This window comes from Cervus elaphus, chromosome 3, assembly GCF_910594005.1.
Source record: "Cervus elaphus chromosome 3, mCerEla1.1, whole genome shotgun sequence".
Lineage (NCBI taxonomy): Eukaryota > Metazoa > Chordata > Mammalia > Artiodactyla > Cervidae > Cervus > Cervus elaphus.
The window spans coordinates 27416612-27475108 of NC_057817.1; the positions used below are offsets into that span (position 1 = coordinate 27416612).

The 58497-nt window shown below is 49.2% G+C and overlaps 3 protein-coding genes across 3 annotated transcripts; 1 reads left to right on the plus strand and 2 right to left on the minus strand.

Annotated features, from left to right (window-relative positions):
- Nucleotides 1-3640: 3640 nt before the first annotated feature.
- Nucleotides 3641-20906, minus strand: LOC122681437 (keratin, type II cuticular Hb5-like). Its single transcript, XM_043883552.1, has 9 exons — nucleotides 20408-20906; nucleotides 17746-17954; nucleotides 16019-16079; nucleotides 14982-15077; nucleotides 13900-14064; nucleotides 13541-13666; nucleotides 8104-8324; nucleotides 5162-5193; nucleotides 3641-4458 (listed from the first exon to the last, which is right to left on the minus strand). The coding sequence occupies exons 1-9, from the start codon at nucleotides 20828-20830 to the stop codon at nucleotides 4307-4309; spliced, it is 1485 nt and encodes a 494-aa protein (XP_043739487.1). The 5' UTR covers nucleotides 20831-20906; the 3' UTR covers nucleotides 3641-4306.
- A 14828-nt stretch (nucleotides 20907-35734) lies between these two features.
- Nucleotides 35735-42729, plus strand: LOC122681455 (keratin, type II microfibrillar, component 7C). The gene is made up of 9 exons (XM_043883581.1): nucleotides 35735-36189; nucleotides 37764-37972; nucleotides 39123-39183; nucleotides 39305-39400; nucleotides 39983-40147; nucleotides 40417-40542; nucleotides 40795-41015; nucleotides 41715-41746; nucleotides 42233-42729. The coding sequence occupies exons 1-9, from the start codon at nucleotides 35806-35808 to the stop codon at nucleotides 42418-42420; spliced, it is 1482 nt and encodes a 493-aa protein (XP_043739516.1). The 5' UTR covers nucleotides 35735-35805; the 3' UTR covers nucleotides 42421-42729.
- An 8064-nt stretch (nucleotides 42730-50793) lies between these two features.
- LOC122681460 (keratin, type II cuticular Hb1-like) lies at nucleotides 50794-57767 on the minus strand. Its single transcript, XM_043883595.1, has 9 exons — nucleotides 57321-57767; nucleotides 56383-56591; nucleotides 55536-55596; nucleotides 54673-54768; nucleotides 54278-54442; nucleotides 53902-54027; nucleotides 53483-53703; nucleotides 51669-51700; nucleotides 50794-51533 (listed from the first exon to the last, which is right to left on the minus strand). Exons 1-9 carry the CDS (start codon nucleotides 57687-57689, stop codon nucleotides 51352-51354), a joined length of 1461 nt encoding a protein of 486 aa, XP_043739530.1. The 5' UTR covers nucleotides 57690-57767; the 3' UTR covers nucleotides 50794-51351.
- Nucleotides 57768-58497: the final 730 nt, after the last annotated feature.

Here is a 58497-nt window from a genome sequence, read left to right on the forward strand (position 1 = left end):
CTGGGATGGTTGGGTGAACTCAGGCTGGTCGAGCAGAGGTGTAGACATCAGCCCTCTTGGACTCATCTCCAACTCTCTATTAGAGAACAAATTAGCCATTATTATTCTACCTGCTGGCCCCCTCTGTTGCCCCATCCCCTAGCCTGTCCCTGGAAGGAAAGTTAAGGTCCCCTGCATTCTGATGAATCCTCACTTCAGGCCCAAAGGGCTGCAACTCCAGGGAGACTGCTGGCCCTTCCTGAGTGCCAAGGCGGCTGCTGTTTACGGTTTGCTGGCTGATACCAGACAGGCCTCCTCCAAGTTTCTGGCCCCCTCCCCTTCTTTCTCCCACCTCTGTGGGTCTCAAGGGCACGGTCATAGTCAGAGTAGGCCAACATTCAGTTTAGGGCACATCATTCATCTACAAGAAAGGTTAAGTCACCAGGGCTGAAATGTCAGGAGATCAAAATTTGAGCATCAGCTCTGCCATGTCTCAGTAAGACTCTGTGCAAGAAGTGGCCTCCATGATCTGGGCATCAGCTTGGGGGTGAGTGAGATAAGCATTTTCCAGCCTTGCCACTTCCTGTGGTTCTGGGTCTCTGCAGTAGCCTGTGCTTTAGCGAAAACGCCTTGATGTTACCATGGGTCTGGGCCAAGTGTAACTCAAAAGTTAAATCTAATAAACAAAAACATAACACCATGCATTGAAAAGTCAAACAACCAGAAGCTGGGAGTTAGCAGCTATTTAATAAGCTTCCATGTTCTGTGCATAGCAGCCCGAGGTGTCATCAGCTTATGGAGATGAAACTTCTCCTCCCCCACCCTTGCATTCAACAGCAAAAATGCAGAGCCATCTCTTCTCTTTTCAAAGGAAAGGAGCTGTTCCTTGCAGAAAGTCAAGGATACACTCCAAGAGTAACTGAGGATTAAAGTTTCATTACAAAAAAAAATTTAAGGAAAAGTCAAGTGATCTAAATCTCTTGATTAAGAAAAAGCCAGAAGAGCAGGGGTTCCAGACAATAAAGCAGGCCCATGTGGGTGGTTCCAGGGCTTTCCTGGAATCTGCCACTCCCCCCCTCCTTTTTTTTAAACTCCACAGAAGCTAAGAGCTCCATCAAGAGAAAATCAGACCTTCTGTCCATTTTCTACTCTTCCTCAAACATTCAACACCCTTCCCTCAAATACACAGGCTCTCCAAAGGATGAGGATGTATGGGTTATAGTGCTTTCAAAAAAATCAGGTATGCTTAGACTTCGGGGTCTTCTCTGTTCCTTCTGGAGGCCACAAGCACTCTGTCACCAAGTTGCAAATCCTCTCTGCTTTGGGCCATCCTCACAAACACCCACGCCCGAGCCACTCCTTCTCCCAACCCGTGTCACCAACTGCTCTCTGCCTCAGTCCTTGGGATCTTGGGAAACAGAAACTGAAGCTATTACTCACCTGAGCCAAGCATAGTGAGAAAAGCAGATCAACCACATGACCAAGGAAACCACAAAGTATAACTCTCCTTGGAATGGACATGGACATTAGAAATGACCATTTCTGGGAATCACCCCATGTCTGGATGCCCCGCTCTTATTCCCTTAGTGGGCAGTGAACAGTACTGGTGAGAGGTCAGTTGGCAGGGAAGGGAGCAGGTCAAGGCAGCACTCAGAGGATGAGCTGTTGCATTGAAAATGAAGGCAACACTGGAGGCACAAATCTGCATGTACACACCCTTCCCCATCACCATCAGAAAGGAAAGGCAGACCTTCCCCCATTTCTGCCACCTCCCCCTCCCCTACTCCATTCTAGGGCAGAAGGGGCCTGGTACAACTCCTTTCCCTCCACAGAGGCGATCTAGTGGCTCCCTGAGCCCAATTTTCTCCCCTGCTCAGACTTGGTGGAATCTAGACCAAGGAAGTGCCCAGGATGAAGCCCCTGGAAGACACTCTAAGTCCAGGAGGAGAGACCAGGGGGCCACCACACTAAAAAAGATCTGGGTCCTCCCAGGTCTCCCAGGGACCAATGAGTCTCATGGGGACACATTCTGAAAGGCATCAGGAGGGCACTGCCAGGGAGAACTACTCAAAGGTTTTTCTATGTCTTGACATCAAATATGTATTCTTGGGGCAAGATATCTTCCACCCAATCAGGTCTTTTATTTTAATCCTTTTTTAAAAAAAAAATCCCAAATAATGTAAGGTGGGAGAAATAAGTGTTCTTCCTGTAAAACAAATGAAAGAAAGTCGTCCACTGAAACCCCTCTCTCCATCTCATCACATCCAGGGAGGACACCCTCGCATCTGAGGACTCTGAACCAACTTCCCTGAGGGCTCTTCTTGGGGATTGTCTGTGCAGGAATTGCGGGCGAAGAGTCCCAGGGGGCTCAGCAGTAAAGAATCACTTTGCCAATGCAGGAGACGTGGGTTCAATCCCCAGTTGGGAAGATCCCCTGGAGAAGGAACTGGCAACTTACTCCAGTGTTCTTGCCTGGAGAATCCCATTGGACAGAGGAGCCTGGCGGGCTACAGTCCATGAGGTCACAAAGAGTCAGACATGACTTGCTGACTTAACAGCAACACCAGAGATCCCCCCAGAGCCCATTGCCCCTGTCCAGGCCATCGGGGCAAATGTCCTCTGACCAGAGGTCTGAGTTTTCATTCTGGATCCCCACGTAAGAGGCCTGTGTTAACTGCCCCATACTAAGGTCTGTCCAAGATTCTTAGAGAACAGAACCTGTGAGATGTTCCTACAAACACCTCCAGGAGACTCATTTATGTCACCTTTATTCTCTTTCCTCTGGAGTGTCAGTAAGGTAGGATCAGTTAGAATGGCATGGGCCATGATTTTATTCTTCAGGAAAAACTGAGGCAAGGCAGCAGAAGGTGTATGAACATTGACATTCCCTATTGGGGCTTCTCTTGTGGCTCAGATGCTAAAGAATCTGCCTTTAATGCCAGAGACCCCAGTTGGATCCCTGGGTTTGGAAGATCACCTGGGTTTGGAGAAGGAAATGGCAACCCACTCTAGTATTCTTGCCTGGAGAATTCCATGGACAGACCATGGGGTCTCGAAGAGTCGGGCACAACTGAGTGACTAACGCACACAGCCCTCAGTTTGGATCCTGGACCAGCTGTATGAGAAGTTACTCAACTTCTCACAGCCTTAATTTCCATATCTGTACAATACTGTTGCTGTAAGCAATGAATGAAATACATGTATGATGTGCCAGACATCTAACCAGTGCTTGTCAACACAGGCTCCCCTCTCCTCCTCTTTTCTACTTTTGCCCCCACCCCACCTACCGTGGGTGGCCCAGACTGGCTCTGATCTTTTGACAAAGTCAGAGGACAAAGGCAAAGAGTTGAATCTGATCCTGTGAAAACCAGAGGGAAAGTCACCTCCACAGCCAGAATGATCTGAGCCACCCACACAAATCAGTGACTCTTGCTCTTTAATTTTTATGGGAATCACCTGGGAACTTGCTTAAATTCAGAGTCCTGGGCTCATCTCCAGAACTTTTGCTTCAGTGGCTCTGGATGAAGCCCAACATCTGCATATTTAACAATCCCCTCATCCCCCGCTCCTCAGGGATCCTGATGTAGATGGTGGTCCATGGACCACACTTGGAGAAGCACTGAAACAACTGGGGAAAGCAAGGAAGGGTACAGGCATTGACTTGGTTAGAGGAGAAAATGTTTACCATGACATTTAATCACGCACACCAAAAGAGAGAAGAAGCCATACAGGAATCACCCCAATACAATAAAATTACAAACCACCGATAATAAAAACCTGGGAAGATTAGCCTCTTTCCATCCTGACCGCCACATGGTTGAGGGATGCTCTGGGAACACACAGTCTCTCAGATCAAGTGAGGGGACTCCCAGAGCCCCGCCCCACTCCCTCTGCTGCCCCCTCAGTGCTGATGGGCCATGAACAGTCCGTTGTCCAAGGGCAAAGCACAAGGGTGCAACCATGCCCTGCCACCTGCTACCTGGGCCCCTGCCCAGAGGGCCTGGCACACGGTCAGTTCTTAGTAAATGTCTGCTAACCTGAAGTTAGGGAAGAAAATGACTAGGCAGTTTATATCAAAAAGTCTTTACATCTTTTCTTGGACCACAGGGAGGGGGGAGAATCAATGGAGGTGGCAAGAATGCCAAACCCAGGGTTGACACTCAAAGAGTAAACTCCAGTGAGAAGGAACCTGGAGAGTCAGTTCTGGCTCCCTAGTAAGGGACAATCACTAAACTGACATTTGGGCCTGAGAGAGCAAAGTTTTCCCTGTTCCCCACTTTCCACCCTGGCCCCCTCAGACACCATCTGTCCAGCGTCCTATCCCCCACTATGCAAACCTCACAGATCTCACACTGGAACAGGCTCCCCCTACAGAGGGGGAGCAAAGAGCACTGCTGCTGATGGCCATGCCACCCAGGCCACGAGGGACAGTGGAACCAAGGTCCCCGCAGATCACGCCACCCTGGGAACGGCTCACACCTGTAAGGAGATACCAACTCAGAATCCTCTCCATTTCAGACATGGTATGACCCAGAGTTTTTCTAGAACCAATCATTAACTGTCTTTGCACACTGAGGGACTAGTGACATGAATCCTTTTAAACTACAGGAAAATCTAAACCCCTTGCCATCTTCCTGAAGAGGTATAGTTAGCAAGTTGGACTCCAAACTCTACTTAACTACATTGCAATGTTGAAATCTTTAGGCAAAAAAACTGATTGAGGACAGAATCATCTAGAAATAACACTGCTAGAAAGGTGAGGGGAACAGATGACATCTAGGCTAGAGGTGGCATAAACATCGAATGTTAAAGATACAGATTTAAGAGATGTTTTCAGTAGCCCCAAGTGATCAGAATATACAGCTCACGGTTGGTTGGTTTGTTTTCTCATAAAACATTGTACCACCTGAGGAGTATTCTGTTTGGCTGAAAGACTTGGGTGATTTTTAAAGAACCAATTAGCAGGTCTGAATTTGCCACATGCGTAAGCCTAAGCTTCATGGATGCCCCAGATGGGTCCACATTTTGGGTGGTGGTCAGATATTTTGGGCTCTCCATGTCTCTCAGCTCCTATCTCCCTTACTCAGTGACCTATGGACAGAGGTTCAGTCCCCTATCACAAGTAACCTATGAAGACCATAGATACCCAAAGAAGCATGTCCACCCACACCCTCAAACTTACAGATGTTGATGGAGCCCACACCTTCACACAACCTGCAGGGGAGAGAAGAGGAGGCAGTTAGAACCTGGTTCCTCTGCTTTTGCGGCATGCCTGTTCCCCATCCTGAAGGCAGGGAGGAGAGATGAGGGGCGGGGCCTTCTGCAGAGGCATCAGTGCTAGCACTGTTCCCTGGGACCCCTAAAGGACAGGGGGAGGTTACTTTGCAGGATCCAAAAGGCCGCTTTATTCCCTGTTTGCTTCTGTGCTATGAAAACTTGGGATACTGAAAAGTAGGGGTGGGGTGACCCTTTTTGTCCCTCTGCTAAAATTCCAGCAAAGCCAAAAAATAGGTGATGGGAGCAGCTACTGCCTAACTGGACACCTCTGGGTGGGAAAAAGCTTACCTAGCATCCAAATGGATCCATTTTTACCTCACATTCTTAAATGCTATCCCAGACACACGCCTGACTTGATCAATTCAGAGGGAGGCTGAAGGGTATGTAGTTAAGAGCCTGGACCCTAGAGCTGGTTGAACCAGTTACTAGCTGGATGACCTTGGGCAAGTCACCTAACCTTTCCAAGCCTCAGTTTTCTCAGTTCTAACAAGATTGTTATAAGTTCTGTGTGTAAAGTGTCTGCAGACAGAGCCTGGCATGAAGTAAACCTGATGTAAGGGTTTTCGGTACCCTTTGCTGAACACTATAAACAACTCATTATGATGAGTCATTGTACCAGGACCTTGCATGCTTCATAAACACCTGTACTTTCTGCTCTGTGTCTCCCTCACTTTTTTTAAACTCCCAACTTCAAAACTTTTTCTCCAGGAGTGTTCTCCTCTGATTCATTCTGCCTGACTCAGAACCCTTCTCCACTCCTCGTTTTCTCAGGGGATATATGCTTCCAGCTCACCTTCCTGCTACGTGAACCTGGCTTTACTACAGTCTTAGAACTGTGCCCTTACAGAAGATTCTAGCCAATGCCCAGCAGCTATCTCCAAGTTGAGTGATTAGGCCTGCTTTTATTTTCTGTGCTTTCTGCAATGAATGAGCATATAATCTAATTACATATGTTATATGTAAGAGGAAAGTGAAAGTGCTAGTCACTCAGTCATGTCTGACTCTTTGTAACCCCATGGACTGTACCTAGCCAGGCCCCTCTATCCCTGGAATTCTCCAGGAAAGAATACTGGAATGGGTTGCCATTCCCTTCTCCAGAGGATCTTTCCAACCCAGGGATCAAACCCGGGTCTCTCACATTGCAGGCAGATTCTTTACCATCTGAGCTATCAAGGAAGCCCCATATGTGAGAGAAGAAGGTCTATCAAAAGGGCAATGGCCACCATATGCAAATACACTAAACAACCATTCAAAACAAAAGCTCATGTGTAGGGAACACTGCGTCATTTATTATGACTGAGTTACCAACACACTAATGATGATTGATGATTACCATAATGAAAGTAAGTTTCACATTGCACTCTGAGTGCTAGCAAGTGGGTTAGGGACTGCAAAGGAGGGGATAGCGCAGTTGGCTTCACCCAAAGGCCTGAGAAATGCACAGGAAATTTACCAGCCTTGGTCAGGCATGGCCAGCTGCCTTGGGCGCCACTCTTGTCAGATTTCTAACACCAACAGTGTTCATATGGAGTCTCTCCGTGGGTGCAGCCCTCTCAGGCCACCCCACCATAGAGTTATTCTAATTCTGATAATACCTTCTTCCTGTACAAACTTACTACATTCCAATACCTGTTGAATCTTTGTGATATCCTGAAGCAGTGGATTTTATGATTATCTGTTTTACAGGTTAGGACATTACTTTGAAGCTAGTATGTGTAGCGCTGGGATCCAAACCTGGGTGATCTGGCTCACAGCCTGTGATCATAACCTCTACACTCTATTCCCCAGTCTGGCCTGCTTCCCACGATGGGACCCAGCTCAGAGGCAATTGTGATGTGGCCATCTCAAGGCTAGAGACCCTTGTACCACCTGAAAAGTAAACCTGCATTGCTCCCTCCCATGCTGACATCCCCTGGCCCCCATTCTTGGCTCAAACTGTCAGCACTGCCTGAGGTGACCTATCCCTTTCCTGCCCCCCTCAGCTCCTCTACCTCCTCCCCTGAGAAGCCTCTGACAGTCTTCCTGGGACACTAAGCCCAGTCACCTAGGGGATGGGTGGACCCATGCCTGCCCCTGTCTTCTCTGCTGGGCAAGGATGCAGTGCTGCTTCCGTCTATTCTCCATTCCTGAACACCAGACTCTCTGGGCTGAGAGAATTCCTTGCATTCTGCGCATCCCAAAGTGAATGGCTTTTAACAAACCTTATGAATCATTCCAGCTTTCACAGCCCACTGAGATATGACTGCGAAAACACCCTTTCAGCCAACAGGGTAAAGTAGTTGCCTGGGAATGAGCTGTAGGTGCACTGGAGGGACAGCACAGGAGGGGACAGAGATCGCTGGCGTGCTAGCCAGGAGGCTGGTGTAGTTGTAGCTTAGCCACTAACTAGCTGCAATCTGATGATGAAGCTGAAGCTCCAATACTTTGGCCACTTGATGCAAAGAGCCGACTCATTAGAGAAGACCCTGATGCTGGGAAAGATTGAAGGCAGGAGGAGAAGGGGATGACAGAGGATGAGATGGTTGGATGAAGTCACCGACTCAACGGACGTGAGTTTGAGCAAACTCCGGGAGATGGTAAAGGACAGGGAAGCCTGGTGTACTGCAGTCCATGGGGTTGCAAAGAGCTGGACACGACTGGGTGACTCAACAACAAGAAGCTGTGGTCTTGGACAAGCCTTTCTCCTCTCTGAGCTTCCGTTTCCCTATCTGGGAATAGGGCAATGGCTGGCCTCTCTAGGTCTCTAGAGACTTGGCCAGTTTGAATGCTCTCTGCCTGGAGGTGAGTCAGTGAGACACTCTTCTAGTCCCATGTGGGGATATGAAGTGGCCCTGGGCCCATACTCACCGGCTCTCCTCGCCCTCCAGCAGTTTGCGATAAGTGGCGATCTCCACGTCCAAGCCCAGCTTGGAGTTCATCACCTCCTGGTACTCCTTGAGCAGGCAGGCCATGTCCTGCTTGACCTTCTGCAGGGCCTCCTCCAGCCCCACCAGCTTGCACTTGGCATCGTTAAGGGTCGCCTCGCCCTGCTGCTCCGCCTCGGCCAGGGCAGTCTCCAGCTTGCAGCGCTGTGGGGAGGAAAGGAGACAAGGAGCTTAAGAAGAGTGCTGTCTGTGGGGACTCTGGGTCTCTGTGGGGACTAAGGTCTCCCATAGCCTTGGTCATCCTAGTTTACCTCAATTCAAAATGGTCAATTTTTAAATTAACTAGGCAGGGAAATCACAGCCATTTGGAGCTTTCTCCCTTCATTTTTTAAAACTATCTTGTAAGACTCAATTCCACGGTGAGCTGTTAGGGGAAGAAAATGTTAGCACTAGAATCAAACTAAGGCTAATATTAGATAATTATCTCACATTTTAATACTGCTGTTAGTTTACAAGTCACTTTCACAGATGGTATCTAATTTGACCTTGAAGTTACTCCTGAGCTTGTCAGAATAGGTATGGTTATTTCCATTATTCAGATGAAGACATTGAACCTCAGTCGGAGAGGCTGTGACTTGCTCCAAGCTACCCGATTAGTGAGGGCCAAGCCCAGATTTTCAGAAGCTGCTGTATGGGAATCTCATTCTTTGGTCCCCTAAGATCAACATGCTGGAAGAAGCTCCTGTTCCAATGCTTTTATCCATTAACTATAGCGCCTTCCTTTTGCCCACTTAAGAAAGTATATGGAACTTCTACAACTCAATAGCAGAAAACAAAATTAACCTAATTTTTTTAATGGGCTAAGGACCTAAATAGACATCTCTTCAGACAAGACAAATAAATGACTAATAGATATATGAAAAAGACGTTCAACATCACCCATCATCAAGGAACTGCAAACCAATCACAGTGAGAATTACCTCACACCTGTCAGTTTGGCTATTATCAGAAAAGCCAAGACAAGTATTAATGAGGATGTGGAGAAATTGAACCTCTGGTATACTTTTGGTGGGAATGCAAAATAGTGCAGCTGCTCTGGAAAACAGTTTAAAGGTTCCCCAAAAACTTAAAAATAAGATTATCATATGATCCAGCAATTCCACTTCTGGGTATTTTATCCCAAAGAATCTAAAGCAGAATCTCAAAAAGATATTAGCTCTCGCATGTTCCTATTATTCACAATAGCCAAGAATGAAAACAATGTAATGTTCATCAACAGGTGAATGGATAAAGAAATTGTGGTATACACATACAATGGAATATTATTGAGCCTTTTAAAAGAAAGAAATTCTCCAATGTGTGACAAGGTGGATGAACCCTGAGGACATTATGCTAAGTGTAATGAACACCGAAGAATTGATGTTTTTGAACTGTGGTGTTGGAGAAGACTCTTGAGAGTCCCTTGGACTGCAAGGAGATCCAACCAGTCCATCCTAAAGGAGATCAGTCCTGGGTGTTCATTGGAAGGACTGATATTGAAGCTAAAACTCCAATACTTTGGCCACCTGATGCAAAGAGCTGACTCATTTGAAAAGACCCTGATGCTGGGAAAGATTGAGGACAGGAGGAGAAGGGGATGACAGAGGATGAGATGGTTGGATGGCATCACTGACTCAACGGATATGAGTTTGGGTGGACCCCGGGGGTTGGTGATGGACAGGGAGGCCTGGCGTGCTGCGGTTCATGGGGTCACAAAGAGTCAGACACGACTGAGCAACTGAACTGAACTGAATACACCAGACACAGAAAGACAAACACTGCACAATTCAGCTTATATGACGTATCTGAAATAGTCAAAATCATAGAATTAGAATGGAGTAGACATATCCCTGGTGGTCTAGTGGTTAAGAATCTGTCTTGCAATGCCAGGGTGCGAGTTCAATCCCTGGTCGGGGAACTAAGATCCCTATGTCTCAAGCAATTAAGACTGCAAAACTAGAGAGTCCATGTGGCGCAAGTAAAGACCCTGAATGAGGCAACAAAGATTCTACATGCGGCAACTAAGACCTGAAGCAGCCAAATAAATACATATTAAAAAAAAAAAAAAGAAAGAGTGGAGTGATGGTTGCCAGGGTCTGGGAGGAGGAGGAAATAGGGAGTTAGAAATCAGTGGGCATAAAGCAGGACAAATAAGCTCTAGAGATTCACTATAAAACATTGTACCTAGAGTCAACAATAATGTATTGTACATTTTAAAATTTCGTTAAGAGGGTATATCTCATTTTAAGTGTTCTTGTTGTTAGTCACTCAGCCGCGTCCAATTCTTGTGACCCCATGGACTGTGGCCCACCAGGCTCCTCTGTCCATGGAACTCTCCAGGCAGGAATAGTGGAGTGGGTTGCCATTCCCTTCTCCAGGGGATGTTCCCCACCCAGGAATCAAGATAGGGTCTCCCGCATATCAGGTGGATTCTTTACCATCTGAGCCTTCAGGAAACCTATAAGTTTTTATTCTAACCACATTAAAATAAATTTTTTTTTTTGAAGACACAAAACTTAATTTTTTTTTTTGAAGACACAAAACTTAATTTTTTTTTTAAATAAATATTTTTAAAAAGCATATCAGAATGCAAGTGAGGAAAACTTCTAACGTTCTCTAACTTCACTTCTGGAAAGTAAATCATTCTCATATTCCATTATTTGGCCACTAATAGTAACAAATTACTTCTGATACGTCTTACACAGTGGCTGAGAACAGCTAAACTGAGGGGAGAGGACAGAATTTAAACCAGGTATATGTGGGAACTCAGTATTATGATACAGGTGGTATCACAAACCAGTGAGTAAAGAAATGGATTACATAACACATTTTCTTACTGTATGTGGAGAAATTTAATTAAAAAACTACTCCTTGTATACACCAAAAATAAAGGTCAGATGGATTAAAGACCTAAATCTGAGAGGTAAAAGTATAAAATCAGTGGAAGACAAAATTGTACCAGGAGATCTCTATGACCTCAAACCTTTGTTAAGTATTAACCGTTAAAGCAAAAAGTGATGGATTTGGCTACATCCAGTTTGAAGATTTCTATTTAGTGAAGGAAATCAGAGCAAAACAGACAAGTGGCAGACTTAGAGAAGATTAACTGCAAAATGTATAAATATAAAGGGTTAATGTCTACATAGAATGGACAAGGAAATACTGGAAATCACTGAGAAAAAAAAGGCAGAATCATAATTAAAAAAAGGGCAGAAGATCTGAACAGGCAGCTCTTAGAAAGGAAAATGCAAATGAGTAGTAAGTGAATGAAGAGACAGTCATTCTAGTTAACGACAGAAATGAAAATTATAGTAACAGTTAGATGCCATTTACATGTTATTAGATCCACAAGAGTTCCAAAGTCTGGTAATAGCAAATGCTGAAACAGAAGTCCTCGCTTGCCCATACTGGGAGCACTCTGACCCGGAACTCCGAGGGCACTTATGGAAAGTAAATTAGTGAATATATTACAACTCAACAATTCCATTTCTTGCTTTATACCTTCAAAACATCCCTCATGTGGTTACACATGGAAACCTGTAGAAATATGTATTAAATGTTCATGATACAACTGATTGTAACAGTAAAGTCTTGGGGGCAAACTAAGCAAGCATCCATCAATAAGGGAATGGATAGGAAACCATGGTTTATAAATAGGACAGAAATAATGAAACAGACAATTTATAGTGATGTGCATGGATTTCAAAGACTTCCAACTGGCAAGGGGCAGAGTTTGAATGAGATTTATGGTATAATATCATTTTGTAAACTTAAAACACTAAGAGGTTTAAATGAATCTAATACACATATGAAATATATAGATGAAAGAGAGACTATAAAGACCTATATTAAATGCATGAGAGTGAGTGCTGGGATGAAGTTAGAATAGAATTGAAGATGAAGGATGGACAGTTGTAAATGAGAGAAATGCACAGAGGGTGGTAGTGCTCCGTTTGAACAGAGTGATGTGTCACTAGTTCAGGCCTGTGCACCCTAAGTCCAACAAGAGAAGTGGGGGGAGAGAGAAAAAGCAGGAGACGCGCACAGCACTGGACTATGTTGTCTAAGGTGTGTTTAGAGGAGAGAAACTGTGAAGGGATATAGAGGGCAACGAGGACAGAATTCAGAGAAGGTAGACCAAGCATCCTCTCTTTGAATGTCTTGTGCACTCTTGGTCACTCAGATGAAGATTGTTAAAACACAAGCCTCTTCAAAAGGGGACACTCCTACACTGTTGGTGGGAATGTAAGTTGGTGCAGCCATTATGGAAAACAGTACGGAAACTGAAAGTCGCTCAGTCGTGTCCAACTCTTTTTGACCCATGGACTAAACAGTCCACGGAATTCTCCTGGCCAGAATACTGGAGTGGGTAGTCATTCCCTTCTCCAGGGGATCTTCCCAACCCAGGGATCGAATCCAGGTCTCCTGCATTGCAGTGGATTCTTTACCATCTGAGCCATCAGGGAAGCCCAAAATAGTATGCAGATTCCTTTAAAACTAAACATAGAGTTACCATATGATCCAGCAATCCCAGTCCTGGGTACATATCTGGAGAAAACCCTAATTTGAAAAGATACATGCACCCCAATGTTCATTGCAGCACTATTTACAATTGCCAAGACATGGAAGCAACCTCAATGTCCATCGACAGATGAGAGGATAAAGATGTGACACACACACAGAGAGAGAGGGGGAGAAAGAGAGAGAGGGAGGGAGGAATGTTACTCAGCCATAAAAAAGAGTGAAATAATACCTGTAGCAACATGAATGGACTTAGAGGCTATGTACTGAGTGAAGGCAGTAAGACAAAGACAAATACCATATGATATCACTTACATGTGGAATCAAAGATATGACACAAGTGAACTTATCTACAGAAGAGTCACAGACATAGAGAACAAACTATGGTTACCAAAAAGGGAAGAGGATGGGGAAGGGGATAAATTAGGAGTTTGGGATTAGCAGATATAAACAACTTTATATAAAATAAATAAACACCAAGGTCCACTGTATAGTGCAGGAAATTATACTCAATATCCTTTAATAAACCATGATGGAAATGAAATATAGATGCTTGTGCATGTGAGCTAAATTGCTTCAGTTGTGTTCAGCTCTTTTGTGACCCTATGGACGATAGCCTGCCAGGCTCATCTGTCCATGGGATTCTCCAGGCAAGGATACTGGAGTGGGTTTCCATGCCCTCCTCCAGGGAATCTTACCAACCCAGGGATCGAGCCCATATCTTTTATGTCTCCTGCTTTGGCAGGTGAGTACTTTACCACTAGCACCACCTAGAAAGCCTATATTTATGCTTATGCCCCTCCAAAGTTAGCAGCAGTGGGAGGAAAGCAGAGAGCAGACCCCAGCAGCAGCCCACCAACCTGCTGCTTGACGTTCTCCACCTCGGCTGTCAGCCTCTGGATCATGCGGTTCAGCTCATTGATCTCCTCCTTGGTTCTGCGGAGGTTCTCACCCTGCTGTGTTACTGTGACCTTCATCTCCTCGCACTGCAGGTTGGGAGACAAACATGAGGAAAGGACCAATGACTGCAAGGTGGCTGCAGGTACTGAGATGTTGTCATGCAGAGTCAACCCACATTCTTCCGGGATTGTCCCACCTCCTGCCCTGCTCTGCATGGACCTCCACCATAGCCCCTCTGAGCGCATGGGTGCATTTTCCAGGGAAGCTCCAGCTCCAGAGGTCCTCTCTGCCCAGTGGGGCTGTCTGCCTTCCAGCTCACCTTGGTTTGGTACCAGGACTCAGCCTCGGCCCGGCTGCGGCTGGCGATGCCATCATACTGGGCCTTGATCTCAGCCACAACCGCGTCCATGTTGAGCTCCCGGCTGTTGTCCATCTTGACCACCACCGAGGTATCAGAGATTTGCGACTGAAGGAGGCAGATTTCCTGTAGGAGACAACAACCAGTGCCCTCATCTCCAAAGCCCTCTCCGATTCTCCTCTCTGCAAGTAATTCAAAACACAAACCCCAACTCTGAAATTTTAGAAAATTAATTAGAAAACTTCTGGCAAGTCAGGAAATTTTTTAAAGTGCTGCTTTAAGAATAAAAGGCTAGAATTTGGATCATAATATCAAGGCAGTGAGTAAGGTGGAATTTCATTAATGCCTGGATCAACAGAGGTAAATTTCTGTGGATAGGGTCAAATTGGGTCACTCCACTTGGGGCCTCAAATACCCAGATCAGCTGTGACTGTCTGTATAAACCTAATCCACCAGATAACGGATAGGTTCAGAGTCCTGAATTTTCTAATTGGGCTTTCACACTATTTGAATTAATAAGATATGATTATTATATTCACATACCTAAACTTACAGTGTCAAATCTCCATGTTATGCTGTGTAGATAGGCAATGAATCACAGTCTTTCAAGTTATTTTTTTTGTTTTTTGTCTTTTTTTAATTACAGTATAGTTCATCTACAATGTTATGATCACTTTAGATGTATAGCAAACTGATTCAGTTATACATACATATATATCTTTTTTCAGATTTTTTTTTCTTATAGGTTATTACAAAATGTTGAGTTTAGTTCCCTGCATTCTATGGTAGGTATTTGTTGGTTATCTATTTTAGATATAGTAGTGTATATCTGTTAACTCCAAAAGGGAAGGGCATTACTCATTTCTATTTTGACAGATCTGAGCAAGAGAAAAATCTCTTGTCACAAAAGGAAAGGATCTTGAGGCCCTAGAAGAATAAGGAATGCTTAACTTCCTAGAACCAAGGAACCAGGACAGAAAACCTAGAAAACCCTCCTCCGCCCTCTCCTTCACTTGCCCTTCTGGAGATGGGAAGAGGCTCACCTCATCGTACAGGCACTGCAGGAAGCTCATCTCCTCCTTCAGGGCCTCCACGTTGGCCTCCAGGTCAGCCTTGCGCAGATAGGCACAGTCGATGTCCTGGTGGAGACACACAGGAGGGTGGGATAAGAGAGTGGGCCAGGGGAGCCTTCAGCGCCCCTGGACCTCTGCACTCTGTGGAGGCCCTGAGGCCATCTCCCAACCCACCCCTTTCCCATCACATAAACATCAGTGGGACCCCTGGGATAGAAGTGGGAAGGAGTCAGACTCCTAGAGAGTTCTTTCCACTTCCTCCAGAACGAAGGATCCCGCAGAAGCATGTAGCCTAAGATGACAACCTAAAATGTCAGGCTGCAGCCACCAAGCCAAACTGGTCCATAGAGCATGGCTGTGTGGTGAGCACAGAGCCAGGGGTGATCCTTGGCGCCCAGGGTCAGGCACCACTCAACACCCAAGCAGCTGGCTCTCCCGTCTGAAGCCAAGGCAACACCTGTCCTGGCAGATTTTTCTACCAGCCCTCTCTCCATTCCGTGATTACTATCAAATGAGGTGTGTCTGGTAAGCACAGTATTTATGAAGAGCATTAGCATACACTTCAACTCACCAATTTGAAATCAAAGAGAAATCATTAAAAGTTTTCTCCCCTGGTTTTTCCACCATCTCCACTTGCACTGAATAAGGACCACATCTCCCATAGTCACTAGCAAGCTGAGAACTAACACCTCCCGATCTGGGAAGCAAAGGCCATAGGAGAGAGAAACTGATTTGAAAGTGACCATGTCAGCTTTCGGGAAGTTTACAAAAAGCCAAACAGCAGCATGGTGAGGTCTCTTTTTAAGAAGCTTACATCAGCACAGTTGGTTCCTGCATGGCAGCCAAGATGGCTTTGGCAGCCTGACCCACTGACAAGCCTCCGTTTGCCGGGGAAGCTGGTCTGATCACCACCGCAACTGGACTGACTCGAAATTATCAAGATGCCCAGTTTCCGAGCATGCAGCATCCAAGATTTAATTCCTCTCCATATGCAACGAGTCACTCACCTTCTTCAGCACCACAAACTCATTCTCAGCGGTAGTCTTGAGAGCCACCTCTTCTTCATACCTGAGGAGAGACAGCACAGTTGGCCAGGCTCCACCCAAGGGGTGAGGGCCTCAGGCTAGCCAACCAAGTCCTAGGTTATCAAAACTCCCTGGTCCTGCCCTGGACTTTCTGTGACTCTTAGGAGAATCGTCTTGGCCTCTCTAGACTTCTGTTTCTCAGCCACAAAGAACCCACCAAAGGACACCGGATATGGAGTTCAGATACCTGATTTCTGGTCCAAGTTTGGGCTGAAGTCGCTGCAAAAACCTCAGGCAAGTCACTGAATCTCTGCGTCTTGGGTTAAATTGCCCGATGTGTGATCAGGTACCCCGTAATTATTTGTTCATTTCAAAGGAATGAAAGATACTCCAGGAGGCCTTTCAACCCTAAAACTGTACAAAATATAGCTACCCGGGAGGCCATTCTCTCCCTTTCCCCCAACATCCAAGACCTTGAAATCAGAGAAGCCACTCATGGTGCCCAGATTGCTGGGAGCATTTCCACAGCCCTCCTCTGCCAGCCTGGTCCATTCTCTCTCTCTTGCCTGTGAGGTTTTATCCCTGGAGCAGTCCTGCCCCAACCTGACAAGGAGTACCAGAGTTCCCAGAACATGGTTTTCACAACTTTTTAATGACAGGGTAATTGGGACTGCTGTAAACTCTGAGCTCTATAATTACCAGCCCTCACACCCCCAGAGTGAGAGACAGACCCTGACACCTGCAAACACAATTGTGTCTGCATTTGCATCCCCCCAGGCAAAACCCATTGCTGGATCCATCTGGATGGTAGAGCCTGATCTTCCAAGACCAGAATTTCAATTACTTCCCAGTGAAATTACCAGCACCAATTATGTCAAAATCACCCATCACTCTGTCCATATCTACCAAGTAAAGAAGAGCAAGTTAACAGTGACCTAGTAAGTTTAAACAAGGTAATGGCCAGACTAAATAAATCTAATTAAAACAAAAGATTTACATGGACCTTTGAATTGTGGAGCCTGGCAGAACAAGAGCCTGATAACTTATCTGCCGAGTAAATAGAAGAATGATCCAAGACACTTGAATGGTATCTGCCAAATCATCCTCAAGGTAACTCCCCAGAGACCTCTCCTTTCCTCCTGTCCTAGCGCTGACTGCTCCTAAGTGTCTGTTCTCCATCCTCCTGCGTCCTTTGTTCCTCACTCTCCATCTCTTTTGGGCTTCCCTGGTAACTCAAATGGTAAGGAATCTGTCTGCAACGCAGAAGGCCGGGGTTCAATCCCTGGGTCAGGAAGATCCCCTGGAGAAAGGAATGGCTACCCAGCCCAGGAATCTTGCTTGAAGAATTCCATGGACAGAGAATCCTGGTGGGCTTCAGCCCAGGGGTCACACGGAGTTGGACACGACTGAGTGACTAACACTTTCACTGTCACTTTCTCCATCTCTAGGTCAGTCTGTGCTCTGGATGTGTGCCCACCTCTCCCAGGCTGGGAGCTCTTCTTCCCTGCAAAGCTTTCCCCAGTTCCCAGAATGGGGCTGCAAGTGTTGAGAGCCGAGACAAGGCAGAGCAGACTAATAAAGCAGAGCCATCTTGGTAAGTAGGCTGGGATGACCCTAATCTTTAGCCACCTCCGTCTCCGGGAAGGTTGTATGAACTCAGTCAAGACCCACTGCACACCTATAACCACTCCCAGCCTGGCCACACTCACTTCTTCTTGTAGCCCTCCAGAACTTCCTCCACGTGGCTGAGCTCTGAGGCCAGCCTCCCGCTGTCGGCCTCCACGCACTCGGCCTCCCGCCTTAGTGTCTCGATGTAGCCATTGAACAGGGGCTCAAGGTTGCTCTCGCAGCACTGGCGGTTCTGGTAGAACTGCAGCTTGGTCTCCAGCAGCTTGTTCTGCTGCTCCAGGAGGCGCACCTGCCATCCGGAGTGGTAGAAAGAGACTCAGGAGGAGCCCCGGGAGGTGACTGGTCCCCCAGAGCTCCCCCTGCCCTTGGGGATGATCCCTGAGCCGCAGCAAATGATCTGGCCAAGTCAGAAAATGCAAGACACAATTGTTGCCCCCCAAAACTTCTCCTCGCTCCATCCCTCCTTCAAGAAAGAATACACAATGTATTTGTGATTTATTTACTCTGCACAGAATGAAATAACTTCTCATCCTGAAAAAATATCCCAGACCTTGTGTGGCAAGCCAAAAATGGCCCCTCAAAGATGTTTATGTCCCAGTCCTCAGAACCTGTAAATAGGTCGCATTACACGAAAGAGGACCTTGCAAGTGGAATTAAGGTTATGAAACTTAAGATCAAGGGATTAGCCTGAATTATCCAGGTGACACCAAGATAGTCACACAGGCCTTTTAAACTAAAAGGGAAGGCAGAAAAGTAAAAGATATCCTCAAAAGAAGGAAGCAGAGGAGAGATTTGAACCATGAGAAGCTCTGGTCCACTATCATCTTTGAAGATAGAGATCAGGCCTTGAGTCAAGGAATATGGAGGCCCCTAGACACTGAGACCAACCTCTGGCAGTCAGCCAGCAAGGGACAGGGACTCCAGTCCTCCAGTCACAGACCTCAATTCTGTACGTTTGCATGGCCCTGAACGTAAGTTTTTCCAGGACCTCCAGAGGAAGTACAACCCTGCTGACACCTTGATTTTGGCCTCGTTAGGTAATAGGTTTGTGTTCTTTTAAGCTGCTAAGTTTGTGGGCATTTTTATGGCAGTGATTCAAAAATGCACCCACCATGACTCTCCTTCACTCTGACCCCAAGGCAAGGGGTCCAGAGGGACTGGACCAGGAATCTGAAGATTTCTCATTGCCTAACTCTGCCACTCACCATGTCATTGTGCCTCATTTTTTCTGAGCTTCAATTTATTATTTTTATTTTTATTTATTTATTGATGGCTGCCTTCAGTCTTTGCTGCCGCTTGTGGACTTTCTGTAGTTGTGGTGAGCAGAGGTTACTCTCTAGTTGTGGTGTGTGGGTTTCTCCTTGTGGTGGCTTCTCTTGTTGCAAAGCATGGGCTCCACAATCTGAGGTCAGTGGTTGTGGCACACAGGCTTTTTTGTGCCGAGGTGTGTGAAATCTTCCTGGACCAGGGCTTGAACCTGTGTCCCCAGGATTGGCAGGCGGGTTCTTAACCACTGGATCACCAGGAAAGTCCTCTGAGCCTCATTTTAAACTGAGGCAGTGAGAACACATCAGCAGCGGCACACTGGCAGCCCCCAGGTGCTATCTGGCCCAGAGGCATGTTTTATTTGGCCTGCAGGTTGTTTTATAAAAGTCCGATTCATCACCAGCATTTAATAAGTGAGTGATTTGGGGCGAGAATCTGGCTTTCCCTCACCTCAACAAGCCTGAAACTTGGATGATGCTGGGTATGAGCTAGATTTCAACCTTGCCCAACCCCTGGCGGGTGGCCTTGGGCAAGGAGTAACCTGTATGATCCAACATCACCTTCATTTTGCCGAAGTGAGGGAAGAATGGTTTGGACAGCCAACAGCATGTTAAGAATGGGTGTCCAGCACCTTTGCTTGCAGGCATGCCTATTCCTGATGAGGGCATTTGTCTAAGAACAAAGTTTCCACTCCTCCCGCCCCCATCCCCTTGGAATGCACCTTACTACAAATTCCAAGGTGCAGATGTGCGCATGAATCACATTGGAAGGGGAGGTTTTCCTCCAATGAACATGGGTGGCTATCCTTCCCAGAGCCATCAGACTCACAGAGGGAGCTTCACTGGGACAAGGAAAACCAGAGCTATACATCCAACCAGAAGGCTGGCTTGGAGACTGCAACATCAGAACGGCACCGTGCTACATCCCCTAACCCGACCCCCATGGAGCTCCTGTTTCTCACCTCACTGTCTTTAATCTGTATATGTTTTGAGTAGGGGAGTGCATCAGGGCCTGAAGTCCTAGAAATTCCCAGGCTTCCCACAAGGCGCCCACCAGAAAGAAGCAGGACAGGAGCTTCTGGACTCTCTGTCCTGGCTCCTCTGTCCACAAGGGAGACAGCAGCGTCTCCTCTAGGAGAGGGTGAGACACCAGCCTCAGCAGAGAGACCCACCCCATCCAACCCCCTTGATGGCTGAGATCCAGAAGATGGGGCCCCAGACACACAGTCAGCTCCTGCCGGGCAAGGTGAGCAGCAGCGATAAACCTTCCTTTTCTGTCTGGTGGTTTCACATCCACGATTACTTTGGAATCTCATGGCAACATTTGAAAACTGAGACCCTGATTCAGTCATGTTCTCAGGGCCATGCACTAATTCGGAACAGGGCAATCCCCAGGTATTGGAACCCAGTCTGTCACCAGGTTCCAAGTACCTTTCCCTTCCTAAGCCACAGCCCAGGGGACAACCCAGACACCCACCTTGTCGATGAAGGCAGCGAACTTGTTGTTGAGACATTTGATCTGCTCCTTCTCCTCGTGCTTCACGCACTGCGCCTTGGGGTCGATCTCCAGGTTGAGGGGTGTGAGGAGGCTCTCGTTGACCGACACAGTGGTGATACAGGGTGGGGTAGGCCCGCAGAGTCCCCCTGCCCTGTAGCCAAAGCTTCCCCCTCCTCGGAGGGGCCACGCACAACTCACTGCGATCCGCGGGGACCCCACTGCACACAGGCTCCGGCTGCCAAAGCCCCCGAGACGACGGTAGCTGGGTCCCCCGGGGCTGCCCCCGCGGAAGGCCAGGCCATTGGCAAAGCCATGCACCCCAGGCTTGGGCACAATGGCTGAGCAGGAGCTGAAGTCCCGCACCCTGTAGCTGGAACTGTTGCGGTAGGAACAGCTCGCCATGCCTCTGCGCGCCAGGCCAGAGCCAGGACGGGGAGGTGGGGAGAATCCAAGGATGCCAGGACCCGCTAGCCCTCCTGCCTTTTATCGGGCAGACAGCAGGCCTCCAGACAACATAAAAGTCAGGAGAAAGTTATTAACACCATTTATGAGCGTGGGAATCTCCTGCTAGGCAGGCTGAGAGGGAAGCTGAAACTTGCCTCCCTTAATAGATGTATCAAGGAGACCCTGTATCACAGTAAACCTGCCCCTGCCTTTTCAGCCCCACAGGCCTAGACACATCCATGAAGCCCCTAATTCCCCTGCAGCCCTGGGAGCAGACCTGACATCATGATCCCACATGGGCGAGTGGAGGCCTGTACCAGTGCATTCTTGAGACTTGAAGGGTCCCATGTCCCACTAAGGTCCCTGGGCCCGTCCTTCCCAGCAGAGCACATGATGCCTGGAGCATCCTTCCAGGTGAGCACGGGCGAGGCGTCATCTTCGAGCCTTTCCCTGGCATGGATGAAAGTGGAAGTCTCTCAGTCGTGTCCAAATCTTTGTGACCCCATGGACTATATGGTCCATGGAATTCTCCAGGCCAGAATACTGGAGTGGGTAGCCATTCCCTTCTCCAGATCTTCCCAACCTAGAGATCGAACTCAGGTCACCTGCATTGCAAGCGGATTCTTTACCAGTTGAGCCACCAGGGAAGTGTGGCATGGATGAAGGTGCTGGCATCTCTTTTTACGTGCTGCGGGCTGGCCAGCCTCGAATCCCTTCCCTTGGCACGAGGAAGACAACCGCGGGGTCACGCAGGTCATCCAGTGCACAACAACATCCTGTCTTATGGTAGAGTTACTGGAGCTAAGAGTGGCCTCTCGATTCAGAAATCATGCCTTATCCACTTCTACAACCCTCATGGCAACCAGCACATACTAGCTCCTCAGGAAGCATTGCTTGAACAGCCCAGACACAAGAAGGAAGGGCCAATGTGTGAAGAGCTCCTCCAACTAGTCCATTGACACTGGTTGACTCTCCACTGTGTGCCAAGCCTGGGAGCCAGCCTGGAGGAGGTGCCTTCATTCTTGGGGGTGAATGCTGACATCCCTCCAGAGCAAGACCCTGGTGTAGATGCTGTGGGAAATAAGGACAGTAGATACAGTTTGCCTTGAGGAACCTGGTTCTCATGGGAAGATCAATGGCAAGAGAGGGAAAGAGGACCGATCAGGCAAAGGGGGTGCTCCTGGCCTTCTGAGGAGGGCCATTCACTTATGGTAGGCTGGGGTGGCGTTGGGGGATCACAGAGGAGGTGGGAGCCAAGGCAGGTCCTGGAAGACAGTAAGATTTGGCAGAGAGAACAGAGGCAGGGGTGCCAGGCAGAGGCACTGGGCAAGCCAGACACCCAGAGAAATTGCCCAGTACTTGAGGCCCCTTGACAAACCAAGGCCCTCAGCCCTGGCCTCCCACCCCCGCCTCATAAGATGCCACCTCCCAGAAGAACAGGGGGAAAATGGGCCCAGTGGGGAAGTGCCTGCCTCTTGGATCAAGTGCTGTTGGCGGCCCTGACTGCTGTGATGCCAAAGCCCTCAGCTCGCCAGGGTCTTGAGTAAAACACTCATTACAAGAATCTCTATGTACAAAGCCAAGAACAAGGACTAACCTTCCAGAACACCGTCTTCAGGAAGCAGGCTTGGGGAAGGGGCATAAGAGAAACAGGACAAGGAGAATAAGGTTGGGGGGGGGGTCCTCTCTTCTCTCTGTCTACCTCTCTCTCTCTCTCTCTCTCACACACACACACACACACATACACACACACCCCACAGCAGGAAGCAGAGTCCTACTCTAGGTGGGGAGCACAGGGATCTGTCCAGAGGGAGCAGTTCGTACCCCAGGAGCAAAGGGGCAGAGTCCCCAGGGTGAACCCAGTGAGTGATGGGATAAGGAGACCCTACAAACTGAATTCCTATGGAAACAACTGACTCCAGTCTTTTGCTCTTGTGGCCACAAGACTGCCTCCCCTCCCCGCTTGCTGGCACAGCTCCCTCACCAACCCTAGCTGGCGGGAGGAGACTTGCCTGGGCCAGAAGGCCAGGCTGCTCCTCCACGTGGACTCGCTGATTAAGGGAAGCAAAATAGAAACTGCAATACAATACGGATGCTCTGGAAGGGTCTCATGCGGGTCTCTGTATGTTCCTTACATTCAACAAGAATTTATTGAGCACCAGTGCCAGTCACCATTCTTTGAACTTGGGACACACCCGTGAATAAAGCACACAATGACATGTATTTTTTTTTAAGTTTACTTTCCTTGGAAAGAGACTGACAATAAACTTGGTGGCTCAGATGGTATAGAATCTGTCTGCAATGTGGGGGACCCGGGTTCAATCCCTGGGTCGGGAAGATCCCCTGGAGAAGGGAATAGCAACCCAATCCAGAATTCTTGCCTGGGAAATCCCATGAACAGAGGAGCCTGGTGGGGTACAGTTCATAGGGACATGAGCAAAGAGTCGGACACGACTGAGTGACTACCCTGATGATGATAAGTCTTATGGAAAGAATAAACAGTACAAGACAAGAGGAATCAGGAGAGCAGGGAGATAGATAGGGCCGTTTGTAGCAGGGTGGTCTGAGTGGGCTGCACTGGGAAGGTGACTTTGAGCCAAGGTTTTGAGGAGGTAAGGGGATGAGCCGCGAGGGCAGAGGAAGAGCCAGGGCAGCTGCTCAAGGTGCAAATAGGCCTGGCTGCTGCCCTCCAGGGACAAGGAGGCCAGTGTGGTTTGAAGGGCAGGAGCAAGTTCTGAGTGTGGGCAAGTCTAGGAGATGCAGGGAGCGGAGGGTTCCACCCCAATCATGGAGCCGGTGGGCTCCCATTGAGGGCATTGTGGAGCCAGGGGGCTTTGGCCAGAGGATGGACATGAGCTGAAGTGTTAGATGACCTCCATGACATGACAGCAGCCTGGAAAACAGACTGCAGAGGGAGGCAATGGAGGAAGGAGGGGGAAGGGTCAGTGGGAACCCTGGGAGATAGCAGAGCCTCGTGCCAAGGAGGAAGCCCTGGAGGGTGTGCAAGTGGCCAGCTTTGGATGGAATCTGAAGAAAGAGCCAACCAGATTTCTTGACAGGTTGGATTCAGGATGTGAGAGAAAGGGAAGAGTCAAGGAGGTCTCCGTGTTTTCGGGTGGGGTAAACCTGTCTCTGGGCTTCCCCAGTGGCTCAGCAGTAAAGAATCTGCCTACCGTGCAGGAGACGTGGATTTGACTCCTCGATCAGGAAGATCCTCTGGAGGAGGGTATGGCATCCCACTCCTATATTCTTGCCTGGAGAACCCCAAGGACAGAGGAACCAGGCGGGATACAGTCTACAGGTTCTCAAAGAGTCGGAAACGACTGCGGTGACTGAGCTCATGTGCATGCAAACCTGTCTCCACAACAAAGGAAAGCAGTGAAGCAGTGAGAAAAATGCCAAGATCAGTGCCCCAAACACTCATCCGGGCTCTGCTGACTCTATAGCCTGGCACAAGTCACCCACCCTATCTGGTCCCCCGTGTTCCCAACAGAGCATGCCAGAGGCAGACTGGATGGCCTTCAACATTTTCTAGGGAAGTCATGGGATCTCAGTTTTGTTGGGAATCCATTAGAGTTCATCATTCCACAGGGCCCGTGCTAAGTACACTGGATAGATGATAGACAAATAGATAGGTAATGAATACTTAGAGATAGATAGATGATAGATAGATAGAGAGATAGATAGACAGACAGATAGATAGATAGACAGACAGATGCTGAACTCTCTTCTCCAGCCAACAGGCCTACTTCTCGCTGTGTCCCATCCCTTGCTTGTGTGCACCTGAGCTGCTTCTGGTCCCAAGCATTGCTTGCGGGAATCAAGAGCAAACCAACTTTGTTGTCTTTGGAATTGAAATCATGTGATCTGCCCTCAAACCCTTGTGAAGCTAATCTTTTAAAATCTGAGTTTCACCTGAAATGATCACAATATTGTTTGTTAATTGGCTGTACCCCAATACAAAATAAAAAGTGTTTTTTTGGAAAAACAGCTGATCTCATGCACAAAATAAATAAAAACAAGGGAAAAATCTGAGTTAAAATACCTCTCTCTTCAGCGACACTGATTTCTTTGAATGCCTAGCTCTGTCTCTCTTCACTAAAATTATTTGTGACAACATTGTCAGAATTTCATTTTCTATTCCTTCTTAGGGCTCTGAGTATGTATTCATACCAATAATTAAATTCATTTAAATTCAATTAAATTTAATATACTTTTCTGGAGCCTTGTTAAATGATGAGTGTGTTAAAAAAAAAAAAAAAAAAAAGAGTGTCCTTCCATTGCTATCATGGACTGGCAAGGGACAAGATCTCTTCCTGCTAGTTTTGTTCACATACAAACCAGGGCTTCCTGGACCAAGAAAACTAAGCCTTATGGTTTCCTCTACCCTCTGGAGACAGAACTGTTGAGGAGGGACCCCAAAAATCACAGACGCTCTGATCTTAGCATCTGTGTTCACGCACCTGGCAGGTGTCCAACACATGAAATTCTTCACTCAACAATATTCAAGTCTTACCATCTGTGTTTTTAAAGCATCATCTCCACCATCTGATGAGATAGCTGGTTCCATCCAAGTTTGCTTCTTCTCCTCTTTCCTTTTCACTGAAATACATCCTTCCTTAACTCTAAGGAGTTTTTTAGTGCCTTATGCACAGTGTGACTTCCTCCTTTTACATTAAAGCTGTTTCTTCCATATAAAGTCAACTGCCCTTGAAGTCCTGAGTTCCATCCCAACAATTGGTGAATTCACAGTTATCTCCTTCTGTTAACTTTCCGTCTAGGTTCATTCCTTGTATCTGTTGTGCCTGTGCAGGATTTAAGGAAGATGTGTGTCCCGGTGGTCTAGGTGATGGTGGCTTCCTAGGAGGACGTTAGAGGGGGACAGGCTGCATCTCAGCAGTGGCACCGAGTCGCTCCGGGGTGTGCAGGGACTCGGGGCAGAAGGCTTCCTACTGTTCAGGACCAGTGGTGACCCAGGCATGGTGGCATCTCAGAAGTGGTCCCTGCCGCCTTCTCTCAGGGGGCCTCACGTGTTTACTCTCAAAGGTAGAGAAGATTAGGCTAGTTCATCAGCATCTCACATGGAGCGTCCCTTGGGCAGAGTTTCTCGTGGAGCCTGGCTTGCTCCCTGATATATGATACCTTTGGCCCAATTACAAATTCTGACCTAATCTCGTTAATCTTGCAGCCAAAGTCACAGGACACAGAGATGAGCCTTCTTGCCCCAGGAGGACCTAAGGGCAGGGAAGGGAGAACTTCCAGGATTACTGGGTGCATTCCTGTATTCCTGTATTGTAAAGAAGGTTAGCTTCTGGAGCTGAAGGGAAATGTGTATAATCACGCCAGTGGGGGTGGGGGTGGGGGGCAGGGTGAGTGGCAGCAGTGTACTCTGGTGGGGAAGAGTATGTTGTCACTGACATTGTTTAGAATTGCTTGTGCTTGGTGATAATAAGAACAAACTGATTTTTAGTCAGTTTTACTATTGGTTTTTAAATTCCTTACCAAAAAATACACCCCTATGGCCTACGCCCAGGGGAGATCAGTTTCATTGTATCCTCAACCCCACCCCATACATCACCAAGGGCTCAAATATAGTAAGAGCTGATTCCTTGATCACTTAACACCATTGAAGGTGTAAATCAGTCAGTAGGATAGCCATCCACACAGGAATTCAGAGACCCAGGCTCTGATCAGTGTTGTAGTTCTCGCCTGGCTGAGACATGTGGGTGCTGGATGCTGGATTAATCACCAAGGAATATAGTCACTAGTCACTCCTGCTGCCCGAAGTGAAATGAGGTGGCCTGGCCTCACAGCCTGGAGGGGGCTGGCGTTTCCAATTCCATCTTGGCCTTGGGCTGGGTCAACCTCACATCACCTTAGATAGACTTTAATGTAACAGACAGAAATCCTTCCATACATGCAGAAGCTTTGGGTCAACCCTCAAGTATTTAGAGTTTTACTAAGTGTAACACCTCCTCCCCTCACAATTCCAGATCAGTGGAAGGTTCCTGCCTGCAGATTAGACCCCTGTTTCTAAGAGACTTTCAAGCTAAGTGAGATGTGCTGAAATGGGGAGAGGACAGGCAGACAGGCACAGAATAAGAGGCTGGAACCAGGACAAGAAGGGCAGGGGCCCACTCATGTCCTAGGCAGGTGGAAGGCAGGAGCAGGGTTTCTGAGGTGTGGGGTTATCAGAAGAATATCATATCACTGGGGAAAACAGAAGGGGACCTGGGGGAACAGCTTTGAGTCTCCTGTATCTGATGCCAGAGGGAGAAACAGGCTGTTCTGATTTCTGGGGCGAAATAGCTGCTAAAATGCTATGATTCAGATGTACAAAAAACTATGTTATCCATTATGGTTTTGCAGGAGGAATGGAGATCCAGGGGATTTTTCCTGAGACCCCAGAATGGCAGCCAAGTCCCAAAGCTCAGACAAAAGGATGTTAGTCCCCAAGGTCTAAGAGAGCTACATATTGGACCTGGCCATTACTCCTCATGGTTATAGGCCCCAGAGATGTTCTGGGAGGAAGCTTAGTAGAAGGGCCACAGTCTTGCCAGTGCCCAGCAGCATGGAAGGCAAAGTGTGGCCAAATGTTTTCAGGTAGCATCAGTATTGGGGGACCTCACAGGAATCAACCTTCAAACGAGCTGTGGGACTACTACTCAACTGTAGGCAACCATGGAGCCTGCACTCCTACCAGCTGTCACCTTGGCCGAGGTCTGCTCAACAATGCCTCCCCTTGATGCAACATTGAAAATCTCCTCAAAGAAGGAGGTGGAGGTGTGTTATGAGAGACCTGCCCCACCCAGCCAAGCCTTTATAGCTGTAAGCAGACTGGCCGGGCCCTGGGGAGGTGGTTAAAAGTGGGGTGAGAGAATAAGTTAGAGCAGAGCTTAAAACTGAAATCTTAAAATGAATTTCAAATGTCTTAAATTCTGAAATGAGATGATTCTAATCATGAAGAGTGGTTGCAAACTACGGAATCCAGCCAGTGTAGTAAATCACCCCAAAACATAGCTTTTAAAAAAATTTTTTATTTTGTATTGAGGTATAGCCAGTTAACAAGCAATGTTGTGATAGTTTCAGTTGAACAGCAAAGGGATTCAGCCATACTTATATTAATACCTATATCCATTCTCCCCAAAACTCCCCTCCCATCTAGGCTGCCACTTAACACTGAGCAAAGTTCACATGCTATATAGTAGGTCCATGTTGGTTATCCATTTTAAATATAGCAGTGTCCATCCCAAACTCCTTACCTATCCCTTCCTCCATCCTCCCCACCCCCAGCAACCATTAACTTGTTCACAAAGTCTGTGGGTCTAACACATAGCAGTTTTAAAAGCCAACATTTGTTTTGCTTATGAATCTGTGGTCTGGGCAGTAATCAGCAGGGTCCACTCACGTTCTGTCTCAAGGAGCTCCCAAATTCTCAGGCAGCACCCACGGATGCTCTGTGCCCAAAGTGGCAGCTGGACATCCTTGCCCTCTGCTGCTCAGATCACACAGGAGGAAGAGTGCCCAGTCTCAGCCCCCTCACTGCTTCTGGAGGATAGTGGTGGCCAAGACAGCAGCCCATGGGGGTCAAGGGCAACTGAGGAGTCCTGAAGAAGAAGAGGTTTGGTGTCTGTGTTGGGGTGAGGGAAAGTTGATGGGGACATGAGAGGCAGCTGTACCCACAGATGCTGTCAGGCTGCTAGGGGACACGGCTGATGCTTTGGTTCCCAAAGAGGTGAGGACACCCAAGGGGCTGCAGTGACAGGGGACTCAGCTTCAGGTTCCACTTAGGGGGTCGCTTCCAGGGCTGCCCAAGCTGGTCATGAGACAGGGAGGCAGCTAGCTGCCAGGAGGATGTGGTGGGTCTCAGTGTCCTCCGGAGTTCCCCAACTCCAACAGCTCAGGAGGCCTGCCAGAGGAGAAATTTCAGGAGCCAAACAGGAAAAAAAAAAAAAAAAAAATTGGCCCAGAAACACTTAAAACTAGCCCTTTCTTATATAGTTCCAGGCTCTCGTCCAGCTGCATCATACTAGCCTGATGTGCAATCCATTTCACAGATCAAAGCTCTGAGCTCTGGGGTTCAGCCAGCCAGCAGAGGTTCATGAGTCCCACTCCGGGACCAGAGGTGCCTTAGAGAAGATGCTCCTGGACTGCCAGCATTGCCATGCTTCCCCACTAGAGGGCATCCTAATCTGGCTACCAAAGGCACCCAATGCCATGATTGGGGAAAAGCCATTTTTCTCCATGAAGCCTTCAAAGGTTGATGGACACAAAGTGCAACTTCCCTGACTCTTCCCAGCCTGGATTTTTTCACTCTCCCAGAAGCTTCCCTCCGAGTGATCAGTACCTCATGGGGAACCTCCTTGGACAGCCCACAGTCATCACCCCCACGTGTTAACTTTCTAACAGATCTTGTGTATGAGGCCTCCTTCCTCTGGTCCTTTCTGCTGCTGCTGCTGCTAAGTCGCTTCCTATGCCTTGTCAATTTCATCTCCTTAAAAATCTGCTTCCAAGACACATCTACCCAGGCACCAAAGGCTCAGCAGAAGATGTCTGAAGGCTCCTCAGCCCAGCTCAGGTTGGCCCCCAAGGAAGCTCTCTTTCTCATCTCCTAGGTCTTTCCCATTTTCTTTGTTTCATTTCTGGTTTTTCTTTTAGACTTCTTGGCCAGAGTTGAGTCCATCACACTTACCAGTTCTTGCCACAGTGACTTCACCAGCCCATAGAAGGCTCTTCCCTCTTTTATTCATCTGTTCCCCCTCATTTCTAATCCCTCCTCCCACTCTCCTCACCAAAGGCACCCACTGTAATGCATGTGATGATGTCTCCAAATAGTATAAAGTATTATAGGCTTATTCGTGTAAAGTAGGGCTTCCGTGGTGGCTCAGATGATAAAGAATCTGCCTGCAATGCCGGAGACTCAGGTTTGCTCCTTGAATTGGGAAGATCCCCCGGAGAAGGGAATGGCTACCCTCTCCAGTATTCTTGCCTGGAGAATCCCATGGACAGAGGGGCCTGGTGGGCTACAATCCATGGGGTCGCAAAGAGTTGGACATGACTAAGCAACTAAGCATACACACACACAGTATAAAGTAAGTAGCAGTGCTTTTGGACAGTGCATATTTTATTTACATAAATGGTATGGTTTTGACATTGTTTAACTCAACACTGTGTTGTCTGTAAGTGCATCAGTTCTGTTGCTTCTAACTTCCATAATACACTTTTATCACCTTTTATGTCATCTAGGATGCCTCCCACTTCCTTCTGAAACAAACAATGCCAGCATGAATTGTCTGGTGCTGGCAGAGGGACTGCTCTCAGATGTGGGGTTGGACTTCCCTCAGAAGTGGGGTTGCTGAGTCCTAGGGTTTACACATGCCTAAATACACTGCACAATGCTACCCTGCTATCCAGAATGCCTGCACCAGCTCTTATTCCACCCCCAGTGCCCAAGGGTCCCCATACTCCCAACTCTCCACTCATTGTTGGTAGTACCTGCTTTTTAACCCTTGCCATTCTGATGGTAGAAGGATATCTTATGGTTCTGGTCTATAACCTCTAAGGACAGGCAAGAGCATCCTCAAAGCCATTTGGTCTTTCCCTTTGAGGGACTGTCTGTGCAGACTCCAGCTAGCTTTCCACTGGGTTTCCTATCCTTCACTTGTTGTTTTGTAGGACTCCTTATATATTGCAGATATTAAGCTTTTCCTAGGCTCTTCACTTTTTCTCCATAGTCTTTTGTTGAAGTAGAATTCTTAATTTTTATGTGATTATGTCAATCTATTTTTTTCCTATTGTTTTTATTTTTTCTTTTTTTTGTGTGATTTTGAAGTTTAAAGTTTGCTTAAGAAGTCTTTTCCCACTGCTAAGTTACAAGGATTTTCTTTTATATCTTCTGTTTGTTTTATACTTGCATGTTTCATGTCCAGACCTTGCATTCATCAAGGTCTCCCATGGCATATGCTACAAACTGGATGCCAGCTCTATGCTTTCCATATAGTGGATCTATTTTTACTTATCTCACCAGCTGAGTAAATAACTCTTGTTGCCACCATCATCAAATACCAAGTTTATCTTACATAAAAGGGACTGTTTTGAGCTTTCTCTTCTGTTCCAATGGTCCATTTACCTGCTCCTACACAGGTACTAGGCTTTTTAATTACTGTGACTCTCTATCCTCAGATATTCTCTTTGCTTTCCTTTTTTCATAACCAACTTTACTGTAAATGGACTTCATTTTTTTTGCATAAAAATTAGATTGATTTTATCAAGCCCCTCAAAAGAAATTCAGCTGGAATTGTATTGCATTATACTTAAAATTAATTTAGAGGGAATTGATATCTTTAGAATATTAGGTCAGATTATTTCTGAATATGATACAATTCTACTTAGATCTTCTTGTATTTTTTATAACAGAGTCTAACCTTCTCTTCCGCAAAGATTGTGTGATTGTTTATTGTTACATGGCAACTACTGAGCTGTTTTTATCACTCTTAGGAATGGTATCTTCATTTTTCTATTTACTTTCTTATTGGTGACACTGATATAGAAACACACTTTTAATTTTTGTAAGTTGATCTTGTGACTAGCAGCACTGCTCAATATATCCTATCATTTCTAGAATTTTTTGGTTGATTTTTGTTGAGCTTTCTATGCACCTGATCCCACTGTCTACAGATAATACCAGTCCTTTCTCTTCTACATTAATTGCATATATTTATTTTCTTGGCCAGGAACTCCAGTATGTCAAGCAAGCATGGCATTGACAGCCAGTGTCCTTGCCTTGTTCCCAACCTTCACTGGAATGAGCCCAAAGTTCACCCTTTAGGTATGACATTCTTTGAGTTCCACCAGTGCTCATTCACTGCCCTTTGAATATTTCTATGCTTTTCTGACTTTTTCTTCCATTCTGACTTCCCCAAGCCCTTCCCACCCTTCAAAACCCAGCTCAAGTCTGACCTTTCCCACAGAGCCTCCCTGATCGCACCAGCCTACAGTGAGCTCAGTCCCTGAAAGACACATTTTATCAGGCAATTGACAATCAATCATAATCAATTGCAAACTGCCTTGAAAAACACGACTGTATCTAGTATCCATTTAACATGCACCTATTTCCAAACCTACCTGATTAAGCAGTCAGCTTTTGGAGGTCAGGGAAGTGTGTGAAATGTCTCCTCATCCCTTGCAAGACATGGTACTTGCTGAATAAACAGTTGTGGAGTATGTGAAGATGCCACGATTTATCAGCTCCAGCCGCTAGGCCTCAGTGTATTGCAAGTTCAAGGCCAGAAGGCAAAACTGGAGGCAGCAAGATTGGAGAACAAAGCAGGCAAAGAGGAGGGGGGCAGTTCCCTCCTGGATCGCGGGCAGTGCAGGCTTAGCCTCAGGAGCTTTCACATAGACCATCTCGTTTCACCCTCAGGGAGGCCTAGGAGGCCAATGTTCCAATCCCCACTTTACAGATGAACAAACAAGGCACACAGAAATGGACCTGCTCGTCACACAGCCAGTCAGAGGCAGAAATGGGATTTGTACCCACATCTCCTGACGCTCACATCCTCGGCTTCACCGCAACAGCCCCCTCGCTTCCAGATAGGCAGCGCACAGGCACAGCCCAAGCCAGGATGGTCCTCTTGCACCTAAGTGATTTTACCTAAAGTAAAAAGAATTAAAGGCCTCGTGGATATAAAGGCAAGAAGAAATGACCAAAGTCAGGGCATCCATGGGTCAAAGGTCAGGCAGACAGGCAAGTGACCACCAGAAAACTGCACAGGTATGAATAGGCTGGTGATGCTAGCCATCCCAGGGTGGCAGGCAGGAATCAGAGCTACAGGGTGAGCTGCAATTCCAGAGAGCAGAGGTGGATCAGGCCCCAGGTGGACCTAGGCCAGCTGTGTGAAGGGGAGACACAGGGCCCAGGCCTTGGCGACCGAACCAGCCTGGGGCTCGGCCAGAACCTTTATAGCCCAGGGTGAGGGCGGAGCCCAATCCAGCCCGGAGCCCAGGTGGAAGCAGCCTGGCAGGATGCTGCTGTCCTTGTGTCAGCTTCCTCTCTAAGGGGATCACCAGGCCTCAGTTCTCTTTGTTCTGGACCACTTACACAGAAGTGCTTTAATTAAAGCCTGCTGAGGTGGCCTTGATTGCCTCATAAAGCTGCCAGGCTATTTTCTGCTCACACAAGGATGACACTTCACAGACAATGCTCACTGATCCTTTGTAAGGTCCTGCTGGCCCCTGTTAGTATACAGTGTAGGGGGGAGCACCTCCTGCCTCCAGGCATGCTCCTCATCCTCCCAACATCCCAGCAAGGTCTGGATTGCATTCATATTTGACAGATAAGGAACCTGGGGAAGCATAACTTATCACAGGTCACAAGGCTAGTAAGTGGCACAGCCAAGCTTCCAACCATGCTTTTCATCTCCAGAGTCTACATTCCCATCAAGACCAGGGCCTGGGTACACTCATGGCTCCCCCAACCCAAAGAGATGGGTGTGCCCACACAGAGACCCTCAATGAAGAGTCCAATGTGGATACCGAGCCCACTGGATCCAGGTAGATGAGCAGGATCAGAGGACAGAGGCAATTAGGAGTGTGGCAACAGATGGAGGATCCACCGTCTTGCATCCCTCAGCATTTGACCAAGAATTAATCTCACATAACCATTGGACATGCAGCGAGAACCTTCCAGATGCTCACTAGTTCCAGCTGAGACAAGAGGAGAGAAATGTCTGGTTCTCTCTTGGCAGATGTTTGAGCCAGCAAGGGCTGAGCAAGAAAGTACCAACCAGCACGCTTCCCACAGAAGCACCCCCAAAGCCCCACTGGTCATTCAGCTGGACTCAGTCACCCCCAAACTCCCAGGCTGCTTTCTGTGTGTCTCTCACAGCTGACGCCCCTATCCCACTGAGCCCAGGAGTCCAGACACAGGAGTCCGTGGAAATCTCTGCCTAGGGCTCAAGAGGAAGGGCTGGGAAGGTCTGTTTTCAGCTCCATGTGTGTGTTGCCCAGCTCCCTGCCAGATCTCCACAGTCCACCCACCCTGCCCTCCCAGAAAAGATGGCCCCTCCCTCACCCTGAGACATAACTGACCACTCACCTGAGAGGTGGTAGGGAGGGCAAAAGGTGAGGCTCTGGGAGGATGCTTGGAAGGCTATTTTTAGCTCAGACTGGATCATCATTTGGTGGCAGTGGGTCAGGAAACAGGTTCATCAGAGGAGTCATCCTCAAGTACAAAGGTGGTCAAGAGACATACGCTTGGAAGGGTTTATAGGCTCAAATCCTTGGATTAGGGAAACCTCCTGGCTCAGTCCCATAGTCCACCCATCAAAGTCATCAGTGGTCCAGGCTCAAAAGGAGGAGGGCAAAATAAGGGAACTTGGCTTTCAGGACAGCCACATGAACCCCCACCTCTGCTCACCCAAGGATCCTCTGAGGGAGGAAGTGACACCATTTCAGGACTCTGGTGACCTCCCCTACTTCCAACACCTTTCACCCTTCCGAGTGGGCATATACACACCAACAGTCATCACTCAGCTTCCCTGCTGGGAAACCGAAGGACTTCCTCCCCACCAACATCTGACCCCAACTCAACCTGGGCAACAGGGGTTTCTTCCTACCTGTGACCTCTCCCCTTCCCACACTGGACAAACCTTGGCTACCCTGTATCCACACCAACCCTCTCCCACCTCCAAACACCTCCAGTTTCCACTGGATTCCCAGGACCTAGCAGGGTGCATGGTTGACACTAGATAAGAATGTACCAAATGAATGAAAGAATTAGTGATAGCACAGTTTCCAAATCAGAACTGAACTCCTTCCTTGTTTACCACCAACCATCGCCTTCCCCACCCTGGTCGGCCTTAAACACACCTCCAAGAGCCCTCCCTGGATTGATCCTGCAGCTCTGGGGTGTTCTAATCTAATCCTGCCCCCTGGCCCACCAGTGCATGCTCAGTCACTTCAGTCATGTCCAAGTCTTTGTGACCCTATGGACCCGCCAAGTTCCTCTGTCCATGGGGATTCCCCAGGCAAGAATACTGGAGTGGGTTGCCATTCCCTTCTCCAGGGGATCTTCCTGACGCAGGAATCGAACCTGCATCTCTTAAGTCTCCTGCATTGGCAGGTAGGCTCTTTACCACTAGCGCTACCTGGGAAGCCCACCAGTAGTGATGCCTAGAACTCTAAAGAACAACCTTGGTTCTCTCCTGAACTCTCTGACTCAGGTTCTCCTATGTCCCAGTGGATGCCCCATGGCTCCTGCCTTCCTAGGAAAATCCAAAGTGCCAGGGCCATGCATTCTTACAAATCTCTCCCCCAAATCTCTCCCCCAACCCCCATCACTGAATAGGCTCTGGGTAGGAATAGCTTAAGAGAAGCTCATATTGACGGTGAAGAATGGGACATACTTTAAAAGATAAAAGCAAAGAAGCCCAGAACAAGAGGTTGTTTGATACACGGCCCCCTCTATGGGACAGGCCAACCACTCTATCCCGAGGCCAGATCACAGGTCCAGGGCACATAGTCCAGCTCTGTGCCTTCCAGAAAAAGATTTGGGGAGCAGGCTCTACCCCAGGTCACTGCAACCATTGCCTGCACTCGGAGCATGGAGTCCAACTAGATACTTCTAGGAGGTCTCCACTTCCAGTAGCAATGGGAGGGGGAGAGACCATGAGGAAGCTCGTAAATGGCTTTGAAGATGAAACAGGCCTGAGGCCGAGATTGTTGACACAGCTCTACTGAATAGGCAAACACTTGGCTCTTAAGAGGCCGGGGTGATGCCAAGCTAATAAAATGCAGCTATTTTCTCTTTGCTGCCCCTTTTACTGCCAGCTGCCCTGGTGCATAAAAGGGCCTGCCACAGCTCAGGGAGCACAAGCCTTTGGCTCCGTCCTCTGCCAGCTTCTCCACTGTTCAGACACCTCCCTGTCTCCAACATGACCTGTGGCTTCAGCACTGTGGGCTCTGGATTCGGCGGTCGCGCCTTCAGCTGCGTCTCTGCCTGTGGACCTCGGCCCGGCCGCTGCTGCATCACGGCCGCCCCCTACCGCGGCATCTCCTGCTACCGCGGCCTCACCGGGGGTTTCGGCAGCCGCAGTGTCTGCGGGGGCTTCCGTACTGGCTCCTTCGGCCGCAGCTTCGGGTACCGCTCCGGTGGCGTGTGTGGACCCAGCCCTCCCTGCATCACCACCGTGTCAGTGAACGAGAGCCTCCTCACACCCCTCAACCTGGAGATTGACCCCAATGCACAGTGTGTGAAGCAGGAGGAGAAGGAGCAGATCAAGTGTCTCAACAACAGGTTCGCTGCCTTCATTGACAAGGTGAGTCTCCTTGATCATGCCTTTTCTGAATCCCACCCATGCTCAGGACCCCAGCTGGGCACTAAGGAAGGAGTCAGAGACAAGCCCACAGAAGCCCTCAGTCCAAAAGGAGAGGAAGTTATACCTCTTGGACACAGAAAAACAAGAATAGGCTCAGAAGCTGCCTAGTCTAATGGGGGAGACAAACTTAAAACACAGGAACAGAACTAAGGGCAGAAACTCTAGTGCTGAGAGAGAACATCTTGTGAGCAAAGAGCTGCTGTGTGGGTGTTCGATGCATTTGAGGACCAGCAGCTGCTTACTTGGCAAGGAGGTACTCCCCATGTCCAAGCAGGGCTGGTGAGTGCGATACTGGAAGACTGCCCAGAGGGAATCTCCTGGTTCACACAGAGCCCTTTATATGACAGTGGTTATTTGGCCACTGAGCAGGGGCCAGAGTGGTTTGTCCATGCCTCTGTGCCGGGGTGAGCAACAGACATGGTCCCCACTCTCCTGGGCCTTTGGAGAGGAAGGTAGTATGTGGTCTGGTTGAAACCATATGCAGATGTTAGTGTCCAGCTCAAGTCTTCACCACTGAATCCAGGCAACTGCCATGAGGCAGTGGTTCGAGGGGCCAGGGGAGAAGGCTTCAAAAAGTTCTGGGGCCAGGGAAGGTTATCCAGAGCCAAACTTGCGAGAATTCATGCTACAGAGATACCCATCAGGAAGGGCCGAAAGGATCTGGAGCTCTTAACAGCATGAGAGACCAAGAGCAGCACAAGAAAGGACTTACCAGGGATGTGGCAAAGTTATTACATAAAAGGATCTGAATGGGGTGGTGGGCCAACCTCATGGAAGAATGGATGTGAAATTTTTCTTGGGCACAATTGTCAGCAATTATTGTAGTAAGAGAAGCCCTCGAACTTCCGGTTTCCTCCACCCCGCAGGGCAGAAGATCAAGGTTTGAATTCTTCTGCCACTATGAGATCTCAGGCAGTTAGGGAACCTCTCAATTCTATAAACCCTCCTCATCTGTAAAACAAGAGGGTTGGCACATACCACATCCCTGCACTAATAGTCCAGGTGACTATTATTCTAATTGCATTGTTGTCATAGGATTTTTATTATCGGCACATACTTTATTTGTTAGCTTTTACAGTTGGTCTTTCTAAAAAGGTTGACCTGTTCATTTGCACGCTGACAGTCACACCTGTCTTGGAACAGTAGACATTCTGCATTCATGTGATTTCTGCCCCAGGACATTAAACTCAGCAAGGCAGGCACTCAGGACAAGGGTTAAGTGCTGGGCCCAACGACACATTATGAACAAGAGCAGCAGGGTCTGGACTCTGCATGGCTTAGTGCTTTCCTTGACAATAGGTACACTGCCTTAGAAGAGACTGACATTAGCTCCAAGGAAGGACTTCCAGGAGAGCCATTGAAGCCCTAATGTGGTTTTAAGAGAGGGGACATAATGCTTCTGACGACTCTGGGTCAGAGAGTTAGGGATCCTGGGTCTTGGTGCTGGGACCCTCCGCCCTCTTGCGCTCTAGTCCTACAAGAAGAGGTTCTCAGGCTCTGCCTCTGTGTGGCAGGTGCGCTTCCTGGAGCAGCAGAACAAACTACTGGAGACCAAGCTGCAGTTCTACCAGAACCGCCAGTGCTGCGAGAGCAACCTCGAGCCCCTGTTCGAGGGCTACATCGAGACGCTGAGGCGGGAGGCTGAGTGCGTGGAGGCTGACAGCGGGAGGCTGTCCTCGGAGCTCAACAGCCTGCAGGAGGTGCTGGAGGGCTACAAGAAGAAGTGAGTGTGGGAAGGGGCTGGCTCTGGAAAGGGCTTGAAGGTGGCTCCCAGCACAGGGGAGCGTCCAGACCTGTGGCTGGGTCTCTGCCTGAGGATCAGGAAGAGCCTGTGCCCTCTGCCCCTCCTCGAGGCACATGGGTTCCGTGGGTGGGTCCTGGCCCCCTGGGGAAGGAGCTCAACTTGACTTCCTACCAGCAGGTCGGGGAAATGATGTTCTCTCCCTTTCTTCTACCCATAGATCCTTCTCTTAGGACCCCAGAAAAACTAACATTGCTGATGCCTTTGAGTCTAGCTTTCAAAGTCCTGGACCTTCTTCTGAAGTTCACTCCTTCATTCTGCTAACACTTTTTGAGCACCTACCAGGCACCAGGCAGATCTGGACTGGGTGCTAGCAATCCAGGGCTGAATGATAGACCCAGCTCTTGTTTTTGTGGGGCTTAAAGTCCTCTGGCAGGCAGAGATGGCAGAGTCACAGACAGAGACCTCTGATGACAAAGAGTGACACAGAATACAAAGGCACACACTGGATTCTCTAAAGGAATCGAGTTTCCAGAGCAGGCCACCTTCCTTCAGTTATACTCTCAGCCATGCACTGCCAGGCCACCGTGCTCCCTGCCTCTGGCTCTGAGCAGGGCTGCCCACAGCAAAGGAGGAAGCAGCAGGCTCCACTTCTCTTGTCTGAGCCAGGAAGAGGATGACAGAGGGGAGATCCTACTACCTGTAGCAAAGCCAGGGGCAAGGGGAGGAGTCAGAGGAAAGGGAAATGCAGACCTGGGTGAGAAAATAAGGCACCTCCCAGTCCCAGCCACACACACACACACATACACACGCACGCACGCACACACACAGCTTCTAGATCCTGCCCCCGGCCCCCCCTCCCACCACCTCCCCACCCCACTGAGGAGCTCAGAGGTGATGTGAAGGTGGGTGTTTCAATACTCCCGTGTATCCCAGGAGGCCTGCACCAACCACCTGGTTCCTCTCTGGTCCCACTGCATTTCTTTTGGAGGCGGTGAAATGAGCTGGGCAGGGGGCTGGGGTTGGCAGGGGGTGGGGCGGAAGGAACTAGGAATCAGGCTTGTTTGCTTGCATGTTTCATGGCCAAGTTGAGAGTTGCTCAGAGGGGCCCTGTCTTCTCCATACCCCTCAGGTATGAAGAAGAAGTTGCTCTTCGGGCCACAGCAGAGAACGAGTTTGTGGCTCTAAAGAAGGTAAGTGCCTGAGGCAAGCCCCTCCCTGAGCCCCTGGCCACCCTGTCCTCTCTGTCCTGCCACGATGTAGCCAAGCCCGCAGAGCGCCCTTGAATCTCATGACCCCTTGAACCCCACACAGGAGGTGGACTGTGCCTACGTTCGCAAGTCGGACCTGGAGGCCAACTCGGAGGCCCTGATCCAGGAGATCGATTTCCTGCGGCGGTTGTATGAGGAGGTGAGAGGGTTCTCGGTCCTGGTGGGCATCCCTGAGTCCCTGTCCGGCCCCCTTCACTGGCCAGCTGATGCAGGAATACAGGCTGAGATTGAAGGGTTAGGCAGAAGAATGGAGAAGCAAAACAGGATAGTAATTCTACCCCTGTAAGGGGCACGGAAGGGTAATGACCTCTAGGACAGCTGTGCCTTGGGAAACCAAAGCCCAGGCACAAAACTTCACTGCATTTTCTCTAGTTCAGATTTTCTCTGGCAGCCAGGAGCCTGTGGCTGGTCCATGAGAACAAGAAATGGGTCCCCACACAGGCGCCTGGACCCCAAGGAAGTGTCCCCAGCATGCTGGCTGCAGGGACAAGAATTACAGGGGCCTGAAAAATCCCCAAAGCAAACATTTGAGAAGTAATTGCACTTTTTTCTAAATGGGATTTCTTATCTGTAGGGAAAGCGATGCAATTTCATCAGGGAATTGTCTGCTCCAAACGAGACTTTGGCTCCAGATGGACCAAAGAGATCACAGCCATTGGCTGGTGAGGAAAAGCTCAGATAACTTGCTTACACTTCCTCTTTCCTGACTCCCAATCCACAGGAGATCCGTGTTCTCCAAGCCAACATCTCGGACACCTCAGTCATCGTCAAGATGGACAATAGCCGGGATCTGAACATGGACTGCATTGTTGCCGAGATCAAGGCCCAGTATGATGATGTTGCCAGCCGCAGCCGGGCCGAGGCTGAGAGCTGGTACCGCAGCAAGGTAAATGGTCCAGGACACCTGCCTCCTAGACACAGCAGTGGTAGGGACTTGAGATATATAGTTAGAAAAACCTTTTTTTTTTTTCCGGGATTCTGATCCTTAGAGATGATAACAGAAGGGCAGACAGTTCTCAGGTTATAGAGGCAGGACAGAGTCACCATGTATGGTTACACAGGCTGAGCACTGGACAACCTGCAAATCATCCATGTTGTCCTGAGTGGGTGGAATGTCACATGCTGAGCTTCATGAGCCTTTCTGCTTCCCTCCAGTGTGAGGAGATCAAGGCCACAGTGATCCGGCATGGGGAGACCCTGCGCCGCACCAAGGAGGAGATCAATGAGCTGAACCGCGTGATCCAGAGGCTGACGGCTGAGGTTGAGAATGCCAAGTGCCAGGTAGGGAGTGTTTGAGGCCCACCCAGGATCCCACCAGTAGTGTGTGTGCCCAACTGGATCTCACCATTCACTCTCCAGCCCATTTGGATGACTTGAGTCCTTGGTTATGGCCACTCCAGGAACCCTAGGTGATAAAAGGGAGAGGTCTGTTCCTGGGGTGATCTCATCTGGGTGGAGAGACTGGACATATCCAGGAAATGGACACAGAGACCCAGAGGCCATAACCCACCTTGTTCTCTCTTGGGCCCTTAGAACTCCAAGCTGGAGGCTGCAGTGACCCAGGCGGAGCAGCAGGGCGAGGTGGCCCTCAATGATGCCCGCTGCAAGCTGGCCGGGCTAGAGGAGGCCCTGCAGAAGGCCAAGCAGGACATGGCCTGCCTGCTCAAGGAGTACCAGGAGGTGATGAACTCCAAGCTGGGCCTGGACATTGAGATCGCCACCTACAGGCGCCTGCTGGAGGGAGAGGAGCAGAGGTGAGGATCATTTCGGTTGCCCCATGAATTCTACTTGCATAGGTCTGCCCACTTCTGATTTTCCCTCATCCCAGTCTCAGTCCTAAGAACTTGTCCCAAGCTAGACTCTGAGGTCTTTGAAACCTATATGTTGAAGGACTAGAACATGGTCAATAGCATACAGAGAGAAAATGAAGGCCAGTGCCACTGCAATGTTCAGAGTCCCAGAGAGCCCAAGGCCTTCCTAGATTTAGAACTTAGGTGCCCTACCTCCCAATTCAGAACATCCTCAAATTATTCCATCCTCAGCTCTTGCAAGATCCACTCCCTGCCAGGTTTCTTGGCAGTCATCCTGCCCCAGGGTGGAGATGCTGGTCAAACTCTGATCCTGGCCTCATGTGACTCCCCAAAGGAAACTTCCCTTTCCTAAAGCTGAGCCCAGCCAGGTACGCCAGGTATTGTTGCTCTGGCTGTGCACTGCACAAAAGCAGCCAACTGAGGGGCAAGTGAGGCTGAAATTCAATATATACTCTGTTTGCTAAATAGTGTGCCCTGGCATTGCTGCCAACTGCCAGAACATCACTTTATAAAAGTTAACACAAGGGCATAAATATAGGCCAGAAATAGCCCATTTGCCCCATCCCACGGCACCCAGGGGAAACTTGGGGATCTTATTCTAACCTGTTTTCTCTTTCCCTTTTTCACCTTTTCCCCACTCAGGCTGTGTGAAGGCGTTGGAGCTGTGAATGTCTGTAAGTGTTCTGAGCCATGAAAAGGAAAATTCTAGATTGGGCAACAAGAGTGTCCTGGCTATGAGTGTATAGAGATACCAGGAGGAGTGTTTCAAGTAATTCCCTCAGTAAATGGGAGTAGGTTATTCATACAGTAGGTGAGACTGAGGTTAGCTAACAGGAAGAACCTCACAGCATGAATGAGATTGGAAAAAGATCACTGCAGGAAGGGACCTCAGATGTCACACAGTACAACCCTCACCTTGCATAGTGAGGACACGAAGGCCCAGAGCAAGGAAGGGACTTGTCCAAGGTCACACAGGAGATCCAGGGCCAGAAGCCAGGGCTCCTGACTTGCAGGCCAAGTTTCCGTCCACACCTTCAGAACACCAACTGAAGGCCCTTGTGTCCTTCCTGGGAGGGTTGAACAGATAAGAGAGGCCAGAGGAAGGTGGCCAGATGCGGTGGCCACTAGCAGGCCTCCTGACACCGCCCTTGTCCCCGCAGGTGTCAGCAGCTCCCGCGGCGGGGTGGTCTGCGGAGACCTCTGCGTGTCAGGCTCCCGGCCGGTGACGGGCAGCGTCTGCAGCGCCCCCTGCAGCGGGAACCTGGCGGTGAGCACCGGCCTGTGCGCGCCCTGCGGCCAGCTCAACACCACCTGCGGAGGGGGTTCCTGCAGCCTGGGGAGGTGCTAGGCGGCCCCCAGGGCGAGCCAGAGGCCCCTCGGTCTGCCAGAAGTGCCACCGGCCCCACTGCTGGCTGAGAAGAGCAGCGCCTCGGTAGCTGGCCCCCTCGTGTTCTGAGAATACACCACGCCCTCCTTCCCATCAGCCTCTGCTCTGCTCTTCTTGTCGCACGGGAAGGGGATGCCGCCTGGGGAGGGACTCCTCCCTTCCGCTGTCTTGGCCTCTGGCCTCGCCCAGGAAGAAGAGCGCTCCTTCCCATGTCCCCTAACTCTCTGTCCTCTTGTCCCCCCCGTTTCTCCAATAAACCGAGGGACCCGCTTTCTGTGCTGTGATGTCTGGCTTTCTGGGAGTGAGCCCCACCCACCGACGGCTGAGCACCCCAGGCCAGGGAGAAGGCTGAGGACTGGAGGGCTTCTGGCCTGCCCTCAGCCTGCTCCTGCAGGGCCTGTCCCGGATCGCTGCCGGCCTCCCCCTGGCCAGGCAGTGCTGACCTTCCTCCTCAGTCGCACCTCTGGGTCTGGGGTAGCTGGGGCTTATTCCTCCGACTGGTTTTGAAGGGACCCAAAGGAGGGCACTGGAATCCACTGGAAGGCTGTGTATGTTTGTGTGTGTGTGCACTTGCGTGCACCCTTTTAGCCCCCTTCCCACCCACCGTGCTTTCTGGGCACACCTTCATTCTGCTCTCCCACCTCCAGCACACAGTGCACCACAGCAGTAACCATCACAAGTGCCAACAGCCACCTCAGGGGGCCACCCTGTGTCAGGCTGAACCCCACCCCACCTCATGCCCACTGCTGTCCATCAAACAAGGGGCGATGAGACCCTTGACACTGGCCCCTCCCCCATACACACCCCTCCTCAGCACCTGGAACAGCCTCCCAGCAAAGCCCTGTAGCTGGTAAGAGGATTCTGTCTACTGACTCTCCCAACCGCCCCACTCACTGCCCTCACCCCCATATACCTTCAATTCGGAGGCTAAGATGGCTCCCCTGCCCCCTGTGTGGCCTGACCTTGCATGTCCTCTGTTCAGGAAGTGTCTGGGAGGTCTTAGGAAGAAGACTTTGAGGAGCCCCAGCCCCATTCTGGAAGTATCAGACCTGTAGTAACCCGTCTCCCGTGTTGCCCATTTCCCTCCCACTGGCCCACTCCTTGTTTGTCTTTGCCCTGCCTTATCCCAGAGCCCAGCGCTGGTCCATCCTCAGGCCCTGACCTTTCTACCCAGCTCACCACACTGTCTCGGGAGGACCCAGAACCTTCCTTCACTCCCTCCTAGAGTCTAGGGTCCCTTTGGCTCCTCACCCAAGCCCTTCTGCTCCCCGTCGTCCTCACCCCCTTCCCCTCTCTTGAACCCTGAGTCTCTGGCCTTTCACTTCCTTGCTCTACAGGCCAGGTTCTCAGCTCTTCCTTGGCTCACTTCCCTCATGCAGACAAACTCACCCTCAAGTATGAAAATGCCTCAGGGCCCTTCCCTCACCACTCCGAGCACCCTCCCTGGACAATTACTTCCACCCCTTGCCTTCTGTTCCCACCACGGTTAACATCCTCCCTGGTTCAAATCCTCCAGCCTGAGTCCCCGTGGCTCTCCCATGCCCTGACCTCACTCCTTGGCTTCAGACCCACTCACCCCAGTTCCTCTAAGACCTCTCCACTTGGCTGTCCTAGAGACTCTTCCAACCCAACAGACCTTCCAGCTGAACTCACTACTCCTCATTCCTTCCACTAGGGTCTCCACCTGCCTCACCTGTCAAGATCATCATCACAGTTGCCCAAATCTGAGCCTCTATGATCTGTCCAGGCCTGAACTCTCCCCTTCAAAACCAAATAACCCCTAAGTGCTCCCCTTCCTACCTCCTAAGTATTCCTCTCATCCATCTTTTTCCTCTCTCTGCTGCTGCTACCATCCACATTTCGGCCACCACCATCTTGGTTGGAGACCTGCTGGCCTTCCCTTCCAATCTACACTGCAGCAGCCAGAGACAGCTTTCCAAAACACAAGTCTGACCTTTCAGTGGATGAAGTCAAGACTCTTGACCATGACGTGCCAGTCCTGTGTATTTGGCTGTGACCCATCTCTCAGTGTCTCTCGTCACTACTCCTACTTGGGAGCCCTGAACACATTTTAAATGAGAGCTGACTTTTACACAGCAAAGGAAACCATAAGCAAAATGAAAAACCAACCCTCAGAATAGGAGAAAATATTTGCAGATGAAGTACTAACAGAGAATTAATCTCCAAAACCTACAAGCAGCCAATGCAGTTCAATATAAAAAAAATAGACAACCCAATCAAAAAATGGGTGGAAGAACTATATAGACATTTCTCCAAAGAAGACATACAAATGGCCAACAAAAAAACATGGGGAGATGCTCAACACTACTAAACATTAGAGAAATGCAAATCAAAACTGCAATGAGGTATCACCTCAAACAGGTCAGAAAGGCCATCATTAAAAAATCTACAAAAAATAAAAATCTACAAACAATAAATGCTGGACAGAAGGTAGAGAAAAGGAAACCCTCCTACACTGTTGGTTGAATGTAAGTTGATACAGACACTATAGAAAACAATATGGAGGCTCCTTAACAAAATTAAAATTAGAACTACCGTATGACCTAGCAATCCCACTACTGGGCATATACCCAGAGAAAACAGTAACTCAAAATGACACATGCACCTCAATATTCATAGCAGCACTATTCATAATAGCCAGAACATGGAAATGACCTAAATGTCCACCAACAGAGAAATGGATAAAGATATAGTACAAATATATCATAGAATATTACTCAGCCATAAAAAGGAACAAAATTGGGTCATTTCTAGAGGCATGGATGGGCCTTTCAGTTCAGTCTCTCAGTCATATCTGACTCTTTGCAACCCCATGGACTGCAGCACGCCAGGCCTCCCTGTCCATCACCACCTCCCAGAGCTTGCTCAAACTCATGTCCATCAAGTCAGTGATGCCATCCAACTATCTCTTCCTCTGTCCTCCCCTTCTACTCCTGCCTTCAATCTTCCCCAGCATCAGGGTCTTTTCCAATGAGTCAGTTCTTCGCATCAGGTGGCCAAAGTATCAGAGCTTCAACTTCAGCATCAGTTCTTTTAGGACTGAATTCCTTTTGGATTGACTGGTTTGATCTCCTTGCAGTCCAAGGGACTCTCAAGAGTCTTCTCCAACACCACAGTTCAAAAGCATCAATTCTTCGGTGCTCAGCTTTCTTTATGGCCCAACTCTCACATCCATACTGACTACTGGAAAAACCATAGCTTTGACTAGATGGACCTTTGTTGGCAAAGTAATGTCTCTGCTTTTTAATATGCTGTCTAGGTTGGTCATAGTTTTTCTTCCAAGGAGCAAGCCTCTTTTAATTTCATGGCTGCAGTCACCATCTGCAGTGATTTTGGAGCCCAAAAAATAAAGTCTGTCACTGTTTCCATTGTTTCACTATCTATTTCCCTTGAAGTGATGGGACTGGATGCCATGATCTTCGTTTTTTGAATGTTGAGTTTTAAACCAACTTCTTCACTCTCCTCTTTCACTTTTATCAAGAGGCTCTTTTGTTCCTCTTCACTTTCTGCCATAAGGGTGGTGTCATCTGTGTATCTGAGGTTATTAATATTTCTCCCAGCAATCTTGATTCCAGCTTGGGCTTCATCCAGCCCAGCATTTCACATGATGTACTCTGCATAGAAGTTAAATAAGCAGAGTGACAATATACAGCCTTGACATACTCCTTTCCCAATTTGGAACCAGTCCATTGTTCCATGTCCCTTTCTAGCTTTTGCTGATTGACCTGCATACAAATTTCTCAGGAGGCAGGTAAGGTTGTCTGGTATTCCCATCTCTTTAAGAATTTTCCATAGTTTGTTGTGATCCACACAGTCAAAGACTTTGGCATAGTCAATGAAGCAGATGTTTTTCTGAAATTCTTTTGCTTTTTCTATGATCCAGTGGATGTTGGCAATTTGATCTCTCGTTCCTCTGCCTTTTCTAAATCCAGCTTGAACATCTGGAAGTCCACAGTTCATGTACTGTTGAAGCCTAGCTTGGAGAATTTTGAGCATTACTTCACTGGTGTGTGAGATCCGTGCAACTGTGTGGTAGTTTGAACATATTTTGGCATTGCCTTTCTTTGGGATTGGAATGAAAATTGACCTTTTCCAGTCCTGTGGCCACTGCTGAGTTTTCCAAATTTGCTGGAATATTGACTTTAACAGTATCATCTTTTAGAATGGACCCAGAGACTGTCATACAGAGTGAAGTAAGTAAAAAAGAGAAAAGCAAATATTGTATATTAATGCATACATGTATGGATGTGAGAGTTGGACTATAAAGAAAGCTGAGTGCCGAAGAATTGATGTTTTTGAACTGTGGTGTTGGAGAAGACTCTTGAGAGTCCCTTGGACTGCAAGGAGATCCAACCAGTCCATCCTAAAGGAGATCAGTCCTGGGTGTTCATTGGAAGGACTGATGTTGAAGCTGAAACTCCAATACTTTGGCCACCTGATGCGAAGAGCTGACTCATTTGAAAAGACCCCGATGCTGGGAAAGATTGAGGACAGGAGGAGAAGGGTACGACAGAGGATGAGATGGTTGGATGACATCACAGACTCAATGGACATGAGTTTGGGTAAACTCCGGGGGTTGGTGATGGACAGGGAGGCCTGGCATGCTGCGGTTCATGGGGTCGCAAAGAGTCAGACACGACTGAGTAACTGAACTGAAACTGAATGCATACATGTGGAATCTAGAAAAGTGGTATAGATAATCTTATTTGCAAAACAGAAAGAGAGACACAAATGTAGACAACAATTGAATGGCTTCCAAGGGGGAAAGGGGTTGGGTGGGAGGAACTGAGAGATTGGATTGACACATATACACTATTGATACTATGCATAAAATAGACAACATAATGGGATGGGAACATAATGTACAGCACAGGGAACTCCACTTCTCCCATTGTGATGTCCTAAATGGGAGGGAAATCTAAAAGGGATGACATACATGTATGTATTATGTATGGCTGATTCATCTTCCTCTGCACTAGAAGCTAATACAACATTGTGAATCAACTATGCTGCCATAAAAATCAGTATTAAAAAGTTGAGGGCTGCCCAGAGGCTCTACAAGGGCCTTTTCAGTTCTGACCTTTTGGGGAAGTGACTCTGGACTCTGGTCTGGGATTGTAACACTTCCTTCCCAGGTACTTAGGGAGGATTCTGTAATAACCTTAGGAGGTTGTACAGGTGGCACCTGGGGGAGTCCAGGGACACCCCATGCCTCCGGAGGTGATGCACCTGCCTTCCACCTACCAGCTCAAGGGACCAAGCAGGACTGACATTGTGCACTCGACTTCTGTAAGAGCTGCGTGTCCTGAGGCCCTGAGCCCGCCTCACACCTACAAAATTTTTAAAAGAATTATAGCAGATCTAACTACAAGGAACAGAAACCATTCAAAGTGAAAAGAGGCCTCTGGGCTCCTAACCTCCTACAGACAAGAAGCAGGCTAAGAACACATGGGCTGTTTATCATGGAAAAGAAAGGATGATACAGACGGTGAAGCCAAGATTCCAAAGGATAGAGACAAGGGCAGAGGAGAACCAATTCCAGGGAGCAAAACTAGGCACTAATCAGATACACTCCCAGACTCTGCAACAGGAGGAATTAGTAGTGGGCGCCTGACTATACTTAGAACGGTTATGAATCAGGGACTTCTCAGTGTGTGAAATTTCTCCGCTTTCTAAACAGAAGTGCAGATTGTGACTATCCACCCCCAGGGGCTCTACAAGGGCCTTTCCAGTTCTGAACTTTTGGAGAAGTGACTCTGGACTCTGCTCTGGGATTGTAACACCTCCTTCCCAGGGACTTAGGGAGGATTCTGTAATAACTGAATGCAATGGTGATTGCATGATAGGTGTGGTGGACATAAATAATTGCCATTTAATTCACAAGACTTCAGCCTGAGGTAGATAATAATGGAGGAGCTACAACAAAAGAACCATATCCCAAGAGTCTCATGTGTTAATGGATCTAATCCAACCAGTGAGATCCTGAATTTCCAGCTGATGCAATAATGGGATGAAATTTGAGGGGGATCTTTGGAGGAGCTGGCGTATGTTGTTTGTGGAAGGGACATGAATTTGTTGTGACCAGAGGGCACACTGTGGGATCTAGTCTCCATAAGAAGACTTGACCATTCTGTTCTTCTCTTCACATATAAGCCAACACAAGGTGGAGCCTGTTTCCCCTCCCCTTGAATCTGAGTTGGCCCTGTGACTGCTCTGGCCAGTAGAAAATGGTGGAAGTGAACTTCTGAGCTCAAGCCTAAAGAGGCCTGGCTGCTTCTGCTCCCTACCTTCCTTCTTGAAAACCAGCCACCAAGCAGCTATATGAGAAAGGCTCCTAGGGAGGAGAACCAAGTCCCTGGGCTCCATTTATCGGTGCATTGTCTCTCAGCTCCAGATTCACCTGTCATGGCCTGCTCTGTGAAAATTTAGAGGGGCCCTTTAAATGCTTTCCTTTGTTTACTGGAACAAGATTGAGCTTTGTCAGTAGAGGGTGATGGAGAGATAGCACAAGAGGAAGGGACTTTCCTTCCTGGCTCCAGGTTCCTCCTGGCAGACTCCTGCAGCACCCACAGTTTCTCCAGAACTTCCCCTTTGTTGCCATAGCTTTACTGCTGCAGCACACAGTGGTCAGCAGTATACTGTGGCCAGCAGTTTCCAGTATCCCCCTCGGGTGGTTTTGAGGTGGAGACATGTCTTCATGAACAGGTCTCCCTAGTTTTCCCTGGCTCTGAGGTCCAGATCTTGGCAACAGGGTCCACTTCCTTGGGTGTGCTCCCTTAGGTCTAGAGGTAGGGGCTGCTCCTATAACTACAGCCCCTGTATGCTTTAGATTTCTTGCTTCTTACTAGCCAAACTCTCATGACTCAATCACCTATTACAGTTAATAATTCTTTATGTTAAATTTCATCTGTTCAAATGATTGTCTCCTGACTGACATGTCCTGGCCAACAGCTCCAGCTCAACGCCTAGCTAGTGTGTGTTCTTAGTCACTCAGTAGTATCTGACTCTTTGTGACCCCATGGACTGTAGCCTGCCAAGCTCCTCTGTCCATGGTATCCAGCACCAAATCCAGCCATGTGAAATGAGGCCATTTTGGACCTTCCAGACATCCAAGCATCCCAAACAACATCACATAAAGTAGAACTGCCCAGTAAGCCTATTGAATCATGAGAAAAAATAAAGCATTATGGTTCAAGACTCTATAAATTTTGGACTGGTATGTTATATGCAATTGATACCTGAAACCTCCCTACAACCCAGTAGGTGTCATTATTCCATTTCACAGATGAATAAATTATAAAGCTCAGTAACAATCAGCGTCTTGCCCACAATTACAGAACTAGGAAATGGCTGAACCAATATTCAAACATAGGCTTGTATTAACCAAACTCTTTTAAATACAGTCTCACTTAGGGAGCCAAAAGGAGCCTTAGGAATAGTGTCCACCATCCCTCATTCTACAGCCAAAGAAACTGAAGCTCAGAGGGCTGAAGTGACTTGCCCAAAGTCACCCAGTTAGGAAATGGCAGAGTCAGGACTCTGAATTAGAAGCCTGGTTCTCCTGACCCTCAACCTGAAGCTCTTCCTCTCCCTCACACTGTTGTCCCTCATGCCTTCCTTTCATTCTTACCCTCATCCATGTACTTTTCCCCCCAGGAATGTCCTTGGCAGGGTAGACAGAAGGATCACGCTGGTTGAGAAGCCACAGGGCACATCTGGCCTTGTGTAGGGACATCTTTGTTTGCCACAACTGGGGGAAGGTGACTACTACTGCCATGCAATGGGTAGAGGCCGGTGGGCAAGTCACTGATCCTCACTACATTTTAGCTTCTTTACCTGTAAAGTGGAATAATGATACCTATTGGATGATAGGGCAGTTTCAACTGTCTATTGCCCTTCTGGCTTCCTAAGTAAAATCATGTACTAAAGAGTTGGTTAAACCTATGTGTGAGTGTTGATTCAGTCATTTACTAGTTGAGTAACTGTGAGCAAATCACTGATCCTACAATGCACAGGATACTTGTCCCCCAATAAGGAAGTCTCCAGCCCAAAATGTCAGTAGTGTTGAAGTCGAGAATCCTTGGTCTAGAGAAACCCATGACCACACAAGGCAGGGAGGGATTCCCCATCTCCATGGGTCTTCTCTTGTTTTCTCAAGGCTCTGGTTGCTCAAGCCCAGACGGGCAGCTTCTACTACGTCATTTTCACCTAACGAAAAATTACTGAGTACATGAGAGGTCCTGAGGACATCTCTGGCAGGGAGCACCTATCTCAGGAGGGCCCTGGCATTTATGAGACTCTGAGGCACCCAGGTCTGATTAGCCACAACTAGTTTATTGGAAACAAAGAGTGAAACAAAGACAAGAGCTTGCAGGCAGTTGACTCATTGGCTTTGTAGAAGCCTCTGCGGGCATCCTTGAAAGGTGATGGCCTCCCCTCCCACAGGGCACGGCCCTCAAAGAGTTACAGGAAAACCACCATCAGCGTTCCCCATGTCCATGCTACAGGTACCAGCACACTCGCAGATTCCCCAGGATGTGCAGATTGGGAGATTCCGGGGCCTGTCCGGCTTTCCTCCAAGATTCGGTGAAGGGGATCAGGCAGAACCAATGAATCCAGCAAAACACAGAAGGCAGAAGAAGGCATGAATCCTCAAGACAGCAAAACGACTACTAGGAAAGGCTACAGAAAGAGGTCAGGGTGCCCCCCAGCCTTCCCGGGGCTCAGGTGCCTGGCGGATGGCACGCAGAGGGAGCAGAGAAGGAGTAGGGAGGGCAGACGGTTCAGGACAGGGGGCGGCCCCGGGGGCGGGGAATGTAACGGAAGGGGCGTTTCGGTGGCGCGAGGTCCTGGCTGGGCCGGAAGGCGACCTTAGCACTTCTTACAGCCCAGGATGCTGCCCCCCACCCTAGAGCAGGGGCGGCAGGCGTCGGAGGTGCCCACCACCACGTTGCCGCTGCAGGGGGCACTGCAGACGCTGGTGGTGACAGCAGGGGCAGCACCGGAGGCGCAGAGATCGCCACAGACGACGCCACCGCGGGAGCTGCTGACGCCTGAATGGGGGAAGAACAGGCAGAGACGCGGGTCAGACCCTGCCCCAGCCAGGCGGCGTGGGGCGGCGAAAATGCCCCCTCCCTAAAGGCATTGTGACCACCCGGCTGGAGAATGGGGAGGGGCGGGCTACTTACAGACATTCACAGCCCCGACGCCCTCGCACAGCCTGTGGGGAAAGGAAAAGAGAAAGGTCAGTGCCCTGAAAAGCCGCTGGTCCACACAGCCAAGGTGAAAGGTGAGGCCCTCTTTCTGAGCACTGGCCCCGGAAAGGCGCCATTAAGCGGTAGCTCCGGGTCAATGTATGGATTCTGGAGACAGATCGCCTTGCTCTCTAGGCCTTATTAGCTGAGCAACCTCAGGTTAAAGGGCTTCCCAGGTGGCGCTAGTAGTAAAGTACCCGCCTGCCAATGCAAGAGACTTAAGAGATGCGGGTTCAATCCCTAAGTCAGGAGGATGCCCTGGAGGAGGGCATGGCCACCCACTCCATTATTCTTGCCTGGAGAATCCCATGGACAGAGAAGCCTGGCAGGCTACAGTCCATTGGCAGGCTACAGTCCATTGGGTCGCAAAGAGTCGGACACAACTGAAGCAGCTTAGCACACACACAGCCAGCCTCCTGGGAAAAATCTACTCCCTGAATTTTGTGAGGATGAACTCAAACTAAGCCTGTAAGTGCCTGATTTCTGCCATCAGGGATGGTAGTGCTTAGGGAATGGTAGCTCCTACTATTTCTTTCCGTTCTGATTGACTTGTAAATGTATCTGAGGAGCAGCAGATTTAAATTCCTGAATCTGGTCTGACTGGTATCACTAAAACATGGGCTTCAGGAGGACAGAATTTTTTTGTGTATCCTTTTTTCCGCTGCAGAATCGACAGTGCCCCTAGATGATGCTTGGCTCAATAAATAACTTGCATGAATGAATGGGATGTTAGAACACATTGAGAGCAGACTCAGAGATTAGCTACATCTAGTCCCTCACTTAACAAATGGATAAACTGAGGCCCAGAAAGAGGAAATAACCAGTGCCACTCCGGCCACCTAACTCCATCCAGCCTGGGTTTCCTTCCCACGCGATGCTGTCTCCTTAAGGAAAACACAGAGTCCCTCTGAGAGACCAAAGCAAAGGGTTGTCCTAATCAGCTTCAGAAACGAGGAGAGTCTGCAGCTCACAATCTACCTTCCCAGGCCCAGGTTTCCTAAGAAATCTACAGCAAAGCTTCTGAGTTCATTCCAAGAGTGTTTTGGGACAGAGGGATGGGTCTTTCTGTTTCCAGGGGAAAGAATCAAAGGGCACAGCCTGTGACTGTTGTCCTCACAGAAGCGGTTCAGCCACCTTCCACCTAAACATAGATGGCTGATGACCAGTGGGTCTCCCTTTGCCCTCAAAAGAAGCGACAAGTAAAAATGCCCAGAGCAGGCTACAGCTGCTTCAAGGGACCAGCCCCTGTTATCTGTCTATCCTTAATTTCACTTGCTGCAGTGAACAAACACTTAGGCAAAGGCACTATGTAGTTAGAATATATAAGTGTGTGTTGATAAAATCCTCTATTAAAGCTGTCATTTGGGAGGAAATCTGAACTCCCAGGGCTGGAGCCAAGGCCAAGCTTGAGAAGAGAATTGGAACCCTGAGGGGCACGTGCAGAGGGCCAGGAGAGAAGAAGCACTATTGAGGGAAGGCGACCCAGCCCAAACAGGGCTACTCAGGAACAGCAATTACTATGACCTTGACTCTGGGCTCTCAGAAACAGATTTGCAAAGGCACCAATCCCAGATCAGCACCTAAGTAGGCATGAGAAACTGAAATGGGGCTAGAAACATACCTAAAGAAATTACTCAAATTACCTGTCCAGTTGCAGGATGGGGAGCTTTGTCAAGTAGGAAAGTCAGGGACACTGCATGATGAGAACCCAGGCAGGGCTGGGACAGAAATTTGGCTACAGTACCCACCTCTGCTCCTCGCCCTCCAGCAGTCGCCTGTAGGTGGCGATCTCGATGTCCAGGCCCAGCTTGGAGTTCATCACCTCCTGGTACTCCTTGAGCAGGCAGGCCATGTCCTGCTTGGCCTTCTGCAGGGCCTCCTCCAGCCCGGCCAGCTTGCACTTGGCATCAGTGAGGGCTGCCTCGCCCTGCTGCTCTGCCTGGGTCACTGCAGCCTCCAACTTGGAGTTCTAAGGGCCCAGGAGAGAACAAGGTGGGTTATGGTCTCTCCACACAGCAGGACTCTCTCCCCTTCATCACCTGGATCACCCAGAGTGACCACAGCCTTGGTCCCAAGTCATCCAAATGGACTGGAGAATGAATGGTGAGATCCAGTTGGGCACACACACTGCCTGTGGGGCCCTGGGTGGGCCTCAAACAGCTCCTACCTGGCACTTGGCATTCTCGACCTCAGCCGTCAGCCTCTGGATCACGCGGTTCAGCTCATTGATCTCCTCCTTGGTGCGACGCAGGGTCTCCCCATGTCGGATCACTGTAGCCTTGATCTCCTCACACTGTTGGGAAGCAGAGAGGCTTGTGAAACTCAGGACAGGACATTCCATCCATTCAAGACACCACAGATGTCCAGGGCACAGCCTGTGAAACCATATATGGCAGCCCTGTCCTTCCACTGTAACCTGAGAACTGTCTGCCCTTCTGTCACCATCTCTGGAAATCCAAATTGCCAGACAAAAGAAGCCTTGTTAATATATACCTCACATCCCTTCCATCTTGTCTAGAACGCAGGTGTCCTGGACCACTCACCTTGCTGCGGTACCAGCTCTCAGCCTCGGCCCGGCTGCGGCTGGCAATGTCATCATAGTGAGCCTTGATCTCAGCCACAATGTTGTCCATGTTCAGGTCCCGGCTGTTGTCCATCTTGACGATGACCGAGGTGTCTGAGATGTGGGCTTGGAGAACTCGGATCTCCTGCAGATGGTGGGGCAGGAGGATGGAAGTGTCTAGTTTACAGCTTTGCTTCCCCCACCACAGTGTGTACCAGCCTTCTCAGCCCTCCCTGATCTCCCTGGGCCTCCCAGAGGCCCCCCTCTGACAGCCTCATGGACTGCAGCTCCTGCTCAAACTCCTGTCCAACTCCAACCCCAAACCAATACCCTCTCTTCCAGATCCTAGTTTCTGCCAGGGCTACAATCACTCACCTCCTCATACAGTCGCCGAAGGAAGTCGGTCTCCTGAACCAGGGCCTCCACATTGGCCTCAAGGTCTGATTTGCGGAGGTAGGCACAGTCCACATCCTGGGAAGATGGGGAGTCTTTGAGCAAAGAGGACCCCTGGTGATCATCATCCACCTGAATTCCTCTCTCTTCTCACCCATTACAAGGAGGTGAGGGGGAAAGGATTTCCTGTGTTCCTCTTCCTGTCGCATCCCCATGCTGCCCCTCCCTGGAGGCATCTCACAACCTCCTCCCCTTCTAAGAACAAATGCCTTGTGCCTTGGAGATGAACCACCAGCCTTTCACCCTTCCTACCTGAGACCTCTCATTTTCCAGCTCTCCTTTTCCCCTTCCCTGTACCAAAAAGCCTGTCAGACTGGCTCCCTTGCTCAACCACCTTGACCTTTCCCTGTTTCCCTAGAGTCCTCCAAGACTCCACCTGGCCACTGTTGGCTCTGCTCCATCCTCCTCCAGATCCTGGGACTGTGCCCTTCCTCTTAACCAGATTCCTGAAACACTAGACAGGACACCATCCCTCAACAGAGACTGAAGCTACCATGCCTCCATGGGACCCCAGCCACAGACTACTACTTCTGAGACCACAGAACACCCAGAGGTCAATTCAGCTATACCCTGGCTTCAGGGCAAGGTGTTAGTGGACTGTCCAAGGTTACTGCCCTTTTCAAAGCCTTGGATGTGCCTTTCATGACCTGGTCTATGGGAATTTCCCATCCTGACTTGGCAAAGTCACTGCTCCCCACAGAGGATGAGACCATTGTTCTCCACAATGAAAGCCTGTCATTCTGGGAGATCCTTCAGGCTCTGCTTCCTGATCCCATGTTACTCACCTTCTTCAGAGCCACAAACTCATTCTCGGCTGTTGCTCTCAGAGCAACTTCCTCCTCGTACCTGAGGAAGAGGGCAGAGAGGGGAATCATGGCAGGGCAGGTCTCCCCAGAACCCCCTCTGCATTTTACCAGTGAAGAGGACAACACTAGGGACCTCCCCACATAGCCAGATCCCTGGCAGCCCTGCTGGGTCCTCTCTGGTTGGACTTGGGGTGTGTCTGTGATTCTCTCTCCACTTGGAATTGAGGGATCCTGGGGGTGACTCTTCTGGAACCTCACAACCCTGCTGCCCAAACTGCTCTGAGGTCACCTCTGGAGGAAAATAAGGACTCAGCACCAGTCAGGAGTGGACAGCAGCCCCTCTGGAGCATTGCGGTCCCAGCCTCCCCCCACCTGGGTGTCCAGCCGAGCTCAGCTGGGGGAGGACCTATGAATCTCAGAGACCATCAGCACTAGAGCAACCTAGACAGTGGGACACCCAGAGAACCAGGACCTGGCAGCCCTGAGAGACACTGAGACTCATATCACATCCAGGTGCTACAGGTGGGAGCCTCAGGGCCAGGCCTGGGAGAATGCAGATGCCTCCTCCCCACAGAGCACAGGGCACTGTTGCTGGGTGATCAGGCTGTGAGAAGAGAAGCCTGAAGGAGGGGAGAGAGACCTCCTATGGAATCACTGCCCTCCTCATAGGCATCTGAACAACGACTGCCTGATGGGAAGATCCTGCTGCATACCACCAACTTACCCTGCATGGTCACACCCCCTTCTTTGAAATTCTTCAGTCTCATCCAGTGGGTTGAATCCATGTCCATTTCCTGTGCCCAACATCACCCCCAGCCACACTCACCTCTTCTTGTAGCCCTCCAGCACCTCCTGCAGGCTGTTGAGCTCCGAGGACAGCCTCCCGCTGTCGGCCTCTGCGCACTCAGCCTCCCGCCTCAGCGTCTCGATGTAGCCATTGAACAGGGGCTCGAGGTTGCTCTCGCAGCACTGGCGGTTCTGGTAGAACTGCAGCTTGGTCTCCAGCAGCTTGTTCTGCTGCTCCAGGAAGCGCACCTGCCATTTGGGGTGGGGGAGGGGTCAGATGGCTCCTACTGCCCCCAAGCCTATTTGGGGGATGGAGGGGCTTGGGGAGGGTGCTGATTGCTGTAAGGTAAATTCCAAAATAGGAGTTCAGCAGAGATTAGACAGAGAGGGCAGTGGGAGACAAGGCAATTTCTGGATTTCAAGATAATGATCATGTTTAGATTTTCTATATTAGGGTGAGAGCAAGGTGTTTGGAAAGATCATTCACTTCTCAGGTGAACTGAATTATCCTGACCTGCTGAGTCTAGATGGCATGTGATCAGGAGTTAAGTAGAGCTCTTTTTGCATTTGACTGCCCCATCAGTGCCCAGCAGGGACTTGGGCATGGGGGGTTTCAGAACAGGTGTGATCAAGGACAAATACTTGAAGGCTGAACTGTGATCCTATTCCTATATCTTATGTGCATTTCTTGAGTCTTGTTTGCATGTATGCTTTCTTCTCTGACATGTGGTTCCAAAGCCTTGTCCTTGTCTGTGGGCACCCTGCCTGTCTAGACAGAGGTTGTATATAATAGTGCTCTATTCAGGAGCCCCTGCTCTAGACTCATCTCTCTGGTCTCTGTTTGTGCCCTGGATGTGTGTCCATTTCATCAATCAGACTGGGACCTGAAGGGACCACATCTCTAACTGCCCTTGACTACCCCTTCACTGCCTATCCAGGAAGGGAAGGTTCAGGAAGGGTCTGATCAAGGAAACTCACCTTGTCGATGAAGGCAGCGAATCTGTTGTTGAGACACTTGATCTGCTCCTTCTCCTCTTGCTTCACGCACTGTGCATTAGGGTCGATCTCCAGGTTGAGGGGCGTGAGGAGGCTCTCATTGACTGACACGGTGGTGATGCAGGGAGCGTTGAGGCCACCCACGCCGCCGGAGCGGTACCCGAAGCTGCGGCCAAAGGCGCCATTACGGAAGCCCCCGCAGACGCTGCGGCTGCCAAAGCCCCCTGTGAGGCCGCGGTAGCAGGAGATGCCACGGTAGGGGGCGGCCGTGATGCAGCAGCGGCCGGGCCGAGGTCCGCAGGCGGAGACACAGCTGAATGCTGGGAGAGAACGGTAAGATCCACAAGTCATGGTGCTTCTTTGGGGCACGGGAGGCTCTCAGGAGGCAGATGGCCTAATGGAAGGCTAGTGGACGAGGTGTTCACTTCTTGAACATCATTGGGCCTTTTATATATGTGAGGAGCCTGATATATCCACGTGTTAGGAGCAATTAGACATTTTTATGGGCTTGGGTTGTTTAGCTGCTGTTGCTCCTTCCTTAATGTGCTTAATTGCGTGCCAGATGCGGCCAGATGTTTATGGCCTTTTACCCTAAACTGCACAATTTTTGTCCTCAAAGGGCCAGCTCACCTCTCCTCACCCCACCCCAACCTTCTCATACACACTTGGCGAAAGGTTTTTGAGGATAGGGGAGCGGTGACTCACGTTGGAAAGGAGGGCGGGGGAAGGCGGGGCTGCGGCTTCTTCCGTACCACCCATTTGATGTGCTCATGCCGCTGTCCGTGGTGCTGATCACATCGGCACTGAAACACTGGGAGAGCGTTAAGATCAACAGATGGGGAACTTGAGATCGCTTCGTGATTTCCCTTACAGGGATGGCTGTTTTTACAGCACCAAAGCCTCACACACCTGCTCCCAAATTCCTCACCTGCACTCATCAGCCAGCTCTCTGTATCTTGTCTCTCTCTCTCTCTGTCTCTGTCTCTCTGTCTCACAGACACAAACATACACACTGCGAACTCACATGCTGGACTTCCCATCAACAATCTCACAGATACTCACATGTGCTTATACACACATACACCTACCTCCACTTGCACAGTGACAAGTCCACTTCTTAGACCTTATTTGTCAGCCTACGCTGAAAGGAGGCACTCCC

Coding starts and splice junctions, on each gene's coding strand:
- LOC122681437 (XM_043883552.1), bottom strand. CDS start 20,830: ATGGCGAGCTGTTCCTACCGCAACAGTTCCAGCTACAGGGTGCGGGAC. Junction 16,080..17,745: donor CTGGAGGGCTACAAGAAGAA/GTGAGTGTGGCC, acceptor GTCTCTCCTCAG/GTATGAAGAAGAGGTGGCTC. Junction 13,667..13,899: donor AGTCCTGGTACCAAACCAAG/GTGAGCTGGAAG, acceptor CCCAACCTGCAG/TGCGAGGAGATGAAGGTCAC.
- LOC122681460 (XM_043883595.1), bottom strand. CDS start 57,689: ATGACTTGTGGATCTTACCGTTCTCTCCCAGCATTCAGCTGTGTCTCC. Junction 54,769..55,535: donor AGTTTGTGGCTCTGAAGAAG/GTGAGTAACATG, acceptor CCATCTTCCCAG/GATGTGGACTGTGCCTACCT. Junction 54,443..54,672: donor TTCGGCGACTGTATGAGGAG/GTGAGTGATTGT, acceptor CACCATCTGCAG/GAGATCCGAGTTCTCCAAGC.
- LOC122681455 (XM_043883581.1), top strand. CDS start 35,806: ATGACCTGTGGCTTCAGCACTGTGGGCTCTGGATTCGGCGGTCGCGCC. Junction 39,184..39,304: donor AGTTTGTGGCTCTAAAGAAG/GTAAGTGCCTGA, acceptor AACCCCACACAG/GAGGTGGACTGTGCCTACGT. Junction 41,016..41,714: donor CTGGAGGGAGAGGAGCAGAG/GTGAGGATCATT, acceptor TTCCCCACTCAG/GCTGTGTGAAGGCGTTGGAG.